Below are 72,089 nucleotides of genomic sequence, written 5' to 3'. Positions count from 1 at the left end.
AGATCATTGACAAGGTCCTCCCGTGTAGTTCTGGGCTGATTCCTCACCGTTCTCATGATCATTGCAACTCCACGAGGTGAGATCTTGCATGGAGCCCCAGGCCGAGGGAGATTGACAGTTCTTTTGTGTTTCTTCCATTTGCGAATAATCGCACCAACTGTTGTCACCTTCTCACCAAGCTGCTTGGCGATGGTCTTGTAGACCATTCCAGCCTGAATATAAGATCAGCGTCAACTCACCATCAGTACGACCAAGAATATGTTTTTCGCGATGCGGATCCTGTGTTCTGCCTTACAACCAGTGCAACGGAGCGGATTACATGCAGCGACCCAAAAAAACGACTCAGAAAAAGAGGGAAACGAAGCGGTCTTCTGGTCAGACTCCGGAGACGGGCACACCGTGCACCACTCCCTAGCATTCTTCTTGCCAATGTCCAGTCTCTTGACAACAAGGTTGATGAAATCCGAGCAAGGGTAGCATTCCAGAGGGACATCAGAGACTGTAACGTTCTCTGCTTCACGGAAACATGGCTAACTGGAGAGACGCTATCCGAAGCGGTGCAGCCAGCGGGTTTCTCCACGCATCGCGCCGACAGAAACAAACATCTTTCTGGTAAGAAGAGGGGCGGGGGCGTATGCCTTATGACCAACGTGACATGGTGTGATGAAAGAAACATACAGGAACTCAAATCCTTCTGTTCACCTGATTTAGAATTCCTCACAATCAAATGTAGACCGCATTATCTACCAATAGAATTCTCTTCGATTATAATCACAGCCGTATATATCCCCCCCCAAGCAGACACATCGATGGCTCTGAACGAACTTTATTTAACTCTCTGCAAACTGGAAACGATTTATCCGGAGGCTGCATTCATTGTAGCTGGGGATTTTAACAAGGCTAATCTGAAAACAAGACTCCCTAAATTTTATCAGCATATCGATTGCGCAACCAGGGGTGGAAAGACCCTGGATCATTGTTACTCTAACTTCCGCGACGCATATAAGGCCCTGCCCCGCCCCCTTTCGGAAAAGCTGACCACGACTCCATTTTGTTGATCCCTGCCTACAGACAGAAACTAAAACAAGAAGCTCCCACGCTGAGGTCTGTCCAACGCTGGTCTGACCAAGCTGACTCCACACTCCAAGACTGCTTCCATCACGTGGACTGGGAGATGTTTCGTATTGCGTCAGACAACAACATTGACGAATACGCTGATTCGGTGTGCGAGTTCATTAGAACGTGCGTTGAAGATGTCGTTCCCATAGCAACGATTAAAACATTCCCTAACCAGAAACCGTGGATTGATGGCAGCATTCGTGTGAAACTGAAGGCGCGAACCACTGCTTTTAATCAGGGCAAGGTGTCTGGTAACATGACTGAATACAAACAGTGCAGCTATTCCCTCCGCAAGGCTATCAAACAAGCTAAGCGCCAGTACAGAGACAAAGTAGAATCTCAATTCAACGGCTCAGACACAAGAGGCAAGTGGCAGGGTCTACAGTCAATCACGGACTACAGGAAGAAACCCAGCCCAGTCACGGACCAGGATGTCTTGCTCCCAGGCAGACTAAATAACTTTTTTGCCCGCTTTGTCGGACAATACAGTGCCACTGACACGGCCTGCAACGAAAACATGCGGTCTATCCTTCACTGCAGCCGAAGTGAGTAAGACATTTAAACGTGTTAACCCTCGCAAGGCTGCAGGCCCAGACGGCATCCCCAGCCGTGCCCTCAGAGCATGCGCAAACCAGCTGGCCGGTGTGTTTACGGACATATTCAATCAATCCCTATACCAGTCTGCTGTTCCCACATGCTTCAAGAGGGCCACCATTGTTCCTGTTCCCAAGAAAGCTAAGGTAACTGAGCTAAACGACTACCGCCCCGTAGCACTCACATCCGTCATCATGAAGTGCTTTGAGAGACTAGTCAAGGACCATATCACCTCCACCCTACCTGACACCCTAGACCCACTCCAATTTGCTTACCGCCCAAATAGGTCCACAGACGATGCAATCTCAACCACACTGCACACTGCCCTAACCCATCTGGACAAGAGGAATACCTATGTGAGAATGCTGTTCATCGACTACAGCTCGGCATTCAACACCATAGTACCCTCCAAGCTCGAGACCCTGGGTCTCGACCCCGCCCTGTGCAACTGGGTACTGGACTTCCTGACGGGCCGCCCCCAGGTGGTGAGGGTAGGCAACAACATCTCCTCCCCGCTGATCCTCAACACTGGGGCCCCACAAGGGTGCGTTCTGAGCCCTCTCCTGTACTCCCTGTTCACCCACGACTGCGTGGCCACGCACGCCTCCAACTCAATCATCAAGTTTGCGGACGACACAACAGTGGTAGGCTTGATTACCAACAACGACGAGACGGCCTACAGGGAGGAGGTGAGGGCCCTCAGAGTGTGGTGTCAGGAAAATAACCTCACACTCAACGTCAACAAAACTAAGGAGATGATTGTGGACTTCAGGAAACAGCAGAGGGAACACCCCCATCCACATCGATGGAACAGTAGTGGAGAGGGTAGCAAGTTTTAAGTTCCTCGGCATACACATCACAGACAAACTGAATTGGTCCACTCACACAGACAGCATCGTGAGGAAGGCGCAGCAGCGCCTCTTCAACCTCAGGAGGCTGAAGAAATTCGTCTTGTCACCAAAAGCACTCACAAACTTCTACAGATGCACAATCGAGAGCATCCTGGCGGGCTGTATCACCGCCTGGTATGGCAACTGCACCGCCCTCAACCGTAAGGCTCTCCAGAGGGTAGTGAGGTCTGCACAACGCATCACCGGGGCAAACTACCTGCCCTCCAGGACACCTACACCACCCGATGCTACAGGAAGGCCATAAAGATCATCAAGGACATCAACCACCCGAGCCACTGCCTGTTCACCCCGCTGTCATCCAGAAGGCGAGGTCAGTACAGGTGCATCAAAGCTGGGACCGAGAGACTGAAAAACAGCTTCTATCTCAAGGCCATCAGACTGTTAAACAGCCACCACTAACATTGAGTGGCTACTGCCAACACACTGTCAATGACACTGACTCTACTCCAGCCACTTTAATAATGGGAATTGATGGGAAATGATGTAAATATATCACTAGCCACTTTAAACAATGCTACCTTATATAATGTTACTTACCCTACATTATTCATCTCATATGCATACGTAGATACTGTACTCTATATCATCGACTGCATCCTTATGTAATACATGTATCACTAGCCACTTTAACTATGCCATGGTTTACATACTCATCTTATATGTATATACTGTACTCGATATCATCTACTGTATCTTGCCTATGCTGCTCTGTACCATCACTCATTCATATATCCTTATGTACATATTCTTTATTCCCTTACACTGTGTATAAGACAGTAGTTTTTTGGAATTGTTAGTTAGATTACTTGTTCGTTATTACTGCATTGTCGGAACTAGAAGCACAAGCATTTCGCTACACTCGCATTAACATCTGCTAACCATGTGTATGTGACAAATAAAATTTGATTTGATTTGATTTGTGTAGGTCTACAATCTTGTCCCTGACATCCTTGGAGAGCTCTTTGGTCTTGGCCATGGTGGAGAGTTTGGAATCTGATTGATTGATTACTTCTGTGGACAGGTGTCTTTTATACAGGTAACAAACTGAGATTAGGAGCACTCCCTTTAAGAGTGTGCTCCTAATCTCAGTTTATTACCTGTATAAAAGACACCTGGGGGCCAGAAATCTTTCTGATTGAGAGGCGGTCAAGTACTTATTTCCCTCATTAAAATGCAAATCAATTTAGAACATTTTTGACATGCGTTTTTCTGGATTTTTGTTGTTGTTATTCTGTCTCTCACTGTTCAAATAAACCTACCATTAAAATTATTGACGGCAAACGTACAAAATCTGCAGGGGATCAAATACTTTCCCCCCCCTCAATGTAAGAAGAATCAAGTTAGCTACCTATTCAATTTTTCTCTGATAGCTAGTGATAGTGATCAAAGATTATTTTCATACTGACAACATACTGTACTGACCAGCGTCCGCTCTAACAATGGGAATAAATGTCTTCAAAGGCTTAAGGCAGGTGGGAGGAGGTGTGATCAGGCGGTGACATTCTGGCCAATAACGGCAGATACACATGTGAACAGCAGGCAAGTTTTTCTCAAAGTCACCAGAATGTCCACTTATATCAGTACATTCGTAAGAGCCTAAACATTACGAAACATCAATTCAACCTCAACAAGACGGAGCTGCTCTTCCTCCCGGGAAAGGCCTGCGCGATCAAAGACCTCTCTATCACTGGTAACAACTCTGCAGTGTCCCCCTCCCAGAGTGCAAACAATCTTGGATTGACCCTAAACAACACCCTTTCGTTCTCTGCCAACATCAAATCAGTGATTCTTTCCTGCAGGTTCATGCTCTACGACATCCGTAGAGTACGACCCTACCTCACACAGGAAGTGACGCAGGTCCTAATCCAGGCACTTGTCATCTCCCGCTTCGACTACTGAAACTCACTGTTTGCTGGGCTCCCCTCTTGTACCTTCAAACCCCTGCAATTTATCCAGAACGCTGCAGCCCACTGGTGTTCAACCTTCCCAAGTTCTTCCATGTCACCACGCTCCTCCGCACACTCCACTGGCTTCTTGTCGAAGCTCGCATTCACAAGAAGACCATGGTACTTGTCTGCGGAGCAGCAAGAGGAACTGCATCTACCTACCTTCAGGCAATTCTCAAACCCTACACCCCAACCAGAGTACTCCTTTCTGCCACCTCTGGTCTCTTGGCTCTCCCACCCCTACGGGTGGGCAGCTCCCACTCAGTCCAGTTCAAGCTCTTTTCTGTCCTGACACCCCAATGGTGGAACCAGCTACCCCTTAAGCTAGGACAGCAGAGTCCCTGCCCATTTTCCGAAAACATCTGAAACCCTACCTATTCAAAGAGTATCATAAATCACCCTACAGCACCCTCGCACCCCCTTCTCACCTCAAAAAAATTACTTTGCAGATCTCTACTTAATTGAGAAAAAATGTACTGACTATGACTGTGATATGTGGTTGTCCCACCTAGCTATCTTAAGATGAATGCACTAAATGTAAGTCACTATGGATAAGACACTCTGCTAAAATGTAAATCGAATAAGCCTCACTTAGCATATTTGCAATTTTATTGTAAGATTAAATTTTTTAACAATACAAAACATACACATACAAACGACAGCATACAGATGCACACACAACATCAGAAACATCACACCTGCCCAGACCCACCTGCTCACACCCCCAACACCAGCGCCCGCATTACTCTCTGCCACATGGCCTCGAATTGCACCGTTTCTCTCCGTCGCCCATGCACGTTTAGATAATAAAGCATTTTACCTTTCCATTGTGTTAACGAAGGAGGATTGGATCGCTTTCCAGTTTTTGAATATACGTTTTTTCAAGATGATTGATGAGAAAAGTATCATCCAACCCATGCGGTATCTTACTGCACCCTCATATGCCATGTCTTGAAATACTGCAGACAGGTGGATTGAAAAGTACATTTACATTGTAATACTTCTGATAGCCAACTTTCCAACTCCGCCCATAACTTTTGGACTTTAAAACACAACCCCATGGAACAATTCTTCGATAGCATTTCAGGATTCACTGAAATTGGTCCACATGGAAAACTAAAGCTATAGAAACCGTAAATGGCTCGGTAATAAGAAATCAATTTATTTCCATGACAGAATTAAAAAGCAATTTTGGACTGGCCAATGTAGATATTTTCAAATACATAACATTTTGTGATATGAAACTTTTAAGTTATGTCAACCATGAACTATTGTGTCTTGCAAAAGTATTGCTTGGATTGGATTTCTTTAGACTGCTTGGATTTCTTTACATTTGTGACCCGATTCAGGAAACTAGGCGAATGTCGCAAGTCACCACTTCACAGGAGAGCCATTAGAATGTAAAAAATATTTGTTTCATCAAAATGCGTTTTGTCAGAAATGCCTTCTCGAACATGTGAACTGTCATGTGCCTCGATAACAAAATTGTATAACCATCTGTCAATACAAATACAATTGTTAAATTACAAGCCTTGTTGGTTAAGCCACAGAAAAAGAGCAATCTTCCCACTAGCCATGATTGGCTGAGATAATGAGTGGGCTGGACATGCCGAGAGAGGAGTTCTAATTGGTCTGCCACATTGAAGGCGTCTGTCTATTTAAACTCTATATTGGTATCCTGTCGAACTCTGCTTTTTTAAAAATGTATTGTGTCGTGGAGCTGCAGAAGTGTTGCTCTCCACTTTCTGGAGGATCAAGTTTTGAAATCAGTGGAATTAGAGTATGATAGCTAAAGAGATGGAGAAAACACCTGTCACCAGATTACATCTTCAAACTAATGGTAACCGTGGTATGGCATTCCTGACATGGAGACACGCCCATCATGCATGTTGATGTATGCAGGTAGGATAGGCTAATGTTAGCTAGCTACATTTTCATATAATACACATTTCTAAATGTACTTTTAGCTAGCTAGCTAACATTAGCTGGCTGGCTCCCTAACTGTTATTATTTGTTTCCCAGAGACGTTTGCTTTTCTAGGTAGAGTCTAATGTTAGCTAGCAACATTGGACCTGGTTGGTTAGCTCCCAGAACTGTGGTATTGTTGCCACTTTTTTCATTGTTGTTTAACTAGCTAACGTTAGCTAGCTGGCTCGTTAACTAACGTGACATGTGTGGTCTTAAACGTTGTTTACCTAGCTAGGTTCATTAAGCTAAAGTTTACTCTTAGCTAGCCAGCTAGCTAACGTTAGCTGGCTGGCTCCCTAGCGTACGTTATTATTAGTTTCCCAGAGCTGTTTGCTTTTCTAGTTAGAGTCTAATGTTAGGCAGTGTTGGCACTTTGTTCATTGTTGTTTAATTAGCTAACTTTAGCTGGCTGGCTCGTTAGCTAACGTTACATGACGTGTGTACAACACCCGTTGAATATGGCCGGTGTCAGTAAATGTCTGCAAAACAGCGTAATAAAAATTGTTCCCAGCGGTGCTGGTTAGGCTGTTTTCGTGTTATCCAGAGGTAAGCAAATCATCAGCCAAAGTGTCAAGTGTGCTCTCCGAAAGCGAAACGAGATGGTGTGAACAATGCTGAATGGGTGTAGACAAAGAAGAGCTCTTCACTAGATACCAAAACATTCAAAGGCGATTTTCTCAAAAGTGAGTTTACAAGTAGATCAAATTTCAAAGCAGAATTACTTTCCCGTTGTTCCTCAGATGCAGTGTAAAATACACCATTTTGTAGCTCTGAGTCTCTACTTTTATCCAATATAAAAAACACAATTTCACAATTTGCTACATGACATTTGTGACATACCATTTGTGACCTACCACACTACGCCGCCAGGGACTCAAATCCTGCAGTGCCAGACGTGTCCCCCTGCTTAAGCCAGTACATGCCCAGGCCCGTCTGAAGTTTGCTAGAGAGCATTTGGATGATCCAGAAGAAGATTGGGAGAATGTCATATGGTCAGATGAAACCAAAATATAACTTAATAACAATATAACACCCCTGCTGAGAAGGAAGAGGGAGAGAAGGGGTGAGGTATGGGTCAAAGGGTGAGCACAGTCAGTTCAGCTTAGTGTGCTAATATGAGTACTGAGGATGGACATCCAGAGAGCCATAGAGGCTTTGTTGGCAAGAAGGGACAGCCGGGGTCAAAAGGGTGTAAATTGGAGAGACATCCATTTTGCGGGGTTTGTTGTTGGATCTCTTCACCTTCTCACCTATGGTTGAATTTCAACTTGAGATAAAGATGCGCAAGTCGATCTTTGATGCAAATCTTCCGTTGACAGCAATGTATCATTTTCATTAAAGTTCAAGTTATGAGCACAGACATCAAGTTTGGGTTAGGCCCCTAATTCTAATTCCTAAATATAACTGGCCAAACTCTCTATCCACCCCTGCACATCTGGTCTTCAAGAGTCAAGTGTATCCTCCCCAGGGGCCTCATTTATAAATGTTGCTTAGTAAGAATTCAACACCTTTGTTTTTTAAAGCTTAAATATGGAGTAAACATTAGCTTAACAAGTCACATGATAAGTTGCATGGACTCACTCTGTGCGCAATACCAGTGTTATGACATGATTTTTAAATGACTACCTTATCTCTGTACCCCACACATACACACATCTGTAAGGTCCCTCAGTCGAACAGTGCATTTTAAACACAGATTCAACCACAAAGTCCAGGGAGGATTTCCAATGCCTCGCAAAGATGGGCACCTATTGGTAGAAAAAAAAGCAGACATTGAATATCCCTTTGAGCATGGTGAAGTTATTAATTCAACTTTGGATGGTGTATCAATACACCCAGTCACTACAAATATACAGGCATCCTTTCTAAATCAGTTGCCGGAGAGGAAGGATTATAATATGTATTGACTCAGGGGTTTCAATATTTGTCTTTGCATTTTTTTTTTACAAATGTTTGAATTTTTCTTCCACTTTGACATCAGAGTATTTTGTGTGGATCGTTGACAAAAAATAACAATTAAATACATTTTAATCCCACTTTGTAACAACAACATTTGAAAAAAGTAAAATACTTTGAAGGCACTGTACAGTATATCATAACCATTGAAGAATACATTCCTCAACCTTTTCTAGCCATGATTAGATCATATTCCCGAAGTAGCCATTCAAAAATGACCATGCACATTTCTCGTTAAATTAGGCCTATTAGATAGAGCAAAAACAGAACATGTAATTAGCCTATGCATCAGAAAGGGAGCGTGGCTTATAACATACTGTCACAATGCCTGGAGTGGTGGGTGCAGAGTCAAACGCAGAGAGCAGAGGATACTGGGGAAACAGGACTTTATTTCGGTTTCCAATGCTAACGCCCCAAAACAACAGGCGAAATAATCACAAAAATGTCCAACCCAACACAGGTCACAAACGGACAGGAACACTTCACGCACAACCTCGACTAACAGAAAACAAGCCCGCACAAAACAGGCGGGCCAACAGACTTAAATAGTCCTGAATCAAAAACAAAATAAGAGACAGGTGCAACCAATAAGACAAAACAAACAGAAAAGGAAAAGGGGATCGGTGGCGGCTAGTAGACCGGCGATGACGACCACCGAATGCCGCCCGAACAGGCAGGGGAGTCGTGACACATACAGTATAATTTAAAAGGTGAACAGACAGTTTATCTTTTGCACATAAGTGTGTAGGCTACCACTGTAAGGAGGCTTACTATAGTGTTCATTTTTTTCAGAGTAGACAAATGTTTCAGAATTTGCGGGCAGTGCAGCATATTTATGAAATGATTCAAATGATTAAATTCAATCTATCTGTTTAGAGGTCCACAACAATTTACAATTGTTTTTGTCTTTCAGAAATGATCAGATACTGCAAATGTCACTGCCAAAGAACGATCTGGCCTTAATGGCCATATACTCTTATAAGTTTTTCCTAGCCACCGTGCTTCTACTGTACATCTGCATTGCTTGCTCTTTGGGGTTTTAGGCTGGGTTTCTGTATAAGCGCTCTGTGACATCTGTTGATGTAAAATGGGCTTTATAAATAAATGATTTGGTTGAAAAGAAAACATTTTGTCATCAAGTCAAACACCTCCAAAGACATTTGATTGCAAGTGCTATTTCCTTTTAGATATTGTCTTGGCCTAATTCCAATACTTCCAAAGAATAATGCAAAATAAGGGCGTTATTTTCACTATAACATGTGAATGATGGGCATCATCAATGCGGAGTTACAATGCTCATGGATGCAAACATTTTTATGACAGTTATGACAATGTTCGGAGGCCAAATCGAGCTACGTACGGTAGGTGGGGCCGGTACTTCCTGTATAAGCAGAAACTCACTTCCTTGACAACAAACATGGGGAACAAACTGGTATCAGAACAAGTTCACAAATAAAATACATCTTTATGATACCTCGTGTAGGGATTTCAAAGACCCAAAAATGAGTTTTAACTCCTGGAAAGAGATCAGGGAGGAGATTGGAGATAGATGTGGTAAAGAGGTCAATGGGGATAGAAGGATGCTTGGTTGGACACATTCAAGAAATCTGATTGATGTTTTGTAACAGGCCTGCAGTGTGGTTACTAAAATCCGATTTGGATATATTTGGCTGTTTTCGCTGCATAACATTAAGAAGTTGTCCTTTTTCAGGTTTAGAAAAAGTGACTGCTAAATTCTAACTCCCTTTTGTATAAACTGGTAGCATAATGTAGCTATCATACAGAAATCGGTGGTGGTAATCAGTCGTTTTAATTGTAATGCAGTTGACTGAGGATGATATGAACAAGTATTTGGGTTGACATCCATATAAGCATTATACTCCGACTTTTACCTCAACATAGTGTGAAATGTACCTACAATAGCCTAAATGTAGGTACATTTTGCTGGGGGCAATGGGGAGAATTGGGATGGAGATGCAGGTGGGAAATGGTGCAGCCTTTTTACTTCATGCCATCTTGGCTGAGCTCCTATGTCAAGCAACGGGAAACAGACTCCAATATCTTAGAAGAGGTAAGGTATTTTTGTTTAACTAGTTTCTCGTAATTAGCTGGATGGCTATACAGATTAGCACTGAATCACTATGAGTGGTGCGGTGCAGTGCCATTTATTGGATGCATACTGGCACCTCCCCAAATCGCAAGAAGTATGATTGCTCAGACTTCTGAGGAGGCCGCATTCCTGTAAATGCTGCATGGCCACTGCAGAGGACGGATTCACCATAAGTCGGCTTTAAGCAGTCGCTTATAAAAAAATATATACAAAAATATATACTATACAGTACCAGTCAAAAGTTTGGACACGCCTACTCATTCAAAGGTTTTTCTTTATTTTAACTATTTTCTACATTGTAGAATAATAGTGAAGACATCACAGCTATGATATAACACATATGGAATCATGTAGTAACCAAAAATCTGTTAAACAAATCAAAATATGTTTTAGATTTTAGATCCTTCAAAGTAGCCACCCCTTTGCCTTGATGACAGCATTGCACACTCTTGGCATTCTCTCAACCAGCTTCACCTGGAATGCTTTTCCAACAGTGTTGAAGAAGTTCCCACATATGCTGAACACTTGTTGGCTGCTTTTCCTTCACTCTGCGGTCCAACTCTTCCCAAACCATCTCAATTGGGTGATTGTGGAGGCCAGGCTGTGTAAGGTCATCTGATGCAGCATTCCATCACTTTCCTTCTTGGTCAAATAGCCCTTACACAGCCTGGAGGTGTGTTGGGTCATTGTCCTGTTGAAAAACAAATGATAGTGGGACTAAGCGCAAACCAGATGGGATGGTGTATCGCTGCAGATTGCTGTGGTAGCCATGCTGTTTAAGTGTTCCTTAAATTCTAAGCTAAATCACAGACAGTGTCACTAGCAAAGCACCCCCACACCATCACACTTCCTCCTCCATGATTCACACTGGGAACCACACATGTGGACATCATCCGTTCATCTACTCTGCATCTCACTACTCTGCGTCTCACAAAGACATGGAGGTTGGAACCAAAAATATGAAATTTGGACTCATCAGACCAAAGGACAGATTTCCACCTGTCTAATGTCCATTGCTCGTGTTTCTTGGCCCAAGCAAGTCCCTTCTTCTTATTGGTGCCCTTTAGTCATGGTTTCTTTGCAGCAATTTGACCATGAAGGCCTGATTCACGCAGTCTCTTCTGAGCAGATGATGTTGAGATGTGTCTGTTAATTGAACTCTGCACATTGACTCTGTACCTGTACCCCCAGTATAAAGCCTTGGTATTGTTATTTTACTGCTGCTCTTTAATTATTTTTATTTTTTTCTTAAAACTGCATTGTTGGTTAACCTGTTGCGACGAGCAATCCCGTATCCGGGATCCTATTTATAGCCTCAAGCTCATTACCATAACGCAACGTTAACTATTCATGAAAATCGCAAATGAAATGAAATAAATATATTTGCTCTCAAGCGTAGCCTTTTGTTAACAACACTGTCATCTCAGATTTTCAAAATATGCTTTTGAACCATAGCTAAACAAGCATTTGTGTAAGAGTATTGATAGCCTAGCATAGCATTAAGCCTAGCATTCAGCATGCAACATTTTCACAATAACAAGAAAAGCATTCAAATAAAATCATTTACCTTTGAAGAACTTCAGATGTTTACAATGAGGAGACTCTCAGTTAGATAGCAAATGTTCAGTTTTTCCAAAAAGATTATTTGTGTAGGACAAATCGCTCCGTTTTGTTCATCACGTTTGGGTAAGAAAAAAAACGAAAATTAAGTCATTGCAACGCAAACTTTTTTCCAAATGAACTCCATAATATCGACAGAAACATGACAAACGTTGTTTAGAATCAATCCTCAAGGTGTTTTTCACATATCTATCGATGATAAATCATTCGTGGCAGTTTGGTTTCTCCTCTGAAGGAAATGGAACGCGCATGGACCTGGAGATTACGCAATAATTTCGACGGAGGACACCGGGCGGACACCTGGTAAATGTAGTCTCTTATGGTCAATCTTCCAAATATATGCCTACAAATACGTCACAATGCTGCAGACACCTTGGGGAAACGACAGAAAGTGCAGGCTCATTCCTGGCGCATTCACAGCCATATAAGGAGACATTGGAACACAGGGCATTCAAAATCTGGACCATTTCCTGTATGAAATTTCATCTTGGTTTTGCCTGTAGCATTAGTTCTGGGGCACTCACAGATATTATCTTTGCAGTTTGGAAACGTCAGAGTTTTTTCTTTCCAAAGCTGTCAATTACATGCATAGTCAAGCATCTTTTCGTGACAAAATATCTTGTTTAAAACGGGAACGTTTTTTATCCAAAAATTAAAAGAGCGCCCCCTATCTCGAAGAAGTTAAGGGCTTGTAAGTATTTTTTTGTTTGTTTGCATTTCACTGTAAGGTCTACACCTGTATTCTGCGCATGTGACAAATAACATTTGATTTGAACTATGGCTAATTTACAGTCACGTCAAACAGTGCAGACAGAATAACAACAGTAGCTGTATTTGTTTAAGCTCTTTTCTAGTGTCATTTTTTGGGATACATCCATAACAATGAGCTAATGAGGCACGATTTTGACTGGCATAGAAAATGTGCTCTCTCGTCAGGACACTGTTGATCAGAGGAGCTAACCAACAACACAGCTAACACAATCACTTCAAACTGAAGCTGGTAAGATGCAATCTAGCTGCACTTCGTTTGACCTTTTTCTATTGACATTTCTTTGTATATATCCATAAAGTTATGCCAGCTGATTCATGATTTCGGCTGGCTGAAAAACGCTGCCTGCCTCTCTCTCTCGTCCCGACTCCCGACACATTCAATACTATGGGACAGTTGGAGATCGAATTTGAATATTGAAACAATGTTGCAAATGTCAGAGAGACACAGTAAGTTTTATACAAATCTCCTGCTGTTGAAATTTTAGTCTAAAAGAAATGTGAGATAATGTCTAGATTATTTTTTATAGTGGAGATCAAGTTTATAACTTCCCTGCCTGGGTTGATGAGACAATGGATTCAGATGGAGAAACAGAGTAAATAGGCATATTAACATCATAGATTTAGCCGGTGGTAACTTGTGGAATAGACACAATAGCGCTTTTAACCAATCAGCATTCAGGATTAGACCCACCCGTTGTATAATGTATTAATTATGTTTCAGGCTACGTCCCAAATGACACTCTATTCCTTATAAAGTACACTAATTTTGCCCAGAGCCCTGACAAAAGTAGTGCACTATATAAGGAATAGGGTGCTATTTGGGAGACTACATTATTGTCCATCTGCCATAGGCTTGGAGCTAACCAACTGGAAAGAATACCCCTTGCAGTCCATGGTTGTGTGTGCTAAACAAAAAATAGCTGACGCTGAGTTGAAGGGAACATTTCATTACCCTACACTGTACGGTGTACACATCAGTGTGAAGACAGAACTACCCTGCACTGAATAATGGGAACTGCCTTGCACTGAATCATCCCTCATGGATTATGGCGCACACATACTGTACATGAGCACGTGCGCACACACATACACACACACACACACACACACACCCCTGGTCGACAGCATGATGTAATGCGTTAGATTGGGGCTATATGACTTTAGTGCTGTCTGATGTTTTGCTCAAATTAAAACGCTTCACTTTTAAATAACCAATGACGATCTATAGCCTACATATAGCCTACATAACAAAGGCACAAATGCAACGACTAGAAAAATGGGCAGTGACTCATACTGTTAGGCTCATGCCTTCATTGCCTTGTGTAATGAAGAATGTGTGATGGCCCAAAGGAGTGACTGTGTTGTGCGTACTGTGTGGCATTGAGTATGGCTCAGTGGAAATGTAATTTTCAGAGTTGCACTAGAAGACCATAAAGGTTGAGGTAAAGTGTATCTCAGAGATTTAAAAAAGTTAGGGTTTGAACATTAATGACTGTGATACGATATCAAATCAAATCAAATCAAATTTTATTTGTCACATACACATGGTTAGCAGATGTTAATGCGAGTGTAGCGAAATGCTTGTGCTTCTAGTTCCGACAATGCAGTAATAACGAGCAAGTAATCTAACTAACAATTCCAAAAAAAACTACTGTCATACACAGTGTAAGGGGATAAAGAATATGTACATAAGGATATATGAATGAGTGATGGTACAGAGCAGCATAGGCAAGATACAGTAGATGATATCGAGTACAGTATATACATATGAGATAAGTATGTAAACCAAGTGGCATAGTTAAAGTGGCTAGTGATACATGTATTACATAAGGATGCAGTCGATGATATAGAGTACAGTATCAACGTATGCATATGAGATGAACAATGTAGGGTAAGTAACATTATATAAGGTAGCATTGTTTAAAGTGGCTAGTGATATATTTACATCATTTCCCATCAATTCCCATGATTAAAGTGGCTGGAGTAGAGTCAGTGTCATTGACAGTGTGTTGGCAGTAGCCACTCAATGTTAGTGGTGGCTGTTTAACAGTCTGATGGCCTTGAGATAGAAGCTGTTTTTCAGTCTCTCGGTCCCAGCTTTGATGCACCTGTACTGACCTCGCCTTCTGGATGGCAGCGGGGTGAACAGGCAGTGGCTCGGGTGGTTGATGTCCTTGATGATCTTTATGGCCTTCCTGTAGCATCGGGTGGTGTAGGTGTCCTGGAGGGCAGGTAGTTTGCCCCCGGTGATGCGTTGTGCAGACCTCACTACCCTCTGGAGAGCCTTACGGTTGAGGGCGGTGCAGTTGCCATACCAGGCGGTGATACAGCCCGCCAGGATGCTCTCGATTGTGCATCTGTAGAAGTTTGTGAGTGCTTTTGGTGACAAGCCGAATTTCTTCAGCCTCCTGAGGTTGAAGAGGCGCTGCTGCGCCTTCCTCACGATGCTGTCTGTGTGAGTGGACCAATTCAGTTTGTCTGTGATGTGTATGCCGAGGAACTTAAAACTTGCTACCCTCTCCACTACTGTTCCATCGATGTGGATGGGGGGGTGTTCCCTCTGCTGTTTCCTGAAGTCCACAATCATCTCCTTAGTTTTGTTGACGTTGAGTGTGAGGTTATTTTCCTGACACCACACTCCGAGGGCCCTCACCTCCTCCCTGTAGGCCGTCTCGTCGTTGTTGGTAATCAAGCCTACCACTGTTGTGTCGTCCGCAAACTTGATGGATATGATCTGGTAAGAGGTTTATATTCCTTCTTAGAAGTTTCTCTATGACAAAGCACATCAAAGCAAACCACCCGACCCACTACCTGTTCACCCCGCTTCCACCCAGAAGGCGAGTTCAATACAGGTGCATCAGAGCTGCCTACCTACAGACCAGATAGCATTGGCCACTTTAATAAATGCAACACTAGTCACTTTAATGTTACATTCTGGATCACATCTGTTTTTGATTTGGTTATAAGTTCTGAGTTTTGGCTTTAGCCATATATATCAGTTGACCATTTTTCTTTGTAACTACAGTAAGTGTTAACTTGTGTTTGATAATTTTGAGATTGCATCTTAATTTGGGACAAGCTTATACACTCCAAGGAAACATCTTATGGCTCTGTTTTGAATAGACTTAGCTGTTTTGGCTTCTTTACAACCCTTCCAGCAGTATAGTTCAATAATTGACACACTCACACATTAATTATTGAGCCATGAATATGTAAAATAGCCAAGGTCTTTACAGATTTTCTATTTACTACCAACAGACCCCAACACTCTACTTGCAGAAGGGACTTTATACCCTCCTCAAAGGTCATATATTCATCAAAAAGGATATTTTAGGGGTATTGCTCCAAAGAAAAGGAATTCATATTTCCTACACTACCCTTTTTTCTGAAGTGCATCATCTGGGTTTTAACTTGGTTGATCATTAATATCTACTTTGTACAACAGAGATTGACAGTGTTCAACATACATTGCAAATCGTGCTCAGTCTCTGCAAGAAATTGAAAACAATATTGTCTACGGACACTAGTATCCCCAGAGTTGTGTCATGTACTTTAACCCATAAATTAGCATGTTTGATTTGCTGGGCCAAGTCATTCACTAAAAGGGCAAATAATTTGGGGGAAAGCACATCACCTTGTTTGACTGCAAACAGAGTGAGAAACCATCCAGTCCTCATGTCATTTACCTGTACACAGGTGACTTCAAAACTTCATTAGATAAGTTATTGATTCCCATGGCTTTCTTTGGTTTTGCCAGCTCAACCACCATTATGTCCTCTAGGGTTGGAATTCAGAGAGTGGTTATGGCTGTAAGAATCCTTTATGTCCTCCTCTAACTCAACCTTACAAGAGCATGTTTCTTTCAAAAACTCATCAAACATAGAAGGCCTAACTTGTTTATCTGAAGTCTAAAACGGTTGTGGGTTATTGGTCTGTAACCGTTCCAACTGTAATGCCTGCCTAAATCTACGCTTAAATCTACGCTTTATAGATTGTAATCTTTTCAAAAAATGATATTGACAAGCTTTAAATTAATTTCTTAGCTCTTCCTTCTTTTTATTTACGTTTCACATTAGAAACCTTTCTTCACACAACCTAATCTATGACCACAATGCATCTGTTTACTTAGTCCAGAAGGGTTTACTTATTATTTATTTTTTCTGGATGTATTGACAGATTTCCCCTTAAAACTTCTTAGGGATCGGAGTCCCATCAACGGGACAGTTGTAAATCATGCAGCGCCTTATGTCAAGATCGCAGATTTTAGAGAAACAACAAATGTCGGTACATATAAATGTCTTATATCAGCTGACAGTTTTAATAGTTGTTAATATAACTGCACTCTCTAATTTACAGTAGGTATTACTGCGAAAAAATGCCATGCTATTGTTTGAGGAGAGTTCCTAAATGTAGGTGCTAACCTTTTGCGACAGCATGCCTTTTCCTTTTGGAAAAAATTACAAGAATATTCAGAGTTATGAAGTTATGAAAACTGGTTGTTTTGCAAATGTTGAACTTATAATATGGCTACTAATACTGGAAAAGCTAAATCAAAGTCCAAGTACACAGATGACAATAGTCTTGTAGAAAAAATGTATTATGAATTTAACTTCTCCTTCATGGTTTGCCAAATGGTTCTGGGTGACTTCACACTAAATGTCATGTAGTTTGCTCATACTTCAAGTTATCCGTCTGAAACTTTGCACATACACTGATGCCATCTTGTGGACACCATCGGAATTACAACCAGAGTGATGGCTAGAACTGGGACCTTTCTCTTGCATTTCAAATATGCTGGTAGAAAAAAAAAATCTTAGATTTTTCTTCTTCCAGATCTGTTGTGTTATATTCTCCTACATTCAATTCACAGTTCCACAAACTTCAAAGTATTTCCTTTCAAATGGTTCCAAGAATATGCATATCCTTGCTTCAGGGCATGAGCTACAGGCAGTTTGTAACGATTGTCGTTGGAATGAGGTGAGGACCAAAGCGCAGCGTGGTATGTGTTCATGATGATATTTATTTAAACTCAGAACACTAAACAAAATAACAAAGAGAAAGAAACAAAACCTAAACAGTTCTGTAAGGTGACAAAACACACTAGACAGAAAATAAACACCCACGAAAAACAGGTGGAAAAAGGCTACCTAAGTATGATTCTCAATCAGAGACAACTGACGACACCTGCCTCTGATTGAGAACCATACCAGGCCAAACTCAAAAAACAACATAGAAAAACAAACATAGACAACCCACCCAACTCACGCCCTGACCATACTAAAACAAAGACCTAAATAAAAGATCTAAGGTCAGAACGTGACACAGTTAGATTTGGTATGTCATTTTAGGCGAAAATTGAAAAAAGGGGGCTCAACACAGTTATCTAATTCATTATATAACACATCCCAGAGACTCTTTTTTAACAAACCTACACAATAGTAAATCTAAACACTGGTGTTAGCGCTATAGGTCCGGGGGTGTGAAATATTTGTTGCTATTTTCACAGCTGGAATTATGAACAGAGTCTGGCGGTTGTGCGAAAGGGCTGGGTTTTGATGAATAAACAAGTTCTAGGTGTGAGGAGGGTTTTCCACTCACTGGCCATTCAATGCATTCCATGTCTTAATACTGTTGACCATATTTGTCTCAGGTTCTGTAGGTTATTGATGGTCTTTGCGTTGTCATCAAATCCAATTTGGCTGGAGGCAGAGAATATTCTAGTCCTGGTCCATTGTGGATTGAGTAATAGCAACAGTAAAAAAAAAAAATCATCCAGTGTTTGCTCAATAGCCAATGTTTGCAGTGTTGGCAGTCAACATTGTTGTAATTGGCTTCAACGAGCCTAGCCTACATGTCTTTACACATTGCACTTCGCCTAAAATACAAAATAATAGGCTCCCGTAAATTGTATTGTTTTTGTGAGGCACGTTCAATAAGCAAAATATAGCCTAGGCCTGCCGTGATACTACATTAATCAATCAATCAAATGTATTTATAAAGCCCTTCATACATCAGCTGATGTCACAAAGTGCTGTACAGAAAACCAGCCTAAAACCCCAAAGAGCAAGCAATGCAGATGTGGAAGCACGATGGCTAGGAAAAACTAGGCAGGAACCTAGAAGAAACCTAGAGAGGAACCAGGCTCTGAGGGGTGGCCGGTCCTCTTCTGGCTGTGCCAGGTGGAGATTAAAATAGTACATGGGCATTAAGGTCAGATAGTTCAAGATGTTCCAACTTTCATAGATGACCAGCAGGGTCAAATAATAATCACAGTGGTTGTAGAGGGTGTAACAGGACCTCAGGAGTAAATGTGACCGAACGGCTCAAATCGGTCTAATGTAGCAAAATTTGAAATTGTGTTTTTTAAATTGGATAAAAGTAGAAACTGTATTTTTGAGGAGCAATGGGAAAGTAATTCTGCTTTGACAGTTGATAAACTTGTAAACTCACTTTTGAGAAAATGGCCTTTGAATGTTTTGGTACCTAGTGAAGAGCTCTTCTTTGTCTACACCCATTCAGCTTTGTTCACACCCTCTCAAGCTTTAGCCCCACCCATCTCGCTTCGCTCTCGGAGCGTTCAGAGTGCACACTTGACGCTCTGGCCGATGATTTGTTTACATCTGGATAACATGAAAATAGCATAACCAGCTCTGCTGGCAACAATTTAATTGATATGTTTTGCCGATGACAACACCCATTCATCAGTTATTCTGCGCTCTGGCATACTCAGACTGAATTTTCGAATGCACCTGGAATGGTTACTTGCATAGTGGTGTCTTTTGTTAAGACATATAGCAAGCTAGCTAGGTAGACAATGTGCAAGATCATACACGTCACATAACGTTGGCTAGCGAGCCAGCCAGCTAAAGTTAGCTAATTAAACAACAATGAACATAGCGCCAAATCATCTGGGAGCTAACCAACCAGGTTCAATGCTAGCTAACATTAGGCTCTAAATAGCCAAGCAAACGGCTCTGGGATACGAATAATAACATCGTACACGTAACGTTAGCTAGGGAGCCAGTCAGCTAAAGTTATCTAGCTAGCTAACAGTACACTTTAGCTTAAAACATGTATCTAGCTAGGTAAACAATTAACCTAGCTAGGTAAACAATGTGTAAGATCATACACATCACGTAACATTAGCTAGCGAGCCAGCCAGCTAACATTAGCTAGTTAAACAACAATGAACATAGTGCCAACTCATGATGTTACTACGCCTTGCATGACTCTCCTGGTAGTGGTAGCTAACCAACCAGGTTGGATACGAATAATAACATTGAACACGTAACGTTAGCTAAGGAGCCAGCCAGCTAACGTCAGCTAGCTAGCTAACAGTACACTTTAGCTTGAAATTAAACCACTTCAAATTTAGAAATGTGTAATATCTGAAAATGTAGCTAGCTAGACTATCTTACATCATCATACATGATGGACACATCTCCCTGTCACGGATGAAATGCCATGGTTGCCCTTAGTTTGAATATGTAATATGGAGACAGGTGTTTTCTCCATCTCTTTAGCCATCATACTGTAATTCCACTGATTTCAAACTCTATCCTCCAGAAAGTGGAGATCAACACTTATGCAGCTCCACTACTAGATACATTAATAAAAGCAGCGTTTGACTATTACCAACACAAACTGACCAGCTCAAATAGACCGAAGCCTTCTATATGGCAGACCAATCTAAACTCCCAACTAGGCATGTCCAGCCCATTCATTATCTAATGGATAGTGGGAAGGTTGCTGACTTTTTCTGTGGCTTAAACCTCTTAGAACTACCCCTCCCGGCTCCGGGAGAATTGTCATAAGCAACCGCTGAATAGCATAGCGCAACAGTCCAAAGATATTACTAGAAAATATTCATATTCATGAAATCACAAGTGAAATATTTTGAAACACAGCTTAGCCTTTTGTTAATCACCCTGTCATAATTTTGAAATGATGCTTTACAGCGAAAGCAATACAAGCGTTTGTGTAAGTTTATCGATAGCCTAGCATAGCATTATTTCCACTTAGCATCAGGAAGCTTGGTCACAAATCAGAAAAGCAATCAAATGAACCGTTTACCTTTGATCTTCGGATGTTTTCACTTACGAGACTCCCAGTTAGACAGCAAATGTTCCTTTTGTTCCATAAAGATATTTTTTATATCCAAATACCTCCGTTAGTTGGTGCGTTATGCCCAAGAATCCACCGGAAATAGCGGTCACGACAACGCAGACAAAAATTCCAAATTATATCCATAATGTCGACAGAAACACGGCAAACGTTTTTTTAATCAATCCTCAAGGTGTTTTTCAGATATCTATTCGATAATATATCAACCGGGACAGTTGGCTTTTCACTAGGACCGGGAGGAACAATGGCTGCCTCTCTCTTTTGAGCAAGAATCACTCTGAGAGCCCCCACCTATCCACTTACGCAATGTGGTCGTTCACACTTATTCTTCAAAATAAAGGCCTGAAACTATGTCTAAAGGCTGTAGACACCTTAGGGAAGCCAGAGAAAAAGGAATCTGGTTGATATCCCTTTCAATGGTCAATAGGGATGCATAGGAACACAGAGCTTTCAAAATAAGAGTCACTTCCTGATTGGATTTTTCTCAGGCTTTTGCCTGCAATATCAGTTCTGTTATACTCACAGACAATATTTTTACAGTTTTGGAAACTTTAGAGTGTTTTCTATCCTAAGCTGTCAATTATATGCATATTCTAGCATCTGGTCCTGAGAAATAGGGCGTTTTCTTTGGGAACGTTATTTTTCCAAAAATAAAAATAGTGCACCCTAGCTTCAAGAGGTTCCAACTAGGCTCGTAATTTAACAATTTTATTCATATTTACAGATGGCATAAAAGTTTGTTATTAAGGCAAATGCATTTTGATATTAAAAAAAGTTTACATTCAAATGGTTCTCTTGTGAAGTAGTGACCTGCGAAATACACTGAGTTTCCTGAAAAGATTCACAAATGTCAGTTGGCTTTTCATAGCCGGTCATTCAGAGGTCGAGACAGCAGGTCCGGGAAAAGGTAGAATGTCCGGTGAACAGGTCAGAGTTCCATTGAACAGATGAAACTGGAGCAGCAGCACAACCAGTTAGACCGGGGACAGCCAGGAGTCATAAGGGCAGGTAGTCCTGAGGCATGGTCCTAGGGCTCAGGTTCTCCGGGAGGGGAGGGAGAGTGGGAGAGAGAGAGAATTAGAGGGAGCATACTTAAATTCACACAGGACACCAGATAAGACAGGATAATTACACCAGATATAACAGACTGACTCTAGCCTCCCAGCACATAGACTATTGCAGCTAAGATACTGGAGGCTGAGGCAGGGGGGTCAGGGGACACTGTGGCCCTGTCCGACGATACCCACTGACAGGGACAACCAGGCAGAAATAACCCCACCCACTGCCAAAGCACCACTAGAGGGATATTAATAGACCACCAATGTACTACCCTGAGACAAGGCTGAGTTTAGTCAACAAAGATCCACTCCATTGCATGAGCCCGAAGAGGGCGCAAGACTGGACAACCAACTCAAGTCGAGTATAGCACAAAAAATCTTGGCACGACATGACGCACCCCTCCTAGGGATGGAAGAGCACTAGTAAGTCAATTACTCAGCCCCCATCATAGGGTCAGCGGCAGAGAATTCCAGTGGAGAGAGGAGAACTGGCCAGCAAGGGCAGTTCATCATTCCAGTGCCTTGCTGTTCGCACCCCTGGGCCAGACTATACTCAATCATAGGACCTACTGAAGAGATGAGTCTTCAGTAAAGACTTAAAGGTCGAGACCGAGTCTGCGTCTTTCACATGGATAGGCAGACCTTTCCTTAAAAATGGAGCTCTATAGGAGAAACGCCTGTGTCTTTTTACCGTTCCATACGTGTAGGTATGTACGGCAGGACCAAATTGGAGAGGTATGTAAAGCGCAAGTCCATGTAATGCTTTGTAGGTTAGAAATAACACACTGAAATCACGGGATGGTTGAGCTAACATAGGCTAATGCGATTAGCATGAGGTTGTAAGTAACAAGAACCTTTCCCAGGACATAGACATATCTTATATTGGCAGAAAGCTTAAATTATTGTTAATCTAACTGCACTGTCCACTTCACAGTATCTATTACAGTGAAAGAATACCATGCTATCGTTTGAGGAGAGTGCACAATTTTTAACATGCAAAGTTATTAGTAAACAAATTAATCACAATCGTCACATTTGGGCATTCTAGATACAACATTTTGAACAGAAATTCAATGATTCATTGGATCAGCCTAAAACCTTGCACATACACTGCTGCCACCTAGTGGCCAAAATCGAAATTGCACCTGGGCTGGAATAATACATTGTGGCCTTTCTCTTGCATTTCAAAGATGATGGTACAAAAAAAATACAAAAGATCTATTGTGTTATATTCTCCTACATTCCTTTCATATTTCCAAACTTCAAAGTGTGTCCTTTCAAATAGTATCAAGAATAGGCATATTGATGCTTCAGGGCCTGAGCTACAGGCAGTTAGATTTGGGTATGTCATATTAGGCAAAAATTTAAGAACAGGGACGGTTTTAACAGGAAGCCAGTATAGAGAGTCTAGCACTGGAATAACATGATCACATTTTCTGGTTCTAGTTCAAATTCTAGCACCTGCATTAACTGAAATGCATTTAGTTTTATTTGAGACGACTGTACAACCATCAAGCTGAATTTTCAGATCAAACAGCAGATCTCTTTGTTTCTTGGAATCTAGAACTAGAATAGAACTAGAATGGTGGTCCGACAATAGTGGTCCGAAAACGGAACCTTGAGGAACAACAAAACGTATAATTAATTTGTCAGAGGACAAACCATCCACAGAGGCGACAAACCATCCACAGAGATGAACTGATATCTTTCCGACAGATAAGATCTAAAATCAGGCAAGAACTTGTCCGTGTAGACCAATTAGGGTTTCCAATCTTACCAAAAGAATGTGGTGATCAATGGTGTCAAAAGAGACACTAAGGTCTAGGAGCACAAAGACAGATGTACTGTAGAGCCTTGGACTGACACCATTAAAAGGTCATTTACCACCTTCACGAGTGCAGTCTCAGTAATACGAGGTGGTCTAAAACCAGACTGAAGTGTTTTGTATACATTATTTGTCTTCAGGAAGGCAGTAAGTTGCAGTGCAACAGCTTTGGGACATTCAATATGGACCGATAGTTTTTCACATTTTACAGATCAAGGTTTGGCTTTTTCATGAGAGGCTTTATTACTGCCACTTTTAGTGAGTTTGGTAAACATAAAGAGGATAGGTAGCCATTTATTATGTTAGGGTCCATTATACAGCTGGAAGGTTTAGAGGCCATGACTATTTTCATGAATGTGTCAAGAGATACCGGATTAAAAAACGTTAGTGTCTCCATTGATCCTAGGCACTGGCAGTTCTGTGAAGACTCAGGACAACTGAGCTGGAGAAATACGCAGATTCAAAGAGGAGACTTTAATTTTCTTTCTAATCATCATAATCTTTTCGTCGAAGAAGTTCATGAATTCATCACTGCTGAAGTGAAAGCCATTCCTTCTTGGGGAATGCTGCTTTTTTGTTAGCTTTGTGACAGGAAAAAAAATTGTTGGATTGTTCTTATTCTCCTCAATTATGATGGAAAAATAGGCAAAATGTGCAGAAACGATATTGCACGGTATTGTCTTTCCAAGCTAGTCGGAAGATTTCCAGTTTGGTGGAGCGCCATTTCCTTTACCAATTTTCTGGAAGCTTGCTTTAGGGCTTGGGTATTTTCTGTATTCAAGAGAACTCATTTCTTGTGACAAATGTTTTTTGATTTTTGGGGTGAGAGTACATCTAAGGTATTACGCAAGGTTACATTTAGATCCTCAGTTAGGTCTTTAACAGGTTTAACAGCAGATTTTGATACTCCTTGGTTGGGGTCTGAGCAGATTATTACAATATATATATGTTTTTATTTTACCCCCTTTTTCTCCCTAATTTTAATCTTGTCTCATCGCTGCACTTCCCCAACGGGTTCGGGAGAGGCGAAGGTCGAATCATGCGTCCTCCAAAGCATGATCCGCCAAACTGCGTTTCTTAACACCGGCCCCACTTAACATGGAAGCCAACCGCACCAATGTGTTGGAGGAAACACCGTTCAACTGACGCCCGACGTCAGTCTGCAGGGGCATGGCCTGCCACAAGGAGTCGTTAAAGTGCAATGAGCCTAGTAGCTGCTGCCTTGGCAGCTACTCTTCCTGGGGTCCAGCAAAATTAAGGCAGTTTATACAATTTTAAAAACATTGCAATACATTCACCGACCGTGTGCCCTCGGGCCACTACTCCACCACTACCACATATATACAGTACAAAATCCATGTGTACTTGTGTGTATAGTGCGTATGATATTCTGTGTGTGTATGTGTCTGTGCCTATGTTTATGTTCTACTACCACATATCTACAACACAAAATCCATGTGTATGTTTGTGTATAGTGCGTATGTTATCGTGTGTTTGTATGCATGTGTATGTGCCTATGTGTGTGTTGCTTCACAGTCCTGCTGTTCCATAAGGTCATGCTTTATCTTGGCCAGGTCGCAGTTGTAAATGAGAACTTGTTCTCAACTAGCCTACCTGGTTAAATAAAGGTGAAATAAAAAAATAAAATAAAAAAAAGTGTATTTTTATCTGTTTTCTAAATATAATTTTACTGCTTGCATGAGTTATTTGATGTGGAATATAATTACATGTAGTCATGGCACTATGTACTACTGTGCGCCTGCCATAGTCTGTTCTGGACTTGGGGACTGTGAAGAGCATGGGTGTCTGAGCTGTGTGCCAGTAGTTCAAACAGACAGCTCGGTGCATTCAACATGTCAACACCTCTCATAAATACAAGTAGTGATGAAGTCAATCTCTCCCCCACTTTGAGCCAGGTGAGATTGACATGCATATTATTAATATTAGCTCTCTGTGTACATCCAAGGGCCAGCCATGCAATTTTCCTAAGTCCTTTTTTGTGGTACCTGACCACACAACTGAACAGTAGTTTAGGGGTGACAAAACTAGGGCCTGTAGGACCTGCCTTGTTGACAGTGCTGTCAAGAAGGTAGAGCAGCGCATCATCATGGACATACTTCACCCCATCTTATCAATGTATCAATATGTTTTGACCATGACAGTTTACAATCCAGGGTTTAATCCAATCCAAGCAGTTTAGTCACCCCAACTTGCTCAATTCTCACATTGTTTATTACAAGATTTAGTTGATGTTTAGGGTTTAGTGAATGATTTGTCCCACATACAATGCTTTAAGTTTTAGAAATATTTAGGACTAACTTATTCCTCTTTGTTAAGTCTTGCAGTCATTTCAGTCTCTGTAGTAGCTGACATGTATAGTGTTGAGTCATTTGCATACATAGACACCCTGGCTTTCCTCAAAGCCAGTGGCAATTCATTAGTAAAGATTGAAAAAAGTAAATGGCCTAGACACCTGCCTTGGGGAATTCCTTATTCTACCTGGATTCTGTTGGAGAGGCTTCCATTAAAGAACACACTCTGTGTTCTGTTAGACACAATTTAGCAGGGGGTGTAAAGCCATAACACATATGTTTTGCCAGCAGTAGACTATGATTGACAATATCAAAGGCCATACTGTCTAACTAAACAGTCTAACTAAACAGCCCCCACAATCTTTTTATCATCAGTCATTTGTGTAAGTGATGTGCTTGTTGAATGTCCTTCTTTATAAGCATGCTGAAAGTCTGTTGTCAATTTTTTTTACTGTAAAATAGCATTATATCTGGTCAAACACAACCCAACAGTTTACTGAGGGTTGGTAACAGGCTGATTGGTCGGCTATTTGAGCCAGGGGCTTTCCTATTCTTAGGTGGCGGAATGACTTTTGCTTCTCTTCAAGCCTGAGGGCACACACTTTCCAGTAGGCTTAAATTGAAGATGTGGCAATATCGTCCGCTATTATCCTCAGTAATTTTCCATCCAAGTTGTCAGACACCGGTGGCTTGTCATTGTTGATAGACAACAATAATTGTTTCACCTCTTCCACACTAACTTTACGGAATTTAAAATTACAATGCTTGTCTTTCATAATTTTGTCAGTTATACTTGGATGTGGCTGGCATGCTATGCCTACATTTGCTAATCAATGAAAAAATAATTAAAGTAGTTGGCAATATCAGTTGGTTTTGTGATGAATGAGGCATCTGTTTTAATGAATGATGGAGCTGAGTTTGCCTTTTTTCCCAGAATTTCATTGAATTTCATTCTTTATTTAATTTATATTGGTTTCATAGTGTATTTTCTTCTTCTTTTTATTCAGTTTAGTCACATGATTTCTCAATTTGCAATAAGTTTGCAAATCTGTTGTGCAGCCAGACTTATTTTCCATTCCTTTTGTCTTATCCCTCTCAACCACCCAATTTTTCAATTACTCATCAATCCATGGGGATTAAATCACGTCTGTAGTGATGCCTCAAGCACTGCGATGCAGTGCCTTAGACTGTTGCGCTACTTGGGAGGCCCCTGAGTAGATTATTATTGCAAACGTAATAAAATGGTGGTCCAATATTTATTTCATGAGACAAAACTAGGTCCAGGGTATGACTGTGGTAATGCATAGGTCCAGAGACATGTTGGACAAAACCCAATGAGTCAATAATGGCTCCGAAAGCCTTTTGGAGTGGGTCTGTGGACTTTTCCATGTGAATATTTAAGTAAACCAAAAATGTGAATATTATCTGCCATGATGACAAAATCAGCGAACTCAGTGAGGAACACTTTGTAAGGCCCAGGAGGCCTGTAAACAGTAGCTATAAAAGTGATTGAGTACTCTGATTAGATTTCATGACTAGAAGCTCAAAAGACAAAAAGGCAGTCTTATTTTTGGGGGGGAAATTGAAATTTGCTGTCGTAAATGTTAGCAACACCTCTGCCTTTGTGGGATGCACAGGGGATATGGTCGCTAGTGTAACCAGGAGAAGAGGCCTCATTTAACATAGTCAATTTAACAGGCTTGTGCCATGTTTCAGTCAGGCTAATCACGTCAAGTTTATAATCAGTGATTAGTTCATTGACTATGATTGCCTTATAGGACTGAATAATTGAAATACGTTTAAATCGCTAATCTCGTTTTGTTAAAAAAAAAAAACTGAAATATCACATTTACATAAGTTTTTAGACCCTTTACTCAGCACTTTGTTGAAGCACCTTTGGCAGCGATTACAGCCTCAAGTATTCTTGGGTATGATGCCACAAGCTTGGCACACCTGTATTTGGGGAGTTTCTCCCATTCTACTCTGCAGATCCTCTCAATCTCTGTCAAGTTGGATGGGGAGTGTCGCTGCACAGCTATTTTCAGGTCTCTCCAGAGATGTTTGATTGGGTTCAAGTCTGGCCTCTGGCTGGGCCACTCAAAGACATTCAGAGACTTGTCCCGAAGCCACTCCTGCGTTGTCTTGGCTGTGTACTTTGGGTCGTTTTTCTGTTGGAAGGTGAACCTTCACCCCAGTCTGAGGTCCTGAGCACTCTGGGCAGGTTTTCATCAAGGATCTCTCTGTACTTTGCTCCGTTAATCTTTCCCTCGATCCTGACTAGCCTCCCGGTCCCTGCTGCTGAAAAATATACCCACATTCTCCAATCAAGTTGTATAACCATCTCAAGGATGATCAATGGAAACAGGATGCACCTGAGCCCAATTTTGTGTCTCATAGCGAAGGGTCTGAATACTGATGTAAATAGGGTATCTGTATTTAATTTTTACAAAATTAGCAAAAATGTCTACAAACCTGTTTTTGCTTTGTCATTATGGGGTATTGTGTATAGATTGATGAGGAGTTTTTTTAATTAATACATTTTAGAATAATGCTGTAACGTAATAACATTGGGAAAAATTCAAGGGGTCTAAATACTTTCCGAATGCACTGTATATCATGCTGCTAAACCAGCCTTGATTAAGGGGAGGGGAGGCTATGCTTGGTTTTTAATCAAATTAAACAAAATGGGGGGGAACCAATCGTTTTCATGTTTCACTGCAACAAAAGGCACATCTCTCTTCCAAGGGCACTGTGCCTCATGGCTGGGTAGGCTCAGTCCTTTGCGTTATATTGTCACACTGGCATCAATGGTCGGGAGACAGGCGCAGGAATGCGTAATAGTTTTTTAACATTTCTTTACCCAAATTACAGCGTGCCGTGTACAGACACGGGGATGAAGACCAAACAAACACGTAACAAAACACAGGGTTGAGACCCAAACAAAAGAACGAGTAGTACCTTGAATATATACACAATCGCACAATGATTATCACACATGACGAGACCCGTAATCATCTGCACAATACACAATATACAATTTTGGCATGAAAGCCAAAACAACACAGCACAGGTACTCACACGACCACCGGACATTGTAACTGTTGCGTCAAAAAACAGAACACTCAAAACATGAGCACAATGGCAGCTCTTCCTTTAAAGAACTCCAGGCCTCAAGAGGGCAGATAACCCAAAAACACGGGTGGAAATAAAAAATTGAGCCAGGATTTCTGGAGGGACTAGTTTTACATGCGCACCTGGCAGATAAGCATGGGTATAGAATGTTTGGGCTTAGCTTTGCTTGGGTTCTCAACATACAAACAGCTCATTGTTCAACCCTAAAGACGCAACTCGTATGTAATGTTTGGAATTATTTATTATGTTGCATCCAGTGCTTAGCACAATTTACATGTTTAACTCTGGTAGGAGTGGTGACTTCTTTTTTTGTGGATATTTTCTAACTGCAGAAGTAATTGCTTGCTAGATTAAATTGTTTAAACGTTTACTTTATTCAAAGCCATGCTTTGCTGTGTCATGCATTGTTTATTGTGTAAAATAATGCATGTTTATTCTCTGTTTAAGGTTATCAACCTATTCCTATTCCCTATTCCTCTGTCATTCAACTACTCTATTCAACAAATCAACTGTTTCAACATATTCAACAAATGGCATCAAAACCATAATAAAAGACTAAAGGAATTGATTTGTCCCTTTGCATCCTTCACGTGTTGAGCAAGCCGTTTTCAAGTTTGGGCAGAGCTGAAATAATTATAACACCTACACAACTTGACAGTAACAATAACGATGGTGAACCAAAGGGCACATTTATACAATACAATCAGTGGGAATGGGGACCAGGTGTGCGTAATGACACATTTCCGGAGGAATCCGTGACATATATCCCTCCTCCGCGACTCTCGGCCCCTGCTACCAGCATTAGGACCATATGGAGACCATTGCATCACTCCTCCACGGTGCTGTAGAAGTTATTCCCAGTCGGGATCTCCAGCAGAAGAGTTTGGAAGTTTAGAGCAATGAGTCGCTCCGCCCGTGACTTTACAGATCATAGATAGACCCTGCTAAACCTTTCATTGCTCCTTATCCTTTGTTTCTGCTGAAGGGCAGCCACATTCTCCTGGACAGAGTGTAGTTCCATGTATGAGAATGTGTGCGTGATTTTTGTGTGTGTGTGCCACAGGAGGTTGGTGGCACCTTAATCGGGGAGGGCAGGCTTGTGGAAATGGTAACGGTAATGGCTGGAGCGGAATATGAAATGGTATCAAACACATGGTTTTCAGGTGTTTGATGCCATTCAATTTGCTCCATTCCAGCCATTATTATGATCCCTCCTCCCCTCAGCAGCCTCCTGTGGTGTGTGTGTGCCAGTATGAGAAAGCGTGCGTGTGTCCAATTGCCCATCCTCTGGCTTTCCATCACACTGTGTGACTCTGGAGCTGTAACAGTGTGTGAGTCACTGTGAATGACCTGGTGTCTGCACTCCCAGGGGCGATTCTAGGATTGTTTTAATGGGGTGGCCAATGGGAGACAAAAAAATAGTCACGGGAAAATAGAACATTGTATCATATATACTTTGAAAATTGGCTTGAACTATTGAACAACTCTAGTATTGAATAACTGTTTCAACTTTTAATGTGTCTGCACTAATTTATTCAAATAAATCAATTTGAAGTGATTCAAATAATCCATATTCAAGTTAGATACATGTTCACTGGTAACTTCCCCTCCAAGGAATGTAAAAGCTCATGCTATTTGGACAAAAGCAAAAATACTCCAGTCATTATCATCATGGCTGCTGTTGCTTCATTCACCTCTGTCGATAAGGGACATGCATAACATACTAGAACAAACTCATGCCATAGCCTACAGCAATTACATATTAGATAGCTCAGCACCGAGATTAAAAAGTAGTTTAGTTTCCTGTCAAGTCAAACAGCAGTTACCTAGACATCTTCCACCTTTGCACTGTTTTCGTCAACTCAACAGAAAGAAGTAGCGCTGTTCGATCACTGCAGCTGTATTCCTAAAGCCAACCAGCCAATCCAATAGCATTCCCGCCGGCTCTGAGACTTCCGCATAGTCCTGAAGCAGTGTTTCCTAACTCCAGTCCTCGAGTACCCCCAACAGCACACATTTATGTTGTAGCCCTGGACCAAAACACCTGATTCTGGTGGCCACAGATGGGGCCTGATGATAAATTGACAGATAGAATCAGGTGTGCTTGTCCGGGGCCACAACACAAATATGTACTGTTGGGGGGTACTCAAGGACTGGAGTTGGGAAACACTGTTCTAAAGCCATCCCTCTAAAACCGCTAAACTGCCAGAACAGAATGCACCGTCTTTTCTCTAAAATCTGAGCCAGATCTGACAGTGCTCTGCACTAAGGATCGCCAATCATATTTCTGGGGAGCTGCTGCCACCCCTCTAAAACCGCACCTGGCTGCTCCTTTCCCCTCCGCATCGCTCAGCTCGGCCATGTCAAGCCCAGGGTTCCAAACCATCCCACAAGGACCCTTCTCTGTCCTTCACTGTCACATGCTATTAAAAAACAATATTGTATATTTACCTCAAAGGTACTTGTAGTTGTGAGGAAATAAGAATCTCTTGGAATAAAGTAATATCGTCCACACTAGTCTTGTTACTCCCAGGACTGTTGTATTGTAACAATTCCACTTGAAGCTGTCATGACTCATGAGTGTAATGCAAGAGATGTCATACGAAGTCTTACTAGCTGACTTTGATAGCCTAATTCTGTCATTTCAGATTAAAATACAAACAGTCTGCGGCTAGATGACCGGTTAGCAAAACAACTCATCTGTATCATGAAGACAACGCCATATTCCTACCAGGTTTGGGGTTAACTCCATTTCAGTTTACTTCCAGAAATTATTTTGATGGAATTGACCCCAACCCCGAAACCTACACACTTTTCTTCAGTGTTTTTATTACTTTCTCTTCTGAAAGATGAAGGTATATTCCTATCATCGTCTGAGGGAAGCAGTGGCCATCATTTTTCACAGGAAGCTAATTTGCACTGTGACAATGCTGGTCCCAACATCAAGATTAGGCACCAAATATTAATACGCCCCCTCCCCGTTATCTCTAAAGGACATCTTATTTCTCATTAAAACATCTGTGTCCACCAGCTTTTCTATTCGCCACTAGCGGGAATGTAAGGTCACGTTTTGAAGTCTCATCTTATCTCTGTTTTTGTAATTTACAGATTAAAATACCAGACAATCCTTCCATTACTGATGCTCAAGCAGAGACACTGCTAGAATATTAAACACTTATCTGCATAGCTGTGATGTTGCACAGCCCCAAATGGGCTAGCTATCACAGCAGCGAACACTCTGATTTGTGTGCCTCTTGTAGGGATGTCTTTTCAGTTATGGACTAGTCTCGTGTTGCCATACCGCCCAAATTATGTTGCTGTCATGCCTTCCCTTGGAGGTCTGGATAACTTTTTATTGCAAAAACGGTTTGAATGGTCTGTTGGCTCCCAGAGACAATATTTTTATTGGATGTTACATTTCACGAACCCTCCCCCGACACGCCCATAGAAGGGGTGCTGTGTGTTATGTGCGTCACTGTTTGTTGTTGCCTATAGTAGTTTCAAGTGTTAGTTTTGAATTTATCAACTGTGGCCGACAGTCTGCGATTGAAATTGATTGAAATTGAAAGTGGATTACACTGGTAAAGACAAAAGTCACAACATGTTCTAAATCGCTCAGGCTTTTTCCCTTGTTTTCCCTTGTTTCCATTCGTACACATGGCTGCTGGCTGCGCTTTGCTATCACAAAATGTCATGAATATTGCCCATTATTTTGTTTTTATAAGGACCCAAAAAAGGGAGAACCTATTCAAGTAAGTAAGCACATTTTGGAAAATAAATAAATAAATATATTATTAGCAAGCTAGCTAAAGTAGGGCACATTGTAGGCTAACTCAACTGAGCTGCTAGCAAGCAAGCTGATTTACACACTGTTTAGCTAAGTTAATTAAATGTAATCAGCTAGCTAACTTCCTATTAAAGGATGTGGACAGCTGCTCATTGAACACCTCATTCCAAAATCATGGGCATTAGATGTTAAAGCTTTGCTGTGGGACTTGCTTCCATTCAGCCACAAGAGCATTAGTGAGGTCGGGCAATAATGTTGGGCAATTAGGCCTGGCTCACAGTCGGCATTCCAATTCATCCCAAAGGTGTTCGATGAGGTAAAGTTCAGGGCTCTATGCAGGTCAGTCTAGTTCTTCCACACCGATCTCGACAAACCATTTCTATATGGAGCTCTCTTTGTGCATGGGGGTATTGTCATGCTGAAACAGCAAAGGGCCTTCCCCAAACTGTTGCCACAAAGTTGGAGGCTCAGAATCGTCTAGTATGTCATTGTATGCAGTAATGTTAAGACTTCCCTTCACTGGAACTAAGGGGAACCATGGAAAAAAGCCCCAGACCGTTATTCCTCCTCCACCAAACTTTACAGTTGGCACTATGCATTGGGTCAGGCAGCATTCTCCTGGCAGCCGCCAAACCCAGAATCGTCGGATCGTCGGACTGCCAGATGGTGAAGCGTGATTAATCACTCCAGAGAACACGTTTCAACTGCTCAAAAATAAAATGGGGGTGAGCTTTACTCCCCTCCAGCCAAAGCTTGGCATTGTGCATGGTGTTCTTAGGCTTGTGTGCGGCTGCTCTGCCATGGAATCCCATTTCATGAAGCTCCCGACGAACAGTTCTTGTGCTGACGTTGCTTCCAGAGGTAGTTTGGACCTCGGTAGTGAGTGTTGCAACCGAGGACAGGCGAATTTACACACTACACGCCTCAGCACTCAGCGGTTCTGTTCTGTGAGCTTGTGTGGCCTACCACTTCGTGTCTGAGCATTTGTTGCTCATAGACGTTTCCACTTCACAATAACAGCACTTACAGTTGACCACGGCAGCTCTAGCATGGCAAAACAATTGACGAACTGACTTGTTGGAAAAGTGGCATCCTATGACGGTGCCATGTTGAAAGTCACTGAGCTCTTCAGTAAGGCCATTCTACTGCTAATGATTGTCTATGGAGATTGCATTGCTGTGTGCTCAATTTAACACACCTGTTAGCAATGGGTGTGGCTTAAATAGCCAAATCCACTCATTTGAAGGTGTGTCCACATACACTACATATACACAAAAGTATCTGTATCATCATCAATAGCGTCTCCCAGGTTTTCCTCACACGTTTTGTTTTGTGTCATCTGGAAAAGCCACCATTGATACATTTTGGAAATCCACTTTAGAGGTTTGTCAGACTGCCTTATAATAGTTTAAATCTTTGAAACTTCTTGCTTGTCCAGTCTCATCAGGGTCAGGCAGCCAGAGAATAAAGTGTTGTATCTGCAAATGTTCATCTCTGCGCCATCACAGACTGTTATTCCCTGGCTGCCTGACCCTGATGAGACCCCTGTTACCATCTAATCCTGCTCAGATGAGGCATGACAAAGAATTACCTTGGTGTACATTTATACATTATATTATCCAAGAATAGAATCAATGGTTCAATAATTGAAATTACCATTATTCCCAGATCCCAGACTGTGGCCTACCCATCAACTCAAGATGGAACTTAGTATCCATTCACTGATTGTTATAATATACTGCAAAATTCACCCGAGCTCTGTAGACTGGTCTTCCCTGGCTGTCTGACCCTGCTGGGACACCTGTCACCAGCTGATCTTGCTACGACATGATGAGCATAGTGTTGTGTACAGACTGTGCACCATGACATTAAGCTTGTAGAGCAGTTTATAAAGTGTCAGTGTGAAAAATAGGGAATTAGCTAGGGAAACTGACAGATCAATAACGTTACGTTGCTATATTGACCAATAAAACTCACATGCTGAAGAAACATCAGAATATATCGGTCTTCAATCGTTTGGCCGCTGGTTTCGTCATTTGACTCAGGTCTAGTCTGATTTTGGCAAAAATAATAGCTAAAGTTAATGAGCTAGCTAACTAACGTTAGCCAACTCATCAAATGTATTTCTGTTGAAATGGCCCAAAACAAAGGCTACAAATAATTTCCAGACACACAACAGCTGTTAGATACTGCTACCTGACAGATAGCTAGAGGATAGCTCGAGCTGAACTGGCTGTAGTAGCTACTAGCTAGCTAACTAGCTGTTAATAGTTCATTCACTTCAGTCAAGAGGGGATGAAACATTGGCAAACGTAACATGTCACTTACACTACTAACTCAGAACTGGGCATAAATGCTTTTGTCCCCTTGTCAACTAAAGAGAAGCTTGTTTCTGCTCTGCTTGCTTTTAAAACCTAGAGAAAAGGTGCAACACAGACAGCAGCTGCCTCTGAGCATCTCTCCCGTGCTGGTCCTATACACCAGCCTTTCAGAAGCTTTGCCTTCACACAGCCTACCCGACCGCCCTGAGGCGTTCACATGGTCCTAAAACACAGCATATCACAATGCAATTATAAAACTGGGGGGGGACAAAACATACATTTTTAGAATGTGCGTGTGGGGGGGGGATCATGACCCCTCGTCCCCAGTGAAGTTGCTCCCCTGGAATCCATATTCAAATGAGCATTCTATTATTATAAACGGGGTCATTTTGTACTGACCCATTTTGATTGAATGTAGAGCTCCAAGAACCCCAGTATTCCTCTATTTGTATGGAAGTCAAATATTTTTTGGGGTGTGGTGTTTGTTATTTCTGTTCTGTGTGTAGCCTACTTCCTGTGTATACACTTTAGTGTGACGATCTGGTTGGTGTTTTGGGACGGTGCCCATTTGGGGCGCGTCCCAACCAGCAATCTCTCTTCTTGCCCTCTTCTCCCAGTGACAACTGTGCTCCTCTCGATGATGTCAAACCCATGACAACCACGCCATTGTGCGTGCCCCGCTGCCCATAATGCATGTCACAGGCCTGTTTGTGTACTCGCCACCAGGAGCATGCACGAGAACTCTCACCCTCTGTCTCCGTCTTTCCAGGTCTCTTTCTTTTTCTTTCTTTCCTTTCTTTTTTATCTATATATTTTTTCACCCCTCCAACAACTCCCCTCTTCGGAGGACAAATATCTTTCTTTCTTTTCTTTTACAGCTTTTTGCTACATATACATACATTTTACATTTTCATTATATAAATAGGCACGTTTAATTTTGTCTGGTTTAGCATACACATTTGACATATACATTTTACATACACATTTTTCATACATGGTACTTTTATATAAAGCAGTCACATAATAATAATGCAAAACATACCAAACATCAGCCAGTCTCAGCCCATCTCACCATAGACCACCCTTGTTTCGTTTCCATGTGCCATTTATTTTTTAATTGTGCTGTGATGTTTTACATAATTGTTTTACCTTTCTAATCGTATAGTATCCACAGATTGTGAGCTAAAGATGAAAATCTTTCCTACGAGTATTATTTTATTATTTATTGACTTAACTATGGAAACATTTGACCCAAGTTAAACAATTTGAAGGCAATGCTACCAAATACTAATGTATGTAAACTTCTGACCCACTGGGAATGTGATGAAATAAATAAAAGCTGAAATAAATCATTCTCTCTACTATTATTCTGACATTTCACATACTTAAAATAAAGTGGGGATCCCAACTGACCTAAAACAGGGAATTTTTACTAGGATTAAATGTCAGAAATTGTGAAAAACTGAGTTGAAATGTAGTTGGCGAAGGTGTATGTAAACTTACGACTTCAACTGTATTAATGAGTGAAGCTTTTAGTGAGAGATTTAAAGCTTTAATATTTAATAATTTTATCCCCCAAACGTATTTTCATTACATAAATAGGCACGTTTAATTTTGTCTGGTTTTGCATTCCAAATAAAATGAAATCTTTTTTGCTCGTATGATTTAAAAAACAAGTAATCTGGAGTAGTGCCATTAGTAAGTAAGTAAACTGTGATTGGACCGAAGAGTTAATCAATGTGATTTTTCCATAAATAGACAAGTATTTACCTCTCCATGGTTGCAGAATCTTATCTATTTTTGCTAACTTTCTACTGAAACTAATTGTGGTCAGTTCATTTATATTTTGGTAAACTACAAGGTAATGTAAACACTGTATTTTTTAACGATCCAATGTGTAATATGGTACACTTGTCATAATTAGGTTTTAGTCCAGAGAGGCTAGAAAAGTGATCAAGATCTTCAATGAGACCGGCATTCATTGACACTTGTTTTTAATTGCTAACGTTTCAATGGCCATAATAAATAGATATGGATCCAACAGACAGACTTGTTTTTCTCCTCTTTAACACTGAATACTTTCTGAGAAGTACCCATTGTTTACCATTTTACATCTGGGGTTCCTGTACATAACTTTAACCCATTTTATAAGAGATTCACCGAAATTAAAGTAATCCCGGCATATATATATAAATTTGAGTCGTGCTTTACCAAACGCTTTTTCAAAATCTGCTATGAAGACCAGGCCTGGTATCTTCGATGTTTCATAATGTTCAAATGGTTCAAGTAATTGTTGTATATTATCTCCAATATATCGTCCATGTAAACCTGTCTGATCAAGATAAACAATATCTGGTCAAACCTTTTTTATTTTATGTGCTATGCATTTCGCCATGAGATACAATTGACTGTTTGAAATTTTAAAATGCAGAGATTTTATCGTCTCAGAAATCCCCCCAAAAAACCAGTGCAGTCATGTTGTGGACTGGGTAATATGGAACAGTTACACTTTGTGTAAAACACACATTTCAGAAGCTCAGGCCAATGAAAGCATCAGAAGACACAAATAGAGTCCAATCAAATATATATTTTATTTATTCCAAATGAACCCATGAGTGTCTTGATTTAGTGAGACTACATAGGATAGACAATATAATAAAGCTAAACAAAAGCTAATAAGATTATGTCAAGCAGTAGATGTTAATTCACATCTACTTAGTCGAATGCCCAATTGCATTGTCCAATCCGTTTTGAAATTGTGTATTTTTCTCCAGTGAAACAATTGACTGCATTTAGATAACGCATTGAAAAATCTGTCTCTCTCTTCACTTATTTCTCCCTTATTCCCACATCCCTTCATTCACTCATTCAACAGGAAGTGTGTGTGCTAACCCTATCTATATGTCTCTGTACTCTGGACTCTATTATAAAGGAGTCAGACCTTAGTGTCCTGAGAAGGCCTGCTGTCCCACTCCTGTATCTCTCATAGCCCCCAGAGCTACACACATCTAATGTAAACCAGGCTGTACTGTAGACAGATCTGGAGTAAGGGGGAATTGAGGGGGAGGTGGGAAGTTTCGGGCCTGATATAGACTCTATGGTGGGAGAATAATGTTGTGCTGCCTGCCGTCAAAATGTCTGTGGGAATTGGCTACATTGGGGGCTTGGAAGGATGGGAGTCTACATTCTCTCATTGGAAAGAGAGTGGGCACAGGGGATGGAGGAGTTTGGCTATCTGTGAGGGTTAGGAAAGGTACCAGACATACCTTGGGGTTTGATATTCGGAGTCTAATTTTTGATTGGATATACATTTAGCGTCTTGAATGGATGTAACTGGCTATCGAGGGATGTCCTATGCCTGTAGCTAGACCTATTTACCCAAAAAGTAAACGAGAAAATAACAAAATATCCAATCAAAATCGGCCTTCGTCTTTTTCGTTTTTTAATGACCCCCCCCCAAATTAATCCACAAAAGAGGGAGATGGGGGATGGGGGGGTAGTGAGTTTGTGTGAAGCAGTAGGCTGCGTTAGCTTGGATTAAAGACGAAATGAGGCCCCTTTGGGTGTGTGTATATGTGTTTGTGTCTACCGTATATGTGTGTGTGTGTGTGTGTACAGTATGTGTTTGTGTGTGTGTGTGCGCATGTGTGTCTGTGTTACTAGGGCCCCGTATGGGTCTGGTTTCCATTTGGGGGCTCCCAGACAACGCCGCTGTTGCTTTCCACTGGAAATGATTATTACATTTTTTTTTTTTACCAAACAAAATAAATGTGAATGTGGAAAAATGTTGATTCCCAGCGTGGTTACATTTAGCAGACTGACTGGCAACAACAAATAAAGGTTGCTCAAGCGGATGCTCAATTAAATATTGCATCAAATATTGGCCCGGGATATTGGTACACTCATTCAACTACAGAGGCACCAATATTTTAGACAGGCCAAATTCAATATCTGTCAATTCATTCTGTGCAAAATAAACTACCGAACAGTTTTCTATCCTACAAATAGATCAAATTAAGGGACCATTTGATCTCTGTTTCAATGGACATAGTACCGGAGTCTAACTAATTCATTGTAGTTTAAAAGGAGCCCCTTAAGGACAAGGTTATGTAGGGTATTAGAGTAGGCCTGTATTTTTAAGGAGCAAACCCTTGACATAAGCTCACGAAGCAGTGTGGTTACTACTCCTCTGTCCCTGATTGGCTATACATTGAACCTCCACGTTAGAGTCCTCTTCATTGATTGGTCCTCGAGGTGTTTGAACCGCAGTGTTCATTCAGTGATCAGTGAGTTATATTCACATCAAACCCACCGACAGCAATGAATGTTTATCGCAGCAATCAGCTTATGAAGGGAGGAGAGAGGATCCAACTGGACAAAACAAGGAGATAGGAAATATGTGCACTACCTTTCAAAAGTTTGGGGTCACTTAGAAATGTCCTTGTTTTTGAAAGAAAAGCACCTGCAGTTGGTCCAGAACAGAGCAGCACATATTACACTTAGATGTAGATGGAGGGAAAATGTCAGTCTCTCCTGGCTCAAGTTGAGGAAAGATTGACTGCATAACTATTGTTCTTTGTGCAAGGTACTGATGTTTTGAAGGTACCGAACTGTCTGTTCAAGCAGTTAGCACACAGTTCAGACACTCATCGGTACAAGACATGGAATCCAGTAGCCTCTTCAGTTCCCAGGTCCAAAAAACAACACCTTACTGCACAAAGGGAGAGCCATTAAGAGAGAGCCATTTGATATATGTGGTATTGTAATTTGCACTGTGCTATGTATTAGACTTAGATATTGTGTGTATGTACTAACATGTAGGCTATGTGTGATGTTTAAAACGTATGTATTTCAGTCCTTGACTAATACTGTTCTGTACTATGACATGTTTCATGTGGACCACAGGAAGAGCAGCTGATGCTTTTGCAGCAGCGAATGGGTATCCTAATAAATACAACATTTGGTATTTTGTTAATGGTGGTGGAAAACGCAGTCTCAGGCACCGCTCCAGAATCTCCCATAAGTGTTCAATTCCCTAACGACCCTGGGCCAATTGTGCACCGCCCTATGGGACTCCCGGTCACGGCCGGTTGTGAGACAGCCTGAGATAGAACCCGGGTCTGTAGTGATGCCTCAAGCACTGCGATGCCTTAGACCACTGCGCCACTCGGGAGGCCTTGGCTTTTTGCCTTGACATTTCAATTTAGAACCCCAACCCGCCCGACAACCTCAGAACTGTCATATAAGGGAGAATCAATCTTGAGAGAAAAACAACATACTTCTCTTTCTTGGGCTTGGTGTTGATGTCTCCTAGTACGTTGATGTCGGAGAAGTCTATCCTGAACTTGCTGAGCAGGGTGGCCATCCTGAGGAGGAAATGTAACAACAAACACATAACATAACACAAGGCAGTTTTCATGCCACTTACATCCAAGAGCTTTGGAGAGACCGCACAAGCCACTGAGGGCATCAAGAAGCCATTTGAAAGGATTGCTGCTGTTTGAAGTAGCACAGCGAACAGGTGCGAGCTGAAATCAATATTTTCCAGATATTTGAGAGAAAAAAGCTGTGGTGGCTGTTAAGAGGCTTTCTCTTTATGACACTCATTTCCCTAGTTTTTTTTTCTAATCAAAAGACGGGGATAACTTCTCAAAACATCTTCAGCGACTCCAAACATGTCATGTCCGAGTAAGTACAGCGACTTTTATATACAATGACTTTCATATCAAAGGGATACTTGAATCCTCAATTCCATGCAGAGTTTGGATGGGATATTATTGCAATAATGATAATGTGCTCATTATCTTCGGCAGAATGTCAGTTAAATTCGTAATTTTTTTCCCGCTGTAGAAAGACGCCAAAACAGAGTCAGTTTTGATGTCACAGAAACGAGAGCCTCGAGGGATAGGAAGAGTTAGAAATAGTTTAGCTGAGAATAGTTTAGCTGAGAAAGTGATGTCATCATGAGTTATTAAGAGGAAGAAAAAAAGGGTCTGGGAGTAAGGGACTGTCTGAAAAGTGTGAGAAAGAAAAATAAACCAAAATTGTCTGCATTGGTTGGAAATATATATATAGATGAATCTGTGGAACAATGGAGTTCTTACACAGAACGTTTTGAGTACTTTGTGTCTGCAAATGGAATTAAAGCAGAAGTCGTTGTGCCAACATTTTTGACTGTTACGTGAGGAAAAACATTTAATCTACTGCGCAGCCTAGTAATGCCTGAAAAATCTGGTGATAAATCATGTGATGAAATTGTGGCTACCTTAAAGGACAATATTCTCCAAAACCACTGATAATCGCAGCGAGATTCAGGTTTCATAAGAGAAATCAAGAGGAGGGGGAATCAATCTCACAATTTGTGGCTGTATTGAAACAGTTATCTGAACACTGTGAATTCGGGCGATCAATGAGTGACACTGTGCGTGATAGGTTAGTGTGTGGCATGCGCAGCGAAGCAATTCAGAAATGCCTTTTGACTGAGAGTAACATAACATTGCAGAGAGCAATAGAAGTGAGTACGTCAATGGAAATGGCAAATAAAGACGCACAACAGCTAAGTGCATCGACCTAAGTGCGTAAGGTGTCTATGGAGTTAAAAAACAAGGCAGGAGGTGACAAGCCATGCTTTCGCTGTGGGAAACCAGGTCACCAAGCAGAGGAGTGTTGGTGCAGAGACTTAGACTGCAGAAGTTGTGGAATAAAGGGTCACATCGAACGTGCATAAAAAAACAAAAAGAGACAAACAAAAGTACTGAACAAAGGAAAAGTGACTTCTGAGAATACAAAAAGAAAGTGCATAAAAGAGGATGAACAAAGTGATACCCTGTCTGAAGGGGAATAATCTTTGCATGTTCTATAGAAGGAGAAACTACATCCCCTCACACTACAACCCACAAAGATGACGCTGAAAACATACACCGGTGAGATTGTTCAAGTGAGAGGAAGCGTGATTGTTACAGGGGAGCTCAACAAACAGAAGGTAAAGCTACCACTCGACTTTGTGAAAGGCAACCATCCAGCATTGCTAGGACGCACATGGCTGGAAAAGATCAAACTAAACTGGCAGGAAATTCACATGGTTGCAAAATAGGACACAAACCTACAAGGGATATTGAGGAAACACGCGGATGTGTTCAAAGGAGACCTTGGCAGTATGAAGGACATAACAGTTAAACTGACCGTGAAACCAGACAGTTATGTTACCAGAATAATTTTGCACGCCCAATTTTTCAGTTTTTGATTTGTTAAAAAAGTTTGAAATATCCAATAAATGTCGTTCCACTTCATGATTGTGTCCCACTTGTTGTTGATTCTTCACAAAAAATACAGTTTTATATCTTTATGTTTGAAGCCTGAAATGTGGCAAAAGGTCGCAAAGTTCAAGGGGGCCGAATACTTTCGCAAGGCACTGTATATGCATGGCAGTATTGGATAGAAAACACTCCAACGTTTCTAAAACTGTTAAAATAATGTCTGTGAGTATAACAGAACTGATTTGGCAGGCGAAACCCAGGGGACAATCCATCCAGGAATAATAATTTTTGAGGTCATTGGATTTCCCAATGCTTTTCTATGGGGAAGCCGAATTATTAGGACCCAGATTTCAGTTCCTATGGCTTCCACTAGATGTCAAAGTCTTTAGAAATGGTTCAATGTTTTTTATTTTTTATTAAGAAGTAGTTGTATTCTTTCTAAGTGTCACTCACGTGGACTCTAGTCTTTTGGTGCACGTGAATGAGAGCATGCTCCGTGTTTTTCTCCAGTATTGGAAACAGTTTATTCCGTCTTAAATTTGATTGATTATTTACATTTTAGGGTACCTGAGGTTGGATTAGAAACATTGTGTGAAATGTTTGGACCAAGTTTACAGGTAACTTATCAGATACTTTGTAGTCATGTTGGGCGAGTTGGAACCGGTGTATAACAAAACAACCATTCATTGTGTAACTGAGACCTTTGGGATTGCAAAAAGATGAAGATCTTCAAAGGTAAGCAATTTATTTTATCGCTATTTCTGACTTTCGTGATGCATGTTTAGACTACCTGACATGATGACTCCTTGCTGTCCCCAGTCCACCTGGCCATGCTGCTGTTCCAGTTTCAACTGACCTGAGCCCTAGGACCATGCCCCAGGACTACCTGACATGATGACTCCTTGCTGTCCCCAGTCCACCTGGCCATGCTGCTGCTCCAGTTTCAACTTCCACCTGACTGCTGCTGCTCCAGTTTCAACTGTTCTGCCTTATTATTATTCGACCATGCTGGTCATTTATGAACATTTGAACATCTTGGCCATGTTTTGTTATAATCTCCACCCGGCACAGCCAGAAGAGGACTGGCCACCCCACATAGCCTGGTTCCTCTCTAGGTTTCTTCCTAGGTTTTGGCCTTTCTAGGGAGTTTTTCCTAGCCACCGTGCTTCTACACCTGCATTGCTTGCTGTTTGGGGTTTTAGGCTGGGTTTCTGTACAGCACTTTGAGATATCAGCTGATGTACGAAGGGCTATATAAATAAATTTGATTTGATTTGATTTTGATTTGGTTGGAAAATGTTTTTCATGCATTTGTATGCGGGGCGCTGTCCTCAGATAATCGGATAATGCTTTCGCCATAAAGCCTTTTTGAAATCTGACAAAGTGGCTGGAAGAAGTTCATCTTTGTGCCGATGTATAACACTTGTATTTTTTATGAATGTTTATTATGACTATTTCTGTATTTTGAATTTTGCGCAATTTCACCGGATGCTGTTGAGGTGGATCACTAGCGGAAACACCTGCGCCAGAAATGTTAAGTACAGCAGTGAGCAATTATGCACAGATAGAGCATGAAGCACTCACCATTGTGTTTGGAGTTAAGAAATTTCATCCGTTTCTGTTTGGCCGACGATTCACACTGCTGACGGACCATAAACACCTCACCTCCATCTTTGGTCCCACACCGACATTCCGTTGCTTGCAGCCAGCTGTATGTAGCGATGGGCATTGTTATTATCTGCTCACCAGTACGATATCAAGTAAAGAAGGTCTGAGCAGCACTGCAATGCAGACGGCCTCTCAAGGCTTCCCTTACCTGTCACACACACTGAGCACTCCCAGGCTGAAATCTTCTACTTCAAGGAAGTGACGGACGCCCCAGTTACTTCTGTCCAAATGAAAAGGTATTCCCGCACTGATCCAGTGATGTCTGAGGTCCTGGACATGGTCACTCGTGGAAAAGGAGTGCTGTCAGACAACCTACAACCTTACCTAGTGAGGAGAAACGAGCTCACAGTTCAGTTTGGATGCTTGCTATGGGGTTCTCGAGTCATCATACCGCCACCATTGAGGCAAGTGCTTAAAGAACTCCATTCAGGGCACTGTGGCATGGTGCGAATGAAGAAGATTGCACCCAGCTACTTTTGGTGGCCAAGTTTGGACGTAGCTATCGAAGACAAGGTCAAGTCATGTTCTGCATGTCAAAAGATGAGGAACATGCCTCAGCTAGTACCACTACAACCATGGGACTTCCCAGAGGAGCCTTGGCAACGAGTCCACATAGACTATGAAGGCCCACTGGATGACCGTATGTTCTTAGTCGTAGTTGACGCACACAGCAAATGGCCGGCGGTCACAGTGATGAAGAGCACCTCAGCGGAGAGAACCATCGAAGAGCTACGGTCAATCTTCAGTCACTTCGGCTTGCCAACGCAACTCATTAGCAATAATGGCCACCAACTGGTGTCTGAAGAGTTCTGTTCATTCATGGAAGCAAATAGAATTCAGTACATCAAGTCAGCGCCGTATCACCCTCCAACGAACGGCCTCGCTGAAAGGTTTGTCCAAACGATGAAGCAAACTTTAAAATCATCACAAGGGAACGGCTCCCTCAATAAGCGCCTAAAAACACCTTCCTGTTAACCTACAGAAACACTCCCCACGCTACAACCAAAGTGGCACCCGCGTCAGCCATGATGAAAATACAGCTTCGCACGCTACTCGACCTCCTGAGACCTCCAAAGACTAATTCGATTTTACAGACTCAACAGAGAGCACAGGTGGAGAGACGGAGCAAAGCAAGAGACAGAAGCTTCATAGCTGGAGAGAGTCTTTGCTCGGAACTACTGCAAAGGTCCAAAGTGGATACCAGCCACAGTGGCTGCACAAACAGGGCCTGTGTCCTACACAGTTCACACACTGGAAAACATAATCTGGTGGAGACACGTGGATCAACTGTTGCCAGGAACCAACCTCAGAGAAGACTCCTGTCAAATGACAAACCAAGATCAGCAACTGGAGACCTACCATGACTATGAGCCATCACCTGAGCATCCACTGCAGCAACACACAAATGTGGAAGGTGCTCCAGACTCACCTGAACCAGCCAGAGTGCCTACTCAGGGGACTGTTACACCCCAGTCTGGGCATACACCATCACCACTCAGACTCAGAGACAGTGTGACTGTAAACTCACCTGTATGTCGTCATTACCCTGCAAGAGAAAGACGACCCCCTGACAGGTTGACTATTTAGTTCAGACTACCCCCGACATTGTGGCAGAATACACCCCAGGGTTAAGTCTGGGAACTGAGGCAGTCTACCCAATTTCCCTAGTTCAGTAAAGGTTATTCTGAAAAGTTCATTTATTTACATTAAGAGAACTTATTATTATTAAAAAGAAAACACGAGGCAAAACAGTGAATATTTCCTTTTTCCTTCTGAGTCATCAAAAGGGGGAGGAATATGTTGTGTATTGATCTAGTTTTGTCCCTTTAGTGCACCTGTAACCCCCCTTGCTTACCTACACTGAAATGCTTGGAACATTCTTCCTGTGAAATGCATTAAACAATGCCTACGTTAATTTCTACTCCCGTCTAATTTCCTGTCCATATATTAGTTGTATAAGTAATACAGTGTGCTATACAACAGCTTTTTTTCTAAATTTTCCCTACTGTGATGTAGGAACTAGCGCCAAACGCCCACCTTCCTGAATCCGGTCACATTTGTGTGTATCTGTTGGTGTGTGCCCTTACGATGTGTTTGTGTGTGTGAGTGCGTGCGTGCGTATGTGTGTGTATTTGTGTGCATGCACGTGTGCATGTGTGACTCTTTAGAATTCAAGTTTGTGTGTGCCTTTAGGGTTTAACTTCACGTTTGTGTGTGTGTCTAAGATTCTCAGTGGCTTCCATGTATGAGCGTGTGTGTTCATCCACCTGGACGGGAACAGTGGCCCTCAGGGTACAGTCAACCGTCGATGGTTTCTGTCAGAGGCTCAAACTCACCGACAGCGTTGAATGTTCCCCGAAAGCACCAGAGTTATAGCTAGCTCTCTGCACACGGAATCAGAAGCTATTCACACCCTGATCTGTTTCACCTGTCTTGTGATTGTCTCCAACCCCCACTAAGTGCCTCCCATTACCTCATGTGTATTTATACCTAGGTTTTCTGTTTGTCTGTTTCCCGTCAAGTCCTACCAGCGTGTTCCCGTGTTTCCTGTGCTCTAGTTTTGAACCTTTCTGCCTGTCCCTGTTCCTGCCTGTCGTCCTGTACCTGCCTGACTCTGATTTGGATTACAACACTTTGCCTGCCTTGACTATCCTTTTGCCTGCCCTTTGTACTATAATAAACTCTGAGACTCGTACTATCCGCCTCCTGTGTCTGCATTTGGGTCTTAGCCTGAGCAGTGATCGGCTGTGTATTCGGATAACTCACTGTGCTGAGGGCTGATCCTGGATCTGTTGTTTGGTCCATATGGCCTGTTTTACTGTATTTCACTTTTCTAGGGCCGTTCTTCGATCTGTTGTCTGTGACATTGACCACTCTCAGTGTCATGGTGTACAGTGCCAAACCTAAGAATAATCCTGGATTTGTTGTTGGGTCTCTAGGACCTCTGTTTTACTTTATTTCACTATGCTAAGGCTGCTCATAAACCTGTTGTTGGGTCTATGATCTCTCTTACTACTGTTTACTGTCCTGTACAGGCTTCCTTTCCTTTAAAACATCAGGCTCTATTACCACAGTCACCAGGTGTTTGTGTCTATGCAAGTATGTAAGTGTGTATGTGTGTTCTAGACAGAACTATGAATTAGAATGGTCCTCCTTCAAGGATCTCTCTCAGGGTGTCATGGCTGACCCACTGGCACGTGCTGCATTGTAAACGTTCCCCTCATGCCAACAAACACCACCAAGAGATACCATCTGGAAAGAGAGGGAAACAAAAAGAGGAGGAAATACATCAATGGAATACTCATTTTCCCCCAAACATCCTCACAATTACTTCCAAAGGACACACTGCGGCTATAATCGTGTATATCCTAATATAGAACACAAATAATTTAGCATGTTTTGGTTCTAAGTTAGGGTAACACTTTTCTCAGTAGGGTATCACAGTCAATTGATCTTCATAGTTGCATTGATATGCAAGCGTGCGTACACATGATTTGCTCTTCCTGTGGTGCGTTGTGGTTTACAGTGTCTTACATTACATGTAGGGGCAAAACTTTGTGTGGCAAATTGGTGGGGGGGGGGTCAGGGTCAATGGGTTATGGGATCAACACCCTTCTAGGGAGGTCCAGGGGCATGCCCCCAGTGTGATATTATTTTGAAAGAAACAGCTGTGAATTGGTTATTTTTGGAAAATTTGTAATGGAAAATGCATCCCAACCTTTCCTGATAATTTGGTCAATATATCGCAACCACAACTGAAATACCAAAAATGTCTGTATATCTTTAAAATGTTGGTCTAACTCTAACAATTCATTAAGTAATGACTCTTGTCAATTTGTTTGTAGAATGACTGAGAAAGTCAGTTCTGGGGTGCGTTCAGTTCGATTGAACTTTTGCCACGTTGTGTAACGGCTTGTGCTGAACGACACGTTTCCCCAAAATGTTAAACTTTTTTTTAACAGGCTGAGAGAGCCTACATTTGGTGGGTTTGGCGGGGTGTGGCTTGAAGCAATGAGTGATGTATTTCAAGGGCAGCGGTCCATTTTGAACCTACAACCCCCCCGTTTTTCAACTGGTCATTCAGACCGGCACCGTTTAATTGAACATTGGATTACGTTTTTTCGTACTGAACGTAGCATTGGTGACTTTTTACTCCAAAATGAATGAAAATAAAATGGTGACAAAAATGAGCCTAACAACATATTGGTTCATATTGTCAGGCTGGTGTGATATTCAGCAAAAAGCATGATTTGACACACTTTCTTTGGATAATCCAGAAAGTCCATCTGTAGATGAATACCTTTCACTCAAGAAACAATACATACAAACACCAATTCCTGGTTTCCCTTCCATACTGAAATCAAGAAGAACAAATTATTAAAGGAGAAATAAGTCACATGCATCTCTATCAATAAAGACTAGGGTGGGACAATTTAGTTTGTGAGGCCCCAGATGTTTCAAAGTTTATAATACTACTGAAGTTGTCTTTGAACTCACAATATGTAGCCCAATACAACCGTTAGATGCGCATCTCATCAATTCGCAATAGAAACCTTCTCCATTTATATATAATTATTATTTGTGCTCATGAATGTACCATGTTAAATGTGACTGCACTTCTTTATTTGTTGCAAGTTGGCTCACAGAATTCAGGATTTTGGTAAGGAGAGAGAGAGAGAGGGCGTATGAGAGGAGCAATTCTCCGTTCTCCTTCCAAGGTTTAAGCAACTTTTTTTCCCTTGACAAACAATGGTCTCTGAGGACCAGGCCAAACCAAACATAATAATTAGGAATTGAGTAGTAGTGTAAAGCCACTAGATTTTGTTAGTTGTAATGGCAGCAAAAACCTGTGCATTACAGTATAAATGCACACACACTCATGCACAAATCCGCAGGAAAAGTGTCACATCCTGACCATAGAGAGTCCTTATTTTCTATGGTAGAGTAGGTCAGGGCGTGACTGCGGGGTTAGTCTAGTTTATTATTTCTATGTGGGGTTCTAGTTTGTTTTTTCTATGTTGGTGTTTGTGTATGATTCCCAATTAGAGGCAGCTGGTAATCATTGTCTCTAATTGGGGACCATATTTAAGTAGCTGTTTTTCCCACCTGTGTTTATGGGATATTATTGCACGTAGCGGTTAGTTGTTAGTTTATTGTTTTTGTCTTTGTCTTTGCTAAATTTCACTTTCTAATAAGTAATGTGGAACTCAACATCCGCTGCACCTTGGTCCATTTCTACAAACAAACGTGACAGAATATCCCATAAATCCCATAGGACCAAGCAGCGTGTTCACCAGGTAAAGGATTTCTGGACATGGGAAGAAGTGATGGGGAGATGCGAAACCCTTCCTTGGTGACAGACAGAAGGAGATAATGGAGGACAACGACGACGACAGGGTTCGCGGCTACAGAAAGCCTAAGGACAACCCCAAGGGCACATGGAGCTGGCGACTGAGTAGAGGAAGGAACCAGAGACTGTCAGGGAGGCAATAGCGAAGTTGGGAGAGAGTGAGATGAGAAAGCTGTTGTGCAAGTGTGTTCTGCTCAACATCCAACCAGAGGATCCGGTAAGCAGTCTGATGAAACCTGTGTCGGTTCCACATTTCTGGCCTCAAGTGCACTTCTCCAGTTCGGTACGTCCTGTGCCTGCTCCTCGCACTCTCTCTCAAATGCACCTTCCCAGTCCGGTACGTCCTGTGCCTGCTCCTCGCACTCTCCCTGAAGTGCGTGTCCCCAGTCCGGTGCGTCCTGTGCCTGTTCCTAGCACTCTCCCTGAAGTGCGTATCCCCAGTCCCACAAGCTTTGGGCCCCCCCAGATAACATATGAACATGTCATAAGCCATGACAGTTTTCTTTTTTATTGCAGGAAATTAGCTTTAAAACTGCAACCTTTTCTCACAGGAAATTAGCTCATGGATTCTTGAAAGTCAATACTCGTCCGGCAGGGAAACTGGGAATATATTTATTTGCATTATTTGAGCTTAAAATGTACATTTACAGGAGTTCTATAAGGGAAAGATTTGTTTTGGGAACAGTTTCCATGTTGGCTCTATGCCTGGAAATGCCCTTGTCCAGAGCAAAAATACCAATTTCATTTAAAAAAGAAAACCACGGCAATAATGGATAATAAGTGAAAAATGATCGTACGTAGTTTCTTGCAGTAGCTGACTGTGACTTTAAATAATATTTATCTCAAAACTGTGATTCCTAAAAGATGTGTTGTCAGATTGGTCTAAAATCGTAAATTAATCAGGAATAGGCAGGGTCAGCTATACCATAAAGACCCCTTAATCATGTCCTCATTACATCTAGTGCAACATGATCACTCATGGTCTGTAAAATTCTCAACTTTTATCGATTTAAACAAAATTCGAATCACCATGGTCACAACCATAAAAGGTTATTAACTCCCCAGGGAAACTTTTTTTTTGTTCAACTATGTTACATTCAATTATGTTTTACAGCAACTGAGGATAAACAAAATTGCTACTGTGAAAAATAAAAATAGAATATTTGTCAACTCCGTAAAACATCAACCCAAAGATTTTTTGGTCAATATTCAGAAGGGAAAAAATTCCATTTGAATCACTGTTCTGCAACATGTGCTTAAACAATTGAAGTATTTGCTGTGTTAGACCTAAGGGATAATGTTTGCTTTATAACTGTTGCTATATGTTCTAAATCTGAAAAAACATGCTAAATTCCTAACACAATTAGCCCTGGAGCATGTAATAGTACTATAAAACAAACCAAACAAAAAGACGGTTGGAGATTTGTATGACATATTTGAATCTAATTTTAAAATTAAACAAATCAATGCCTTTAAACACTTGGACAATAATTGTAACAATAAAATGCCTTTTATGGTGTCTGATGGAGTTGACATAAATCCAGTTCCACTACATGACCAAAAGTATGTGGACACCTGCTTGTCGAACATCCCATTCCAAAATCATGGGCATTAATATGGAGTTGGCCTCCCATTTGCTGCTATAACAGCCCCCACTCTTCTGGGAAGGCTTTCCACTAGATGTTGGAACATTGCTGTGGGGACTTGCTTCCATTCAGCCACAAGAATATTAATGAGGTCGGCACTGATGTTGGCTCGCAGTCGACGTTCCAATTAATCTCAAAGGTGTTCGATGGGGTTGAGTTTAGGGCTCTATGCAGGCCAGTCAAGTTCTTCCACACCGATCTTGAAATCCATTTCTGTATGGACCTCGCTTTGTGCATGGGGCATTGTCATTCTGAAACAGGAAAGGGCCTTCCCCAAACTGTTGCCACAAATTTGGAAGCACAGAATCGTCTAGATGTCATTGTATGCTGTCGCGTTAAGATTTCCTTTCACTGGAACTAAGGGGCCTGAACCATGAAAAACAGCTCTTGACCATTATTAATCACCCACCAAACTTTACAGTTGGCACTATGCATTGGGGCTGTTAGCGTTCTCCTGACATCCGTCAAACCCAGAATCGTCCGTCTGACTGGCAGATGGTGAAGCGTGATTTATCACTCCAGAGAACGCATTACTACTGCTCCAGAGTCCAATGCGGCAAGCTTTACACCTCTCTAGCTGACGCTTGGCATTGCGCATGGTGATCTTAGGCTTGTGTGCGGATGCTCGGCCATGGGAACCCATTTCATGAAGCTCCAGATGAACAGTTCTTGTGTTGATGTTGCTTCCAGAGGCAGTTTGGAACTCGGTAGTGAGTGTTTCGACTGAGGACAGACGATTTTTACACGCTACGCCCTTCAGCACTCGGCGGTCCCGTTCTGTGAGCTTGTGTGGCCTACCACTTAGCAGCTGAACCGTTGTTGCTCGTAGACATCTCCACTTCACAATAACAGCACTTACAGATTAACAGTACAGAACTAGCATTGCAGAAATTTGATGAACTGACTTGTTGAAAAGGTGGCATACCATGATGGTGCCACGTTGAAAGTCACTGAGCTCCTCAGTAAGGCCATTCTACTGCTAATGTTTGTCTATGGAGATTGCATGGCTGTGTGCTTGATTGTATATACATGTCAGCAATGGGTTTGGCTGAAATAGCAAAATCCACAAATTTGAAGGGGTGTTCACATACTTGTGTATATATAGTGTAGTTGCATATTAAGTTGTTCCTTAACATGATGTTGTCATGAAATGGCCCTTTCTGTGTATAGAGTGTGGCATCCCCCTCTCTCTCCCTCCTATACCCAGGTTCTGTTATCTCAGGTAAATTCCTGGAGGAGACTCTCTCCTTTTGGCCATGCGGTATAGAGAGAGAGAGTTTCACTTCTTCCTCATCACAGAACTTGAGAACTGAACAATATCCATGTTTTGGAGAATGTGTAAACGGTTGCTGGAGAAGCCAGCTACGACCCAGTCCATTTTTTTTCATGTTTGTGACCTCATGAAAGACCACCCATTACCATAACTCTGTTTATACAGGAGCCTCTGTTATGAGATTTGAGTCTAATTATTGTATAAAATGAATGAGTAAAGATGAAACTATTTGTGAAATTATGTAATGTGATTTTAAACCGTTAATGTGAGAGAATTGTATTCCCTTTAAAGTTTAACTAAGTCATTGGCCCGCCCCCATGAGCACAGACATGATATGGCTCATGGGACAGCCCTTTTCTACTGTTACAAATAAAAAACCCACCTGAAGAATTCCTCTTCAGACCATGCATACCTTGGACAACTGAGGGGCGAAGGTTTGAGCAGAGACCACAAAAACCTAAGCTAAGGTTGTAATGGTTTTTGAATTCCTAACCGTACCACATGGAGCCTTGGCTACACGGATGGAAATGGTTAAACTCTGAGACTATCGATCCCGACAGAATAAGAGCAAATCTTAGATACTAATTACTAGTCTGCAGCTAGAAATTATGTACCATGGGATGCGAAGACCCACAACCGCCGAAACATCTATTCTATGTGAACATTTCTTAATAGTACACTGAAGTATCCATTCTAACCACGAAATACTTCAGGGGAGCAGAGTGAGACGCGCGGATGAACGTTTCAACAGAAAGACGGACGATTCCATCAGAGATCACGACGACACACTGAGTGTAAATATATATTGATTGCAATTATTCCCGAATGATGTGCAAAGGATTTGAATTTAAATTAATATATTTATCAACTTTGTAGTAACTTTTTTGTCATTCCCGCCTTTCTCAGTCCACATCCACTTCCCTTTGTCCACCAAGCCGTCATATCGGCTCAGCCCACCAGGGAACCTCCCCTATCATTTTCTTGTAACCATATCCACTGTTTGTTTGTTTATGCATTTCTGTGATTATTTAGTTAGCTAGTAAATAAATGAATAAGACAATTGGTGTATGGATGATTCATAGTAAAGGCTGGGGTCGTGCAGATAACCAACAATTTACAAAGTTTGGAATGAGACTAATGTGAGGTAAAGAATAATTCATTAATTGGAAGACTAATTGATCAGATATTAAAATATCTGAAGAGTTATATTAGGAAAATTATAACTTTGTAATCTGAAGATTTTCCTTGGTGTCCCAACTTCCTAGTTAATTACATTTCCATGATTAGTTTAATCACGTAATAATAATTACAGAGAATTGATTTGATAAAATAACAGTCTTCAATTTAATGATGCCAAATACACAACATTGTGATAGTTGATACATTTTTCTACCAAAATATACATTTCAAATTTTGTTAGTATTAAGACAAATATTTGTGGGAAAAAAGTTGAGATTGCCCTGTCTTTCAAGAATCCCTGAGCTCTAAAAGTGTAGCATTTTGTCTCAGGCTCATGGTAAAATAGCATGAGATTAGCTATGAAACTGCACATTTTTCTCTGTGCCCCATGGCTCTGGTCCTGCCATACTACCACTGCCACCACACCCGCTTACAGTCTACACATTCATAAATTAGCTTTCTCCCTCTTTTTCTCTATCTTTCTCTGGCTTCCTCTTCTGAGAGCAGTCAGTGGCATCCCACCAGCAATGCTACACTAACATGCCATGAATGAGAAGGGGAATAATCTAGGAGGAGAGCCTCCATGGAGACAGATGGAGTTTGCATCAGTCCCACTCTTTGGCAACCAGCCCCCTACCTCCTAACTCCCCTTCCAAACTTGGCCCCTTGCCTCAGACTAACAAGATCGTATGTTTTATTTTTCCCCAGAAAGCACCCCCCTTCCCAAACTACTATGGCTTCTTTCCTATTTCTTGCATCTCCTCATTTGCATATATATCCACCCTGCTTTCTCTGAGTAGTATCCTGCCTGGCAGAGTCTGCAGACTGAGCTTAACTCCCAGATAGCATTTGAACTTTGCCTATTGGCCCCTCATAAATAAAGTGAAGAACAGGCACTAAGCAGAGGGCTTTGATAGGCCTGTATCCAGCAGCACTGCATGGAAGGCCGGACCAGCCAGCTTGGTGGAGGCCAGCTACCGGCAGCAACAAAGCCGTGAGGGTGGAATAAATAAAACGTCTGCACCATCAGTGGATTCCAACTGGCAGACAACAGAGGACTGCAGGAAGCAACACCAGCAACCCGCAAAGTATTTTTTCCTGCTTTTTTCACATTGACCCTGTTTTTATCCGAGCACTGGGCAGACCACTTAACACTCAAAGGGAAAAAGCCTGGGACTGCTCTCAGCTGCAAATGGAGTCTCCCATTGCCTATTTTCTTGTAATGCCATTGAACCCACGTTGTAAGTTTTTTGTCGTAGTCTTAACTAAAGAACAGAGAGAGGGGGAGAAAAGCAATGGGAAAATGTTCCTGAGAGAACAATACAGCACCTTATGGAGGGAACGTTTTGTCCTAGCTGTCCCAGTAGCTGAAACTGCAGCACTAACGCCCCAGTGACGGATCATTTCTCAAAGTGGGAATGGAGGGAGAAAAGGTAACCCGACACTGGCTGTCCAAATAGTCAAGATGACAGCAAGCAAAAAAATGACCATCGCAGAGAAATTCATTCTAACCCCTGACCCTGGCCTCTTACATCATCCCACTAGCGACTCACTGCATTGCGCCTGTTTCTCCTGGACCACCAGCATCTATTAATGCTCATTCGCAGAGCCCAGAGACTCTGAGGGGGGCATGAGATACATTCTATGATGTGAGGCGTAGAGTCTGTCCTGACCCCTTGGCATGGTAAAGCCCTGTCGGGTAAGTCACACTGATTTCTGATCATGCACCTTTATACTACAGCTTTAGAAATACTGTAATATTTAGCAAGTTATCAAGCGGAATCAGTGTGTTATGGCAATCTTATCACTTGGCACTCTTAGCCCCTTCAGAAAATTATTATGTGGGAATTTGACTACCTTGGACCAAGCACTAGGCCCATAAGACTTTATTCCCTCACCTATTTGTGCCTTTCAACTAGTAACACATACACATTTTTGTACATTACTCAGGTCTTCGAAGTTGCACCAACAACATGCAGCAAAATGATTGGCCATAGCCTATAAATTAAGCAGGATGATGTGATACCTCTGTAATAGCTGGTGTTTTAAATTATGTTGAAATAGACCCTTATACTGAGCTTCTACCTGGCTTAGAGAGCGGGAATGAGACTCATTAGACACGTTTTAAACCAGTCTACATTGCTTCTAAACACTCTGGGTAAGCCAGACTTACGTTTGAGGATCGGATATGCCGAGCACAACGGAATGCTCGGCCATATGACGGCATCCTTTGGATCTCATATATCTCATATGTGGAGGCGTTTCTTTTTCCTTTACTCTTTTCCCCCTGCAGAAGAGGTCAGGTTTATAGGTTGCCCTCAATTTCCTTCAAAGCCTTGATATTGTTGGAGCTTCAGAGGCAAAATCCTCAAGAATGGTTTAATTCTCTGAATCATGTGGCGTGACACACCACTTTATTCTTGTCAAAAGTTCTTAAGAGGGGGAGAGCAGCAAAAGGGACTGCCCCCCTCTATTCCTGGATTTGAATAATGCAGTGGGGATCCTCAATAGTTTCAGGACATATCTCACTTTAAAGTAGTTCACTGGGACAACTGCCGATGTTCACAAAAAGATCAACTCGTAGTTGTTAGAGCAGGTTGCTAATGCCTCTAAAATAAACTAGAACCATTTTGTTTTGTGAATGACTGCACATCATATCGGCCAAATTAGCATGAAAAAATATATATGTTATGGACTAACATCTATTTAACAAATTTGAATTGAAATTACGTATTTTTTCCAAATTCCTTTAACACATTCCCCACCCTCCCTCTGCGGGAGTGATATGAATAGGCCCACAAGGGCCTGCTGTATCAAGCAAAAGGTTGTACGGCACTTGTTTGTGATTTGCCTAATCCTCAGGTTTTAATCTCCTCATCAGATGATGTCCTACCATATAGCGCTACGTCCAGCTGACAGATAATTATCTCTGGACGGCCTGCAACGGTAGTAATAACCATAATCTTAATAATTATTAGAATATTGAGGCACTAGGGCGTTCTTTCCAGACCTCGCCCCCTGATGGGAATCTGGGATGGGACTGCCCATGCGTGGGGAGTAGCTATCTTTCAGTAGAAAGGAGGTAATAGACCAGTGAATTGTGGTTGTTGCAGAGCAAAACAACTTGTCCTCCCTCACAGGCTAATTACAAACGCAGAGAAAGACAGAGAAAGCTGCACTATGTTCAAAAAACAAATCCTCAAAAATATAGACTATACTCCGAGCTAGACCGTGTGCTCCATTTATCACTTCAGCTGGGTCTTGGGGCCTATGGCTGATGGAATGGAGGCAGAAGAAGAGGGAGGCGGTATAGACATGTGGGTGCAGGCGGGGTGGAGTGGGACAAGGGGGTTGGGTGAGAGGGTGGGGTGGTATTGTTAGTCCCCGCAGCGTTGCCTGCCCACTTCTTCCTCTTCAGCTTCACTGTAAATCTCAGCGATGGCCACTGACCCAGAAGTGGTGTGTGTGAGCAAGCTGCGGGGGGCTGGAAGGGGTTGGGGTAGAAGAGTGTGAGTGTGGGGTGGAGGGCAGGGCAGCCTCCTCGTCACTCCGTGTACAAGTAAAAAAAGAAGGTGGCCATATTAGGCCGAGCTGCAGTAGCAGCCCTCGAGCCAGCGCTTTAGTGTGTGTGTGTGTGTGTGTGTGTGTGTGTGTGTGTGTGTGTGTGTGTGTGTGTGTGTGTGTGTGTGTGTGTGTGTGTGTGTGTGTGTGTGGAAAGGAGGGGGCTGAGAATGGGGGCCGGGGTGAGTTGTTGTGCCCCCATATCAGAGCATGGCCAAACCAGAGTGATAGTGCAGGCTCTGACGAGAGGCTCAGCTGTCAACTCGATGTGCACGCTCCCTTGTCTCTTTCTGGGGAAATGTCAAAGATTCACAAAGTGAGGTTCATTGGGGCTATTGCTGCTGCACAGGAGCCGATCTAACTTGGACTCTGATTCGGACTTGTCCAGCATTTTGGTTCGCTTTCCCTTAACCTTTCTTCAAACTCTTCAGACTTCACCGGAATGACTACTGACAAAAAGGAATTGTGGGTGCTGTCTCATATTTGCGATAGTTCCATCTTCATCCATCATCTGTTTTGAGTAGTTCTGGGCATTTTCAAGACTTGTCTGCGACATCAAATTGAATCAATATGAGTACTAAGAGTTGTTTAACCCCTCACAGCATACTAGATGCCATGCACTCATTATCCCTATCATAAGGTTTCAACCTGTCAATTAGCAAATCCCTACTAGACCAATAAAGCTTAATTGTTTTCACTATTGCATGTTGTTGCTTTAAACCCCCTTTAATCCAAGTCAATGTTTTTATAACTTGCATCTCAGGGTCAGTCTCCCCAAAGCTCCAGAAATGCAGCAAAAAGTGGGGCTTGAGTCTTATAACAAGACTGTTAAACATGCAGACTGCTGTGCTTTCTCTTCCCCCCTCTTCCAGAGTCCCTATTTCTCGCTCTTTCGCTTTCACTCTGTTACTCTATCTCTCTCTCGCTAGCCATCATGCGGAGAATTTCTCCTTCTAAAACTCCTGATTTATTATGTACTAACCTGTCACGGTTAGCAAGATTTTCTCCCGTTGCCCTTATCGGTCATCTGGACAGCTGATTCGCTTACTGACAATTGACCACAGCCCCTTGCTCCTGACTTCAGTCTCTACACTTCAAATCTGTTTGGAATTCATAGAGACCCCTGGCTTTGGCTGGAACCCATTGCTGCCACCAAATGCGGCAAGCATTTCTGTTCTGTGTCTTCCTTCCCCTCCCTAGCATAGACGGAAAGAGGGAAAACCCTTTGCAGCTTTCCATCAAAAGAGTGAACTGAGACAGGAGGAGCAGATTGTGACAGTGTTGAATTTCCCCAAAGCTTTCAACATCTCTTTATGACCAGAGTCCCCCACATGAGGATTTACTATAACGGAAATGCCCAGCTTTTTGCCCGCAGAGATTTTTTTTGTAGCAGATGAGTGCTTAGACTAATAAATGCTGTAGGACAGATATACAATAATGTAAGTCTCCGTGCATTGAAAACACGGTATGCACACAGATCCACCAGCCAATAGCTGATAACCGAATCCCCAACATTACTAATGGAATTTTATTTTTTATTTTTATTTCACCTTTATTTAACCAGGTAGGCTAGTTGAGAACAAGTTCTCATTTACAACTGCGACCTGGCCAAGATAAAGCAAAACAGTGTGACACAAATAACAACACAGAGTTAAACATGGAATAAACAGGCGTACAGTCAATAACGCCATAGTAGCGAAGTAACTACAATTTAGCAAATGAACACTGGAGTGATAGATGTGCAGATGTTCACCTGATTTAGAATTCCTCACAATCAAATGTAGACCGCATTATCTACCAAGAGAATTCTCTTCGATTATAATCACAGCCGTATATATCCCCCCCCAAGCAGACACATCGATGGCTCTGAACGAACTTTATTTAACTCTCTGCAAACTGGAAACGATTTATCCGGAGGCTGCATTCATTGTAGCTGGGGATTTTAACAAGGCTAATCTGAAAACAAGACTCCCTAAATTTTATCAGCATATCGATTGCGCAACCAGGGGTGGAAAGACCCTGGATCATTGTTACTCTAACTTCCGCGACGCATATAAGGCCCTGCCCCGCCCCCTTTCGGAAAAGCTGACCACGACTCCATTTTGTTGATCCCTGCCTACAGACAGAAACTAAAACAAGAAGCTCCCACGCTGAGGTCTGTCCAACGCTGGTCCGACCAAGCTGACTCCACACTCCAAGACTGCTTCCATCACGTGGACTGGGAGATGTTTCGTATTGCGTCAGACAACAACATTGACAAATACGCTGATACGGTGTGCGAGTTCATTAGAACGTGCGTTGAAGATGTCGTTCCCATAGCAACGATTAAAACATTCCCTAACCAGAAACCGTGGATTGATGGCAGCATTCGTGTGAAACTGAAGGCACGAACCACTGCTTTTAATCAGGGCAAGGTGTCTGGTAACATGACTGAATACAAACAGTGCAGCTATTCCCTCCGCAAGGCTATCAAACAAGCTAAGCGCCAGTACAGAGACAAAGTAGAATCTCAATTCAACGGCTCAGACACAAGAGGCATGTGGCAGGGTCTACAGTCAATCACGGACTACAGGAAGAAACCCAGCCCAGTCACGGACCAGGATGTCTTGCTCCCAGGCAGACTAAATAACTTTTTGCCCGCTTTGAGGACAATACAGTGCCACTGACACGGCCTGCAACGGAAACATGCGGTCTCTCCTTCACTGCAGCCGAAGTGAGTAAGACATTTAAACGTGTTAACCCTCGCAAGGCTGCAGGCCCAGACGGCATCCCCAGCCGCGCCCTCAGAGCATGCGCAGACCAGCTGGCCGGTGTGTTTACGGACATATTCAATCAATCCCTATACCAGTCTGCTGTTCCCACATGCTTCAAGAGGGCCACCATTGTTCCTGTTCCCAAGAAAGCTAAGGTAACTGAGCTAAACGACTACCGCCCCGTAGCACTCACATCCGTCATCATGAAGTGCTTTGAGAGACTAGTCAAGGACCATATCACCTCCACCCTACCTGACACCCTTGACCCACTCCAATTTGCTTACCGCCCAAATAGGTCCACAGACGATGCAATCTCAACCACACTGCACACTGCCCTAACCCATCTGGACAAGAGGAATACCTATGTGAGAATGCTGTTCATCGACTACAGCTCGGCATTCAACACCATAGTACCCTCCAAGCTCGTCATCAAGCTCGAGACCCTGGGTCTCGACCCCGCCCTGTGCAACTGGGTTCTGGACTTCCTGACGGGCCGTCCCCAGGTGGTGAGGGTAGGCAACAACATCTCCTCCCCGCTGATCCTCAACACTGGGGCCCCACAAGGGTGCGTTCTGAGCCCTCTCCTGTACTCCCTGTTCACCCACGACTGCGTGGCCATGCACGCCTCCAACTCAATCATCAAGTTTGCGGACGACACAACAGTGGTAGGCTTGATTACCAACAACGACGAGACGGCCTACAGGGAGGAGGTGAGGGCCCTCGGAGTGTGGTGTCAGGAAAATAACCTCACACTCAACGTCAACAAAACTAAGGAGATGATTGTGGACTTCAGGAAACAGCAGAGGGAACACCCCCATCCACATCGATGGAACAGTAGTGGAGAGGGTAGCAAGTTTTAAGTTCCTCGGCATACACATCACAGACAAACTGAATTGGTCCACTCACACAGACAGCATCGTGAGGAAGGCGCAGCAGCGCCTCTTCAACCTCAGGAGGCTGAAGAAATTCGGCTTGTCACCAAAAGCACTCACAAACTTCTACAGATGCACAATCGAGAGCATCCTGGCGGGCTGTATCACCGCCTGGTATGGCAACTGCACCGCCCTCAACCGTAAGGCTCTCCAGAGGGTAGTGAGGTCTGCACAACGCATCACCGGGGGCAAACTACCTGCCCTCCAGGACACCTACACCACCCGATGCTACAGGAAGGCCATAAAGATCATCAAGGACATCAACCACCCGAGCCACTGCCTGTTCACCCCGCTGTCATCCAGAAGGCGAGGTCAGTACAGGTGCATCAAAGCTGGGACCGAGAGACTGAAAAACAGCTTCTATCTCAAGGCCATTAGACTGTTAAACAGCCACCACTAACATTGAGTGGCTACTGCCAACACACTGTCAATGACACTGACTCTACTCCAGCCACTTTAATAATGGGAATTGATGGGAAATGATGTAAATATATCACTAGCCACTTTAAACAATGCTACCTTATATAATGTTACTTACCCTACATTATTCATCTCATATGCATACGTAGATACTGTACTCTATATCATCGACTGCATCCTTATGTAATACATGTATCACTAGCCACTTTAACTATGCCACTTGGTTTACATACTCATCTCATATGTATATACTGTACTCGATATCATCTACTGTATCTTGCCTATGCTGCTCTGTACCATCACTCATTCATATATCCTTATGTACATATGTACTTTATCCCCTTACACTGTGTATAAGACAGTAGTTTTTTTTGAATTGTTAGTTAGATTACTTGTTGGTTATTACTGCATTGTCGGAACTAGAAGCACAAGCATTTCGCTACACTCGCATTAACATCTGCTAACCATGTGTATGTGACAAATAAAATTTGATTTGATTTGATTTGATTTGATGATGATGTGCAAGTAGAAATACTGGTGTGCAAAAGAGCAGAAAAGTAAATAAAAGCAATATGGGGATGAGGTAGGTAGATTGGATGGGCTATTTACAGATGGGCTATGTACTGCTGCAGCGATCGGTTAGCTGCTCAGATAGCTGATGTTTAAAGAATTGATGCCCCCTACCAAAAAAAGTGTGAGGACAGTACAAGTGTACACGAGGCAACCCCCCTCTATCCCTTCCTCCCTTTCTATATCCCTTGCCCCCCCCCACTCGCCTTTTCTCTGTTTCGATTCCATGCCTTCTCCACGTTCTCATTCCGAAGACAAAAGGAGAGACAGGAATTGGCCCAAGTAGATGCTCTAGTTCCCCAGTCTGCAGATCAGAGAGACAGGCCTCTCGCTTTCTCTTTCAGCCCCTCATTCTCCCTCTCTTTATTCCCAGTCTCCTCTCTTATGTGAGGTGCTCTGCGCTCTAACTGGAGAGAGTCTTTGATCCTTCACAGAAGCAAAGGTGCATGGAAAATGAGCCTTTGATTTAGAAATGAAAGGGCTCGGCCCTGACAGAGCATTTTTCAGAGTGCTCACCTGCAACAAAACAGATTGCTGCTGAACTATAATTTTTTTGCGGTGACATTTAGCGAGCATTATTATTCTGGTGTCCCATTTGAAAGTTAGTTAAAATCAAGTTGATTGCCAGATTGGATCATTTTGAGAAGACACTGTCATTCTATAAATGGCAAAGTCAATTTAGCCTTAACCAAAAAGCATTATTTATTTAGTGGACATTATTGATGAATCATTTATCAATTTTCTTTTAATTATTGAAAAACCTGGAACGGTGTGGGGAGTGTCTGTTGGGGGCTACCACTTTACTGATTCAGAGTGTTTGTGTTTAGCCTGTGTGTACTTCACCGTGCTATGCTTGGGCGTATGTTTCGCTGGGGGTGTGTGGGCGAATAAGATAGTGAGTGAGGAGCGCCTGGGAGATATGTGGGTCACCCAGGCAGATGACCATGGGCTAGGTCCCCTCCTCTGCACTGTGGGCCTGCTTGCCTAATATGCACTAATGAGCAGAGAATGGCTGCCAGACGGGACTCCATAATTGACCCTGATATTCAGTGAACAGAAAAAAGCCTGTCAAATGACTCGTAGCCACTGTGGTGAAAATGGGCTCATGTTTGAGTTTTTGTCATATATGTACAGTTAAATGTACATATACTGTGCCTTGGGAAATATTCAGACCCCTTGACTTTTTCGACATTTGTTTAGGTTACAGCCTTATTCTAAAATGTATTAAATCATTTTTTTCCCTCATCAATCTACACACAATAATGACAATTCAAAAAGTGGTTCAGAAATTTTTGCTAATTTTTATATATTTTCAAACTGAAATATCCATATTCATAAGAATTCAGAACCTGTACTCAGTACGTTGTTGAGGCACATTTGGCAGCGATTACAGCCTCGAGTCTTCTTGGGTATGACGCTACAAACTTGGCACAGCTGTATTTGGGGAGTTTCTCCCATTCTTCTCTGCAGATCTTCTCAAACTCTTTCTGGTTGGATGGGGAGCATTGCTGCACAGCTATTTTCTGGTCTCTCCAGAGATGTTTGATCGGGTTCAAGTCCGGGCTTTGGCTGGGCCACTCAAGGACATTCAGAGACTTGTCCCGAAGCCATTCCTACATTGTCTTGTCTGTGTGTTTAGGGTCGTTGTCCCCTCTGTACTTTGCTCCGTTCATCTTTCCCTCAATCCAGACTGGTGTCCCAGTCCCTGCCTCTGAAAAACATCCACTCAGACGGATGCTACCACCACCATGCTTCACAGTAGGGATGGTGACAGGTTTCCTCCAGACGTGAAGCTTGGCATTCAGGCTAAAGTGTTCAATCTTGGTTTTATTAGACAAGAGCATATTGTTTGTTATGGTCTGAGAGTCCTTTAGGTGCCTTTTGGCAAACTCCAAGCTGGCTGTCATGTGCCTTTTACTGGGGAGTGGCTTCCTTTTGGCTACTCTACCATAAAGGCCTGATTGTCATTATGCAGTATTTTGTGTAGATTGCTGAGGATTTGTATTTATTTATTCAATTTTAGAATAAGGCTGTAATGTAACAAAATGTGGAAAAAGTCAAGGGGTCTGAATACTTTCTGAAGTGTAAACTATAAAAGCTCCAACAAAGATTATTCACCCAAAGGATCGAACAGCTGAACAGACAAAGACATATTTCCACCAGTGGTAATATATGTACCCCAATTTGGGTGGAATCTCCTCGGGTTGTAATGTAACAAAATGTGGAAAAAGTCAAGGGGTCTGAATATTGCATGTGGTGGTTGAAGTATATATAATAGCAATCATTTAAATTAACACATTTGAACAGTAGTCCTGGAAGATCAATATGTATTGATTTAAATATTTATTGATAATGAATTAATTTGGGGTTTGATTAAATTGCAGCGGTTAGATAATACTCGTTAGAAAAACCAACAATGAGATAACGGCGTCTGTTCATTTCTCATGTCTGTATGCTCCATTGAACTAGGTGTCGCAGAGATTCGCCACGCTACAACAAAATGGTTGCACATAATTACATGACCAACACAATGGTGACAATGAGCCAGATGCCCATCTGTTCCAGAGAGACAGAAAAAAATGTGGATTTGACACGCTGTCTCATCTCCTAAATTCATATTTAACTTCATCAAATCCAGAAGAGGGTTCGTTACTGTGACCAAAACAGTCGCACTTGCGACATTTTGACTTGGCACTGCGTTTTTTTTAAAGCAAATGGAACCAAAACTATTAGGATTTATTCAAACAGTAATGTGCAATTGACCAAAAATATACCAACTTTCTGATGTTTACCGATCACTGCACCTGTACTGAGCCCATCTGTAAACAGCCCATCTATCCACCTACCTCATCCCCATACTGGTATTTATTTATTTATTTTGCTCCTTTGCACCCCAGTATGTCTAACTGCACATTTTCTTCTGCCGATCTACCATTCCAGTGTTTAATTGCTATATTGTAATTACTTCGCCACCATGGCCTATTTATTTCCTTAACTTACCTCATTTGCACTCACTGTATATAGACTTTTTGTTTTCTTTTGTTCTACTGTATTATTGACTGTATGTTTTGTTTATTCCATATGTAACTCTGTGTTGTTGTATGTGTCGAATTTCTACTCTTTATCTTGGCCAGGTCGCAGTTGTAAATGAGAACTTGTTCTCAACTAGCCTCCCTGGTTAAATAAAGGTGAAATAAAATCAAATAAAAAAGAGGCAACAACGGCACGGGAAAGCCCCTGTCTGTGTGTGTCAGGGCTCCACATAGAGGGCTGCCCACCCCCAGGGCCAGTCGATCATCCCAGTCAGTGGCTCGCTTGGACCAGTGAAAACAGTATTGTAATAATGCTATTTTTAATCTAGGCTATATAATTGATTAAAAAAAGATTAATTCCCAAAGCTGTTTGTCCGTTATGCCGATTATCTATCACACGCACACTGTACACAGATAATCTGTCAGAAAAGCCTGCAGCTCTCAAACATCTGGTTGTTGCGTGGAGCAGCTCGCCCGAAAACCAAAAGATGTTCTAAGTTATGATATCTACTAGTAAATGTTAAGGCAAGAATGGGTATGCAAAGCAGGTATTTGAAAAGTTAAAAGTCTTGGTTAAATAGTTGCGATGATCAATTCAGTCATCATGGAATAGCCTACCTTGAAAATGTCCTCTAGGCTATTTGGTTCTTGAAAAGCCATTGAAGTTATGGTAGCCAATGTTCTACTGCTCCAATATAATTATTCTGTGATGTAATTTCTGATCAGTTTTTATGAGATGTAGCCGCTTTTGTTTGTTTCCCACCATTTCAATTGAAGAGTGATGCGCTAGTAGCCATATAAATAACAATGAATAGATTGGGCTTGGAAGCTCTAACCCTGGCGATTCACTGGTAAGCTCATGGGTACACTCGCAATGGGTGCCTGGTATTGTGAATCAACAATTTCCATGGTATTTTGGAATGTTCTATCAACTGATGCTGGATTGCCATGGTAATGTAGAATGTTCATTCAAAGGATGCTAACTGATGCAGCTAATTTAGTGGAAAGTATTTTTGTAATGTCAGCTAAGTTGACTCAACAAATCACAGCACAGATTTAAGGGTACAATTCCTGCTTTTACTTCATGACATGGGTACACTCAAAATGGCTGCCAGTCCACCCATTATGCCATCATTGACTTGAATGGAGACGCCCCTTCTATTCATTCTCATTTCTATGCTAGTTATTATGAGTGGTTACTATGAGCAAGACAACATCGAATGTTGGCTTCAACTTGGTTATCCAACTTGGTTTTCCATACGTTCCATTTTTGGTCGCTTTCTCATTTTTAAAACATGATGCAATATCCCCTTAATAACTTTTCAACATCTCTAATGGCGAGACTGACTACTACCAATGACCACATTTACAGGCGCACAGTATTCCGGATAGTAACTCATATCCCACTTAAGGTCTTATTCGGGAATAATCTGTTTACGTGCACCTTTGATATCCTTCTCACCTTTGATATCACGCCTGTATCCATGAATAATCAAAATATTCCTAATTTAAGTATGGGTTCAATTGAATAGTAACTGAAATATGGACACTGAATGTAGGCCTATAACCTCCCACATGTAGCATAATATAATAGAAACTCCTGCAGAATTAGGCATTTCTTTTTATTTTTACCCCTTTTTCTCCCCAATTTTGTGGTATGCAATTGGTAGTTACAGTCTTGTATAATCGCTGCAACTCTAGTACGGACTCAGGAGAGGCGAAGGTCGAGTGTCCCCCGAAACAACCCAACCAAGCCGCACTGCTTCTTGACACAATGTGGAATCCAGACACACCAAAGTGTCGGAGGAAACACTGTACATCTGTTGACCGTGTCAGCGTGCACTGCGCCCGGGCCTGACACAGGAGTCATTAGCGCACGATGGGACAAGGACATCCCTGCCGGCCAAAACCTCCCCTAACTCGGACGACGCTGGTCCAATCGTGTGCCGCCCCATGGGTTTCCCAGGTTGCGGCCGGCTGCGACAGAGCCTGGACTCAAACCCAGAATCTCTAGTCACACAGCTAGCACTGCGATGCAGTGTCTTAGACCACTGCGCTGGCTGTGCATTTCTTGCAGTGAAATTATACAGCAAATGTTAATTTTGTCTCAGTAACAGGAGTGGAGAAATATTATATTTATTTCAGTATCTCTGGAGAAAATGCAAATGCGCGTGTTGTGTGTTCTCTTTAACACTTGTGCAAGCAGACAGTATTTCAATCACATATAATATGCACCCAAGACAAATTGAAGTCTTACCAGAAATGTGTTTAGTTATATTCTCAGCTTTTAATTTCCTTAAAACCGATGAAATTGATGGAAAATAAAAAATTCAGATTTTTCCCAGATCTCAAAATGGTCCCCTGATGTGGTTTAAGCATGAAATGTTGCTGTTTTCCTATTAAAATGTATGATTTTAAGAGCGAAAACCTGAGAAAATTGGGAGAAATCACAGTCCTTTTTGCTGTGTTGGTATCAAGTATTGTATTTTTCAAATTCTGCTCTCTAGAGGATTTCACAGAAAAAAAACACATGGCACTATGAAATCTGCAATAAGTACATTTTGCACTTTATTTTTAAGTCTCTTTTCTTTGCTGTTACCCTAAATCAATTCAAATCAATGTAAGAATACAAGGGTATGCTAATTTAAAACATGGCTAGTGTCACGCCCTGGTCTTAGTATTTTGTGTTTATATATTTATTTGGTCAGGCCAGGGTGTGACATGGGTTTATTTTGTGTTGTGTTTTCGTATTCGGGTTTTAGTAGGCATTGGGATTGTGGCTGAGTAGGGGTGTCTAGCATAGTCTATGGCTGCCTGAGGCGGTTCTCAATCAGAGTCAGGTGATTCTCGTTGTCTCTGATTGGGAACCATATTTAGGTAGCCTGGGTTTCACTGTGTGTTTTGTGGGTGATTGTTCCTGTCTTAGTGTTTTGTATTTCACCAGATAGGCTGTTTCGGTTTTCATTATTTCATTTCGTTAGTTTTGTAGTTTCTGCATGTATAGGTTTTCCTTCATTTAAATATATCATGAATCATCATCACGCTGCCATTTTGGTCCGATCCTTGTTCTACCTCTTCGTCAGAGGAGGAGATAGAAGAGAGCCGTTACAGCTAGTCAATATTAGCCTGGTTCTGTATGAATAGCAGGCACATTATGGGAAACATTCCTCGTCATTAAAATTCAATTGTTTTTATATTTTAAAAAATGGTGCTACCAATTCAGGTAATGGTGCCTCCAACTGAAAAATTTGGTGTAGAATCCTGCCAAAACTGTAATCTGTGAGCAAGTGTTAACTGCATGTTGCTTTTCACATTTCTTCCAGTGTCAAAATCATTTCCACCCTTATGTAAAACAAGATTCGCCACCCCTCCATCTTTGCTTCATTGGGTTAATCATTTTCATGCTGCCATTTTTCCTTATTTATTCAAATATATTTTTACTGAAGAGGTAGATCACTTTCACTTCAGAACTCAACAGCCTATATTTTGTCCAGACATCCATTTCCCCCACAAATTTGCTAAAAACTCAATTTAATCTTCTGAGAACCTGTCGCCTCTCTTAATCATGAGTATTCCCGTCCGGGCCCTATTTTTAGTTTTTATATGTAGCGTTTTGTTTGCTTTGCAGTGCGGCTGTAGTTATTATAGTGCTTAGGAATGCTTTGAGTCACTGAGCGAGACTAGAAGGGGTTCTCTCTGGGCATGTGGAAACAGCCTTGCATACTACAGCCTCTCCCGCCATGTCACCTAGCCCACATCCCCTCCAAATATAATCACACACACACACACACACACACACACACACACACACACACACACACACACACACACACACACACACACACACACACACACATATGTTACTCTTAATCACACACACACACACACACACACACACACATACATACATACACAATATGTTACTCTTAATCACACACACACACACACACACACTCTACTGACATTGTCAATCTGTCACTCTTAATCATAAAAAACACACATCACACACATGAAACGGCAGCTATCGTAACAGCCAAATGACTTAATGTAATACATTTTAAGGGGAGCATAAGGGTTTGGAAAGCTGTGAGGATGCTAAAAACAAACAGTTGGTTGTCAGCTATAATGGACGCTCCTGACTATATAGTATGTTCGCAGATTGACACACATATGCTCAATCCCTCTCCCTTCCCATTCACACGCATACCCTCTAACACACACGTGCACTCTTTCACACACATACAAGCATTTACTCAAAGTCACACTCCGCTCCACAGTATATCACACAACACTCCTTATTAGTCAATGCTAGCTAACTATATATCCATCCTCGCAGGTAGTAGGCCTTAAAGTGAAAAACTGACAACACAATGCTTCCCTGCCTTGCCAAGGAGGCCTCCAAGACACACACACACACATTTCCACATCTTCTGTGTGGAAGTCCAAGCAGGTGAAAGTCCAAGCAGGTGGAAGTCCAAGCAGGTGGAAGTCCAAGCAGGTGGAAGTCCATTCAACACTTCAAACCTGCCTTGCCCAAAGGCACCATGGGAGGTAAAGGCGGTCACAAAGCAAAGGGCAGAACGGCACAGGTGACCACAGCGAACCCGAAACACACACACCCACACACACACACACACATGTATGTCTTTGTCTATAAGCAGCGACGCAGAACTGAGCTGACAGGCAGCAGTTTTAAGGTTGGTGCCTTGGCCAGGCGGCTCCATTCTCTCCACTGCAGAAAATAGGTACAATTAAGGGCTTTGACAAGGTTGGGTCCTTGTCTCGGAAACATAAACAACGTCTACTTTTACTCGGTCACTTCATTCCCGACCTCGCAAAGAGGATGTCGGGAATTCTTAACCTAGCGGGTTGGAGTGTAGCTGCTAGCTAGATGAAGGGGGTCAATAGTGCGAGATAAGATGTTGCAGATTTTTGGGGGGTAGTTTTTTGAACCTCATTTACTCTCTTGTGGTTATTCTTTTCCTTTTTTTATTGTTGTATGTTCTAGAGATTACGACTCAAGCGATCTCCCTAAAGTTTGTGACAAGCATGTCTTTGGCTCCTCTCTAAAAGAGGGGGAGAGATGGAGGGATAAAAAAGATGAAAAGACGAACTGCCGGGAGGAATGCAGATGCATGGCGAGACATAGGAGAGAGATAGAGAGAGAGAGGAACTTGGAAAGAAGGAGGGGTAGCATAAATTAACCTCCTTCCCCTCCCCTCCTTTTGAGTGTTTGTTTTTGTAGCACCCGAGTTCTTTAATGACCGTGTCATTGGCAGAGGAAGTGGCAGGTAGGTTCTGGGGCTTTACGTTGCTTCTCTCTTCCCTCTATCCCTCGTTCTCTCGTTCTCTCTCCTCACACATTTTTTACTGCACCAAATTGTCTGAGAAAGGGCCCCAGGTGGAAGGTTCAGACGGAATGTTGCCATGGCCCGTTCCTTTCCCCCCTCCTCTCGCTCCTTTTGGGGAGTGCCAATCTGTAAGTGGTTTATCAAAGGCAGACATTTCCTGTCCAGTGCTACCACCCTGACCTGACCCCCCTTTGTCCAAAAAACACCCACCCTCTGTACACTAACCCTCTAATCGCAACCCCTCTTTTCTCCCTCCCTCTTTTTCTCCTGCTCGGTGCAGCTCCGCTCTTGGTTGGGGGAAGGGGGTTGGTTTGGGGACTGGGTGCTAACAGATCCCCATTGTCCGGCCAGCGTACTTGAAATGGCGACTGAGTCCAGTGAATTGCCTGTCTGGTTTCTATTCTAATCCAGGTAGAGGCTGGGAGAGGCAGTAGGACGGACAGACACCAGAGGGAGGAGAGGTAGAGGGTTAGACGATAGCTAAGGCATGGCTAAGGCACTAGGACATTTTAATGGCTGCATGTGAACAAAGTGAAGGTGTCCCTCAGGCCGTAAGGGCAGCTTAAACAAACCGTTGACCTCTTCTACCTACCTCATAAGGTAGAGAAAAAATAGCCAAATTCTTGCTTCTAGTTTGCTGTCTGGTTGGCTGCCTCCACTGTTGGCCCTGTCATCAACAGTGGTGTGTATTCATGGATGCCAAAAGAAGCCAGGCTTCCCCACATACTTGACCATTAAATACATAAAAATTATGAAATAATTCATCTTTCCTCTCTCTCTGTGTTTTCTTAATTTTCCGTCAATTCACAAGTGTCTGAATCTGACCGGAGAAATCATCCTAGCGAGGGAAACCGCACCCCTAACTCTCTGTATGTGTCGCCCATATACATACTTTTTACACATTTTGTTACGTTACAGCCTTATTATAAATTGATTACATTGTTTTTTCCCTCATCAATCTACACACAATACCCCATAATGACAAAGCAAAAACAGGTTTTTAGACATTTTTGCAAATTTAGAAAAGAAACCCGGAAATATCACATTTACTTAATTAAGTATTCAGACAATTTACTCAGTACTTTGTTAAAGCACCTTTGACAGCGATTACAGATTTGAGTCTTCTTGGGTATGATGCTACAAACTTGTATTTGGGGAGTTTCTCCCATTCTTCTCTGCAGATCCTCTCAAGCTCTGTCAGGTTGGATGGGGAGCGTCACTGCACATCTATTTTCAGATCTCTACAGAGAGAGAGTTCAGGTTCAAGTCTGGGCTGGGCTGGGCCACTCAAGGATATTCAGAGACTTGAGATTTGTCTGAAAGCCACTCCTGTGTTGTCTTGGCTGTGAGCTTAGGGTCATTGTCCTGTTGGAAGGTGAACCTTCGCTCCAGTCTGAGGCCCTCAGCGCTCTGGAGGAGGTTTTCATCAAGGATCTCTCTGTACTTTGCTCCGTTCGTCTTTCCCTTGATCCTGACTAGTCTCCCAGTCCCTGCCGCTGAAAAACATCCCCACAGCGTTATGCTGCCACCACCATGCTTCACCG

General features: G+C 42.2%; 1 long non-coding RNA gene across 2 annotated transcripts; it reads right to left on the bottom strand.

Moving 5' to 3' along the window:
- Positions 1 to 22,134: 22,134 nt before the first annotated feature.
- Positions 22,135 to 46,763, bottom strand: LOC112230738. Of its 2 annotated transcripts, none has more exons than XR_002950368.2 (4): positions 44,627 to 46,763; positions 44,395 to 44,519; positions 40,834 to 40,920; positions 22,135 to 22,160 (listed from the first exon to the last, which is right to left on the bottom strand). It is a non-coding gene; the product is annotated as an uncharacterized LOC112230738 (long non-coding RNA). The 2 variants fall into 2 exon arrangements; XR_002950367.2 differs by lacking the exon at positions 22,135 to 22,160 and adding an exon at positions 37,056 to 40,265.
- Between the last annotated feature and the right edge of the window lie 25,326 nt (positions 46,764 to 72,089).

The sequence above is a fragment of the Oncorhynchus tshawytscha genome, linkage group LG33 (assembly GCF_018296145.1).
Source record: "Oncorhynchus tshawytscha isolate Ot180627B linkage group LG33, Otsh_v2.0, whole genome shotgun sequence".
Classification (NCBI taxonomy): domain Eukaryota; kingdom Metazoa; phylum Chordata; class Actinopteri; order Salmoniformes; family Salmonidae; genus Oncorhynchus; species Oncorhynchus tshawytscha.
This window is presented reverse-complemented; position numbering and strand designations above follow the sequence as displayed.